We start from the raw sequence: 70,737 nt of genomic DNA on the forward strand, positions 1-70,737 counted from the left end.
AAAAGATGGGAGGCCCAGAGCCAGGCAACTTGGGGCCAGATCAGGGGAGGAAGAGGAAAGTGGCCCCATGTCCCTCCCACAATCACCCACTATTGCCTTCAGGCCAAGATCAGCCTTCTCAGGCAAAGGAGATTCACCTGGAGCTGAGAATCTGACTCTTGGCTCTGGCGAACAGCTCAACTCAACTCCCCATCTTTGCACAGACACTGGCTCTTGTAGGGTGGTTTGAATCCAGTCCAAAGACGTATCCCCCTAAAAATGTCTCCCTCTATCTTGCCTTCTGCCATGAAAATACTTGGTGGATCCCTGTCTTACTACCCCCAATTCAAGGACTCATAGGTTAACTTGAGATACCACCAACAGCAGCTTGGCTCAGCTGGGTTGGTTGTGTGACCACACCTGGTGATTGATTGACAGCCTTTCAGGGCCAGGATACCTGACTGAGGTTCTGACCCAGGGGTGGATGATCCATTAGGCCCGCGTTTAAAAGCAGCAGCACCGCGGGATAGGGGCAGCACCTGGGTGTGGAAGGGAGGGTCTGGGGCTGGGAGAGGGGTGGGAATTCTTATGCCTGGCTGGGTCTCAGCTTGGCTGACTTCCCATGTCTAAGGTTTGACCTTCTTCCTTCAGAGGTGAGTTTCCTGCCATGGGGGTTTGGGTGAGCCCCCAGCACCAGCATTTTGGGGGCTTTGAAAAGAGAGTTGTCTGGTAAGGGGGTAGGGATCTCTGTGTTCCTAGCTCTGGGAGAGAGAAGAGAAGGGAATCGGTGATAGTGACTCTTCTTCCTGCTCTTTCTAGAAAGCCTTGTTTTATTCTTAGGGTGAAATTCTGGCGAATTTGGAGTCTGAAGCCCTGGTTAAATAGCTTCACTGCTTTTAAGCTTTATGTAGCCTGCAAAAGGGGGTCTGAGCAGTGGTGGTCTCTGCTGGGAGTTTCTCTGCTCTATACTCAGTCCTGATGTCTCCAATTAGAGGAGCCTGATGCCAGTCAGGCAGACTGTGTTAAATTGTTTAAACAACTAAGAATCAGGAGGATCAACATTTGGGGCAAGATGAGAAAGGCTCCAGATCCAGCCATTTTTAACATAGGTTTGAATATCCAGAAATGCAGAAAAGGTACTGAGTTACGCAGTGACAAATCTCCCTCCCATGCTTCTTTCCTATTTGCCAATTTCCATCTCTGAAAGGCAACCACTGTTTCTAATTTCTTATGTACAAAGATGAATTTAATTTCCATTTTTCTTTTACATAAAAGTTGCACCTTTGGCACATTTTTCTGAACCTTGCAGTTTTCACCCACTTATTAATACACCTTGGAATATTCCATATCAATGTATGTGTCCTTGTTATTTTATTTTATTTTATTTATTTTGAGACAGAGTCTCACCCTGCCACCCAGGCTGGAGTGCAGTGGCGCAATCTCAGCTCACTGCAACCTCCGCCTCCCGGGTTCAAGCAATTCTTCTGCCTCAGCCTCCTGGGTAGCTGGGATTACAGGTGTATGGCACCACAACCAGCATATTTTTGTAGTTTTAATAGAGATGGAGTTTCACCTTATTGGTCAGGCTGGTCTCCAACTCCTGACCTCATGATCTGCCTGCCTCAGCCTCCCAAAGTGCTGGGATTACAGGCGTGAGCTACTGTGCCTAGCCGTGTCCTTGTTATTTTTAATAGCTGCATACTATTCTACCACATGACTGTACTCTAACTTACTGCACCAGTCCCCTCCCATGGCCATTTGGGCTTTGGCCAGTCAGCTGCCAAATCCCTGGCTGGAATGCAGTGGTGCAATCTTGGCTCTGCAAAGGTTATAACAAACAAACAATGTTCAAACATTGTCACAATCAATGCTGCTGTTCTTCAGCTGGTACATCTATTATTTTGCATATATCCAAGTGCACCTCTAGGGTACATTTTTCGAAGTGGAAGTACTAGGTTAAAGGTCACTGCATTGGTAATAATGGTGGATATTGCCTTCCTTCTAATAGAGAGGTAGGAAAGGAGGTGGTTTAGAGCTATGCAGGACAGGGTTCGAACCTCCTCTCTCTGTTTTCTCGCAGTTTGATCATGGACCCAATGCTCTCTGAGCTCCAGTTTTAAAATCTATAAAATGGGGCCCATATAGTTGTGAGCATAAAATGAGATCAGCTATGTAAAGCATTTAATTCAGGGCCAAACACACAGAGAAGTAAAACTCTCCCCTGCATCTTCCCAAGGGCAGGCAGCCTGCGCCCCCCACTCCCGCCCCGCCCCGTACTTGCCATAGAGTTCGTGGGTGTTTGAGAGGCAGCTATTGAGCCTCGCGGTCAAACTGGTGGTTCTCAGTGGAAGATCCTTTCCCCGCCCATTGTCTTGTCCCATCCCTAAGGCTCCTGATATGCTCTGTTCCTAGAACCCTGGGTGTCTTCAGGGCCTTCCTAGGGCTGGCTGTTGGTCAGGAGCCTTCCTGAAGGGAGGGTGTTTGGTCTGCTTAAATCTTCAAAGCTCTGGTCCCTGACACAGGCCTCAAATAAGTGTACTACCTTCCACTGATTGTTTACCACTAGCCTTGTACAATGCCGAGTGTTCTACTGGAGTGATTGTAGCCAGTTCTCAGAATTATCCCATAGTGTAGGAAATAGTAATCACCTCCAAGCCAACTTCATCATTAGATAGCCTTGCCCCGTCCAAGTAGGACACCTTATATTCTCATGGTCTCTTGGGGTTTCCTCCAACCCCTCTAGGAGGTGAGAGACACATGGTGTGTGTGGAGTTTCCTGTTGCCTTATATTTTATTTAGCTTAGGCATGAGCCCTCACTGGAAATGTGTACAGCCCGATGAAAAGGTGAGTTTGATTTTTTTGAGACAGAGTCTTGCTTTGTTGCCCAGGCTGGAGTGCAGTGGTGCGATCTCACCTCAGTGCAACCTCTGCCTCCTGGGTTCAAATGATTGTCCTGCTTCAGCCTCCCAAGTAGCTGGGATTATAGGCATGTGCCACTGGGCCGGCTAATTTTTGTATTTTTAGTAGAGATGGGGTTTCACAATGTTGGTGCAGCTGGTCTCAAACTCTTGACCTTGTGATCTGCCTGCCTCGGCCTCCCAAAAAGCTGGGATTACAGGCGTGAGCCACCGTGCCCAGCCAGTGAGTTTGGTTTTTAAATGACCAGAAATGCAGTCCATGTGCATGAAAGGAAAAACACAATGCCTGGCACTAACATCTCAAAGTGCCTGTGTGACAGTTTCACCCTTAACGTCATTGCCGCCAACACCTAATAGAAAAAGTTAGTTGGCAACCAGTCTTGTGAATCTTTTCATCAAAGGAGCCATTCTCTGCCCCTTCTAAAGAGACCCTACAGAGTACATGTGCATAGTTGCCTCTCCTTTTTTTTCACCTTACAGGGGATCAGGACACATTGGGAACCCGGGATCTGTTTGGCGGGTCTCTTTCTCAAGACCTAGAACCAGGTGGTCCAGGCACCTCACTGATCTAAGAACGTGAGTGGCGAGAAGGAAGAGGCATCGTTCAGAATGCTCGGGGCTGATGGTGAGCCAGAGGAGAGGAGGGATGTACCAGAAAGCTCTGGCGTTTCCTCTCAGCCTGAGCCACAAGTGCAGCACCAACTGGGCAGTCTGTATGGAGTGCCCTGGCAGCCCCCGGGCCCCCCAATACAGCACAGCCCTGCTGATCAAGAGACAAGCGCGGTGACCCAGCAGCAGTGGCACCTCCAGGGCCTGGGTAGATCTGAGCTCCAGGCCGCTGGGCTCCCTGAGGCACAACTAGGAGAAGCAGCAGAGTCCAGCCCAAGCAGGTCTTGCTTGAACACGGCTGGGTGGGGATGGCCAACTGGCCTGGGAAAAGGGGATCCCAGCAGGAAGCTCTGTGGCTCACGCTCTGTCTCCCTCCCTCTCTCTGTGTGTCGTAGCTTCCTGCTGGGTTCTGAGGTTGGTGAGTACCAGTCATGGTGGTGCGTGTGGTCGCCCAAGCTGGGCCCCAGATGGGGGACTGGGAACGGGGGCCTGGTGTCAACAGTGCAGCCTTCTCCCTGAAGCGTGGGACTCTGTGAGCAGGTGGGCATTGCTCTTTCCCTGCAGGCCAGCCTTACTCTTCTTCCCCTCCCAGTGAAGAAGTCCTGTCATTGCTCAGAGCAATTGTAAGTGTCTCATTTTGTTTTGTACTCAGGATCTTTCCTTTCCCACCTACCCCCAGTCAAGAAACCATGTGTCCGCACTTCCACTCTCTCTCCCATAGGTAGGGGGGTGTCCTGGGCTCCTGCTGCTTTTGAGCTATGTTCCCTGTTCCCCCATCCTGAGAAGTAGGTGTTCAGCTCACAGTGTCATTTCTTTAAGAGCTGTGACCCTGGGAACCAGGGGTTGGGTGGGTGAATGGGTGGATGGGTGGGTGGTTAAGAATCTAGCTGGAAGACAGGGGTAGGCTGTCCTATTAATGATAGCAGGTCAGGGCCACTGCTACCCACCCTCTCCTTGCCCAGCCCCCCATTCCAGATGAAGTTGTGGTCAGGCAGAAGAGGGCCCCACACGGCTCCTGGAAGGTTGGCACACTCCTCCATGGAAAGAGGGTCTACGCTGTGGCCATCAGCGGCTCAACCCACCACGTGTACACGTGTGGCTCTGGCTACATCAGGGTGTGGGATGAGAGTGCGCTGCAGGCGGGAGACAAGGCCCCTCAGGCCCAGCTGGATTTGCAGGTGAGGGGGGTCCAAAGCAGGACTCAGGGAACTCTGACAGGGCCTCTGATTTGAGACCCAGGGTCAGTGCCCTGAGGGGATACCAGTGTGTGAACCCTTCCTACAGGATCCCCAGGACTGTGTTGTCACCTGCAAGCTGTTCCCTGATGAGCAGAGCCTGATCACAGGGGGTGCATCCCAGGCCGTGACTCTCTGGGACCTGGCACCCACCCCCCAGGTCAGGGCACGGCTGACCTCAACGGGCCCCACGTGCTATTCTCTGGCTGTCTCCTCTGATGCCCATATCTGTTTGGCTTGTTTCCATGGATTTGTTGAGATTTGGGATTTGCAGAACCAAATCTTGATCAGGTATGAGCTCCCTCCAGAGCCACTCGGGTGTACCTGGGGGAGGGCTTGCCAGTGAGGCTCACTCTTCCTCTCTTTGCATTAGGGCTCTTGGCATTAGGGCTGGGCGAGTCAGTGTAGAGGATATATCTGGGGTAGTCCTAGGGGCTTCCTGACCCTGAAACTTCCCGGGGGCCCAAACCACTCAGTGACCGTCTGCGTTGTTTTTCCACCCACCAGGAAGCACGAAGTTCCTGTATACGGGTCCCGATGTGTGGACATCACTGGCAATATATTCTGGACAGGAGGTGAAGACACCACCCTGTATTCCTGGGACCTGAGGAACTACCAGAGGCTGCACCAACACGACTTACAGAATGAGGTGCCTGGCTGGCCACCACTGGCAGAATGCCACCTGCAGTGGAGTCATGCATGGAGGCAGGGGTGGGAGTGTGAGCTTGAGAGGTGGGCACAAAGCATGGTGTTGGCAACTTTGAGTGCTGACCTCAAACCTGCTGCCACAAACAGATCCTCAGCATTACCCATGACCCTGGAGAAGAATGGGTATTGGCGGGCTTGAGAACAAGTGATATCGCATTCCTTCACACTCGTCGGAATGAGCAGTTTAAGGCTGTCATGAAAAAATACACCCGCCACCACAGCCTCAAGTTTGCCTCCTGTGGTGAGTAAGAAGCCAGATGACACCTCTGGGTGTCCGATTGTGAACTTGCTGTCGTCTCTTCTTTCTCTATTCACCCCCCTTTCCTTTTCTGGCTCCCTCCGTAATGGGAGATCCTGCACAGAATGATAGCCCGAAGACGCAGGCAGACTGAAGAGGCATGAACCCAATCCGATTGTTCTGTTGTTCTGTGATAGCCATGATCCTGCGTGTGGTAGGAGGGTGGGGGCAGATAAGGGAATGGCTTGGGTTGTGTGTCTGATTTTCATAGATAGGGAAACTGAGGCAGAGAAAGACTTGCCCTTAGTCTGGTTGGGGACAGTGCTGGAACTAGAATGCAGGATTGGTCTCTGGCCTCTCATCTGTTCGTTCCTTCACCAGGGAGCTATTTTGTGACCGCGATAGATACGCGCCTCAGTGGCTTGGAGGCACCTTCTCTACAAAAGTTGTTTCAGGTACTGAACACAGACAGATGCCTGAACCCAGGCACTCAGAGCTTATAGCTCCAGGTCCCAGTTGGTTGGATTCCAGTGGGTGTTGGAAAACACCTCTGAGATGGCACCCAGGGCCATTTTACAGAGTAGAGGAAAGAGGACTTCAGATCCTATGAACTCCCAAGTCACCTTGAGCCCTGAGACCTGGCCCTGTCCTCCACCTGAGCCTTAGGTCTACACTGAGCCTTGAAACAGCCCTAAATGAAGCCTCCATGTCTGGCCCAATCTTTGCCCCAAATGTGATCCCGTTTTTGGCCCTTCCATCCATCTAGATAGAGGAGTCTTCAGGTATCCTGTGCTGTGATGTATCCTCTGACAACCAGTATCTGGTCATGGGCTCCAAGAGCAGTGCCATCGTCTACCAGCTCTTGTATTAAAGGTGGCATGGCATGGTCCTGCCAGTGAAGACCCAGTCTTTGGGCTGGTGTGGCTGTGAGGATGGCTTCAGGGTGCTGGACACCTCTAACACCTGCCATCCCGTCTGCTTTAGCTTGGGTGGCAGGTCATTCCTCCCCTCCAATACCCCGCTTTCAGCCCACACTCCCAGACTTTAATCAGATGGCTTGGAGCTTTTTCCTTTGTTATCTTTCACTGATTTCTGGGTTTTGGTGGGAAACTTGAGATCCCTTTGCAATGAATAAAATAGCAAAGTAGAAAGCAAAATGGCCTGGATATGTGTCCCTTTCTTTCAAGTCACAAACTCATTGTGATGGATTGCTTATGCCTTCAGCAAATTCGAGGGTGGGGAAGGAATTTTAGACCAGACTTAATTTTGTTTGTAAAAATTTTTTTTTTTTTTTTTTTTTAAAGTGGGGAATTTTTGGAATCTTAAAGCTCAAGAAATGTAAGACTACATACCAACTTTCAGACTGTGATAGATAGACCAACAATGCTCAACTCTTGACTCAGGTAAAACTCCTAGAGCTGGTCTAGCCATGTTCTGAGGACAGGTTCCCTTTTTGTGCCTAACTTCAATGATGGAGAAGCTCCTTGCTTCATGCTACTTCACTTTATTTGACTTTTTAAAAGTCTTGATGCTAATTCTGGTGTTTGGTGCTAATCAAAGCTACCTAGCTCACTGTTTCAGGACAGTTTCCTCATGTTTGAAAATGTGACAGTGTAGTAGTATATCTGGGCTTCACTGGGCTGGAAAGGCCCCAGCTCCTGGAAAAAAAGCCATAAGGCCTGCTTTCTAGTCTTCTTCCATCAGCGTCCTCTTTTTGGCTTGGTGTTTGTATAGCTGAGACTGCCAGCTGCCCACGGAAGTTCATGGCTTAGAGTTTTCCCTGGGAGGAAGCTGCAATGCCAAGGGCCAAGTTTGCCATCCTTTGCAACATGTAGGTGTTGTCAGGAACTGAGTTTTTGCCAGTGGATCATGAGTGAATAATATGTGTCAGCTTTGGGCTAGGCCTAAAGAAGTAGGACTGTTCCCTCCAGGGTCTTGGTCCACTTCTACCAGCTCAAGGCAAATGATGTGGAGGCCCCAGGGCATTGCAGAAACACAGGATGCTTCTATCCTAGAAGCATCCTCTGTGCATGAGTCAGACATCGAGATAAGCTGTTCACTTTGGACTATTGCATGGAAGAAAACAAACCCAAAGGAGGTATCACTTACCATCTGTTAGGATGGCTAGAGTAAAAAAGACAGTAACAAGTGTTGACAAGGATGTGGAGAGATTGGAATCCTCCTATATTGCTGGTGGGACTGGAAAATGTTGCAGTCACTTTGAAAATGTTTGGAAGTTCTTCAAAATGCTTAACATAGAGTTACCATATGATTCAGTAATTCCACTCCTATGTCCAAGAGAATTAAAAATAAAGACATACCAGTTGGGAGGGTAATAATTGGGAGTGGGAATACAAGAATTTTAAAATGCTTTCTGGAAATAAGATAAGAGTCCTAATAGCAGTGTTGATAAATCAAGGAGTAGCATTGTAATCTCTAGGTTAATTGCTAAAAGAATCTTAAACAAGTGTACAGCTTCCAAGCAAAGAGGGAAAATATTGGAATAATATATAATAATAATCCAAAAAAAGAGGAAAAAGGAAAAAAGGAACAAAGAAGAACCTGAAAAGGAAAAGCTTACTGAAATAATAGATTGAAATCCAAATAGAGCAGTAATTACATTAAATGTAAGTGGTTTAGATGTTCCTATTAATCTGTAGAGATCACATAACAATTTTAAAAAATCACAACTGTGTTTGAAAGACACATTAAAACATAAGGGCACATAAAGTACAGCATAATGAAGATACTTTGCACAAATCGAAGAAAGTTGATGTTAATATTAGACAATATAAAACAAAAAATATTTGAGATAAAGGTGAACATTTCATAAGTGTTCAGTTCAGGTTCAATTCATCAGGAAGCACAATAATTTTATTTTTATGTAGTTGTTATTGTAGCCTCAAAATACAAAAAGAAAAATCAACAAATTAAGACAAATTTGTATCTCACAGTGACCAGCAGTTCAAATAGACAAAAAATTTATAAGGGTACAGAAGCTTTGAATAACATGATTAGAAAACTTAGAACAAGGCCTACAACCACTACAGAATACACCCCCACCCCTCCCACACACACAGCATTTACAAACGACCATATACCTGAGCCATAAATTTCAAAGGATTTAAGTTTTACAGAATATATTATTTGACCACAATGCAATTAAGATATAAATAATAAAAACATAACTAGAATTTTTCTATTTTGGAAATTAATTAATATACTTCTAAATAACTAATAGAGAATAAACTACAAAATAATTAGAAGGTATTGTAATGAAACATACAGAAGGATTCAGCTAGAGATAGAATCAGAGCTTGTCATTTAACCCACGCCCCATCCCCCTCTCCTGGATCTCTTGAGGCTGGGCGCTGACGGCCTGGGTCTTCCTGGCTCTTGGAAGCTGGGTCTGCAGCGAGGGTGGAGACAAGGCCTTTCTCCTAGCCGAGGAAGGTCAGGGGAAAAAGAGATTGGAAGTGGTCTAGGAGACTGTGATTTTCACAGATGTTGCCAGAGGAATTGACTCAATTTAGCTTTCAGCAACGCTTGGTGTCCATTTGCCTACATTCACGCCAACAGTGTGTGTTTTCTCATTTGTGGAGGGTTTTGTTTTGTTTTGTCTTTAAACCCCGGCTGGAGTGCAGTGGTGTGATGATAGCTCACTGCTGCTTTGACCTAAGGGATCCTCCCACCTCAGAGGTGCTGGGACTAGAGGTACTTGCCACCACGTCTGGCTATTTTTAAAATTTTTTTCATTTTTATTTTTTGTAGAAACAGGGTCCCATTATGTTGCCCAGGCTGGTCTCTAAATTCCTGGGCTTAAGCTGTTCTCCCATCTTGGCTTTCCAAAGTGTTGGGATTACAGATGTGAGCCAATGCACCTGGCCCCATTTGTGAATTTTAATTCCTGGGAGAGGGGACAATAGCCGTTCCTGTGGTTGTGATCTGAGTTTCTTTTGTTATGAGCGAGGTTGACTCATTTGCGAGTTTACATAACAATGTATTTACGCCGCCCTGTAGCTCAGTACCCTGCTTCTGTACACCTGGCTCTCGGCTGGTGACACATCCTTACCCTCTGGTACCTGACTGGCACACCTACTCTTTTCCCGTGGTCCAAGCTTCTAGCTGCTTCTAAGCATCTTTGCTGCCATTGTACACAAAACAGCTGCCCTCTCTGAGGCTCGAACTCAGGACCTTCAGATTATGAGACTGACGCGCCGCCCACTGCGCTAAGAGGGCGGCCTTTGGCTACTTAAGGTTTCTACCTTCCATAATAAAACGCCTGCAGTCCCTTGCGCTCAGAGTCGCCTCTGCAAGGTCGGCCTCTGCAGGGAGCAGCCCCTGGTCTCACCCTGGGCTTGTGCGCACACCTGGGGACACGTGGGTGGGAAGGTAGCTCTTGCAGCCATGGAGCGGCCTGGGCTCAGGGAACGAGCCCCGCGCATGGAAGAAAGCTGACTGCCGGTCGCAGCTTCGTGGGGACCAGGACCCGAGCCACCACAGCTCACCGAGAGGCAGTGAGGCCCAGCGGTGTGTGTGGGATACCCGGCGGGCAGACTCTGGGCATGGCCAGGTAGGGACAAGCTCCGAGGTGTGACCAGGCCGGGGTGCAGGGGAAGCGGAGGACGAGCGCCTGGGTCTGGTGCAAGCGGCGGGGGTGGCGAGGACTGGCGAGCATGGGAGAGGAAGCTGCAAGGTGTGACCCCAGCAGGGGTCCTCAGTCTCCAGGGCGACGGCCGCTTAATTGGGCTGGAGAGGGGCTCGCGTGGCTGCCAAATGCAGGGTCCCAGGGTGGACTGAGGCTGGAGCGTGCGACGTCAGCCGCGGTTGGGCGTCAGGGGCGACCCCGGAGCGAGGGGTGGATAGGGCCCTGGGGAGCAGGAGGGCGTGGCAGACGGGCAGGAGGGCGGAGAAGGGGTGTGGGGTGTGAAATCTCCAAGCCCAGGCCCTGGAGTCGGGGTAGGGCGAGGTGGAAGCAGGGAGGGAAGGTTCCAGAAGATTCTTGGACGTGAATTCAGTCGGCAAATGGAGGGAAGAAGTTATGGTTGCCTTGGACTTGCCGATTCTTTTTTTTTTTTTTTTTTTGCATCCCGCGCTTTTCTTTTTCTCTCTTATTTTTCAAATACTCTTGCTTCCTGGTTACACATAGGGGCCTCTCATTTTGAAGGGCAGCAGAGTCGCACTGCTCCCTCAGAGCAGGGCTCTCCAGTTTATTGTCACATGAAAAGATGACAGGAATAAAGGGTGCGGGGAGGGATGGGCGAGTGGATAGGTGGGTGGAGGGAACTCTCCCCATCTCAAGATTCCCTCCTCACTCTTTCAGGGAAATTACTGGCTCAGGGAGTCTTCACCCCATGCCATTGCCCCAAAACCATCCTGGGTAAGATGACGACGTTGAACTTGCCGGCTTACTGATTCTCTAAGCCCTTGTGACATTTTTGCTTGTTTTCACCAGATAACCAATCATATATTTCAATATCTGATAGGACTAGTCTCTTCTACCCCCTACCCCCAACGCACACACCTGCTCTTCTGTTCGGGTTTCGGTACTCCTTTGGGAACTGGTTTCGGGTGATTTCTTGCACAGTGGTCACTCTGATTCTTCCTTCTCTGATCTCCTAGGGCACGTGGTGACTAGCACATCCCAGGGTTTGCGGGGGTTCTCAATTGTTCTCTGTGTGTCAGTCCTGTCTTCTCCATTAGGGTGGGACCTCTGCGATCCAGAGACAGGATCTGAGCCACCCCTGGGCGGGCCACATTCCACGTGCCCAGAGTTATGGGGAAAGGGGGGCTCTGGATCCCACCCTCAAGTTGCCCTCTGCTGGTGTCTCCATTCCAGGTTCAGTGCAGGAGGGAGAGTGTGAAGGGAGGAAAGCACTGCCCGGAGTCTGTGTCCTGGGTGTGGTTCTCTCTGCCACCAGCCAGCCTTGAATTTGGGGCTCCCCTCCTGTTCATCTTGGGGTCATACACACACTGCCCTGGGGAGCTGATGGACAGGCAGCATCCCCAGTAGGGGTGGTTCCCAGGTGCTCTGAAAAGCTGCTCAGCCAGAGAAGCTATAGAGGGAAGGAATGTAGTTAGTTCTAGCAATCCCTTTAAACACATTTTTCAAGATGTCCGTGCTCCTAACCTTGAGTGGCTTCCCCCAGCCTTTGGGGAAATATTCCACAGGGCCCTGCAAGGACAAGGCCAACCCACACTCTCCCACCCGGATGAAACAGGCCATGCACTTCCACGGACCCGTGCAGAGCCTTCCTGCCATCCTCCCACTTACCCAGTTCTACTCCAGCATTCGTCGTCCACAAAACCCTTCCTTCTGGGTTCCCCTTGCCATAGTGGCCTAGAACTAGCAGGGAATGTTCTTTCTCTGCTACTTCTTTGTGCCTTTCCTCTTTCCCTGAGCTGACTTCTCTTTCTTAGGGGCAGAGGCTGGTATGGAGTTTTCTGAATCCCTTGCAGCATGCATGCAGGAAGAAGGTTTTGCATATTGATTTGTGAAATGTCGAGATTGTAGACAGTTCTATGTAGGAAGCAGAGATCTGAGCGTTCAGTGTTAGGGGTGGGTGTGTGAGGCTGGGTGTGTGGTGAGAACAGGAGACATGGACAATGCCGGGGGCAGGGGTGGCTGTGAGATGAGGCTGGCATGATCAACGGGGAGGGGGGAAGCAGTGGAAGATTGGAAGGAGTCGGCCATTGGAGCAGCCCCAGGACTTTGGTGCGCAGGGAGGGAGGAGTGGAGGGGAGGCAGCAGCACCAAAGACCAGTGAGAAAGGCACCGGCCATGCCTTCTCTGTCTCCCCAGGCATTTCTTACTGTCTTCTTTATGCCTGAAACTGTTCACCTTTCACACTCAGCTCAGAGATGATCCCAACTGTGAGGAGACCCCTCACTTCTTTGGCTGACATTTGTGTGTGTGTTTTTAGACAGAGTCTTACTCTGTTGTCCAGGCTGGAGTGCAGTGGCATGATCTCAGCTCACTGCAACCTCCGCCTCCCGGGTTCAAGTGGTTCTTGTGCCTTAGCCTCCTGAGGAGCTGGGATTACAGGCATGTGCCACCACCCCCAGCTAATTTTTGTATTTTTAGTAGAGATGGGGTTTCACCACGTTGGCCACGCAGGTCTCAAAGTCCTGACCTCAAGTGATCTTCCCACCTTGGCCTCCCAAAGTGCTGGGACTAGAGGTGGCCCCTGCGCCCGTCTTTGGCTGGCATTTGGTCCTTTCCCTGGCCTATCCCAGCACTCTGCTCACCAGATTGTGCATCTGAGACATCCAAGAAGTCATAACTTTTGTGAGGACAGACAGTGCCATCCACTCAGGTTTTGTCTCTACTGTATCCATCCCAGTGTCTCTGACATGGAAAGCCATCTCTCTCTAGGTGTTTTTTTTTTTTTTTTTTGGTTTGAGAGACAGGCTCTCAAGCTCTGTCATCCAGGCTGGAGTGCAGCAGGGTAATCACTGTTCACGGCAGGCTTCAATTCCTGGCCTTAAGCAATCCTCAGCCTTGAACTCCTGGCCTCAAGCAATCCTCCTGCCTCAGTCTCTAGAGTAGTTGGAACTACAGGTACACACCACCACACCTGGCTAATTAAAAACTTTTTTTTTTTTTTTTTGTAGAGACAGGGGATCTCAAAGTGCTGAGATTACAGGCATGAGCCATGGCACTCGATCCTTTCTTTCTTCTTTTTTGTTAGGGACTTCCTGGAACTTGAATCTGTAGGTCTTGAGAGAGTCAATGATTTCAGTCAGGCAGTGAGAGGAAAAATTCCCTTGTGTATATGGGGCCCCTGATATGACTTCACCAACAGGGTCCTGAAGATTCCACAGTGGGGCACTAGTAAGAGAGGAGCGCAATGCAGTGGCTCACGCCTGTAGTCCCAGCACTTTGGGAGACCAAGGCAGGAGGATTGCTTGAGCCCAGGAGTTTGAGACCAGCCTGGGCAACAAAGTGAAACCCCCATCTCTACAAAAAAAAAAAAAAAAAAAAAAAAAAAAGGTTAGCTGGGTGTGGTGTCATGCACGTGTAGTCCCAGCTACTTGGGAGGCTGAGGCAGGAGGATCACTTGTGCCCAGGAGTTTGAGGCAGCAGTGAGCTAAGATCATGCCACTGCACTCCTGCTTGAGTGACAGAGACCCTGTTTCAAAAAATAAAGGCTGGGCACGGTGGCTCACACCTGTAATCCCAGCACTTTGGGAGGCCGAGGCGGGCAGATCACCTGAGGTCAGGAGTTTGAGACCAGTCTGGCCCACATGGTAAAACCCGTCTCTACTGAAAATACAAAGGAATTAGCTGGATGTGGTGGCGCATGCCTGTAATCCCAGCTACTCAGGAGGCCGAGGCGGGAGAATCACTTGAACCCAGGAGGCGGAGGTTGCAGTGAGCCGAGATGGTGCCACTGCACTCTAGCCTGGGCAATAACATAAAATAATAAAATAAAGTAAATAAAAAAGAAGAGGAAAGGAGAACCTCCTGGGGCAGGTCACTAAATCCACCATCATGCAGAGTGAAGCTGCCCAGGGCCTCTGGTAGGGCTGTCTGCAATTTCTGGCCCTTCCTCCAGGGGTAAGCCTTGCATTGCATCTTACACCCCAATACATGGCCGTGGATGCAAAGGGCCCTGCGTAGGAGACCTGGACTGGCTGTGTGACCTTGAGAATGTCTCTTCCCTCTCTGGGCTTGTTTCTTCTCTATGAAATGATGGGGTCAGTCCTGGAAACAACTGTGCGCAGTTGCTGGAGTGATCTATTCATCCCCACGTCTGCCATGCTTGGCTGTGAGACCTTCGACAAGTATCTTAACCTCTCTGTTCCCATAAAATGGTGATCATACCTGAATCTACTTCATGGGCTGCTGAAGGGAGGTTATATTATAGAGTGGACAGAAGGTGCCTAGCACGGGAAGGCAGTGGCTGATTACCGATTGTCACTGATCACTGACTTGCGGCCACTTAGAGCTGGAGGATCCCTCCTGGCCTGGCTGAGCCCTCTCTCCTCACCACCTGGTATGGAGTGGGTCCAGTTATTCTCAAGACCCTCTGCTATGAAGTAGGAGTGGCTTCCAGAGCTGCCAGATTTCAGGCCCGTTATATTCCCCTGGTTCCCACTGGGATAACTGAGGAATGCCTGCTACTCACCCACAAAAAAGGATTTATTTACAGTGTAAAATTCATCATACATTTCTTTTCTTTGAAGTGAACATAACCTCAAGATTTTATTGTCTTCATAATAAAACAAAAGATAAATTTAGAACTGAATCACTTGGCCTTTTCTCTTCTTATCTCCTCCCAGTTCAAGATGCTGGCATTTCCTCATAGCCAGCATTGTCTTAGATCTGCAGCTGGGCTCAGCGCTCAAGCCTCGGCACCATCTCCTTTATAGTTTTAGCCTTTTTCTGGAAAATCAGCTTACAGAAATCAATGCGTTGATATACACAAACAATACTTAGGTTAGAGGACTTAAGAAAAGCCCATGTATAATAGCAACAAAGAAGATTAAATAGAGATAAACTTAAATGTGCAAAATCTATAAAAGGAAAATTTTACAACACTTCTGGAAGACACAAAAGCATGTGGAGTGGGAAGACATCCCTTGTTTTTGGCTATCACAACTCATTATCAAGATGCCCATTCCCTCCAAGTTGATTTATAAATTGAATGCCATTCTTATAAAAATACTAACAAGCTTTGTTTCATGGAGTTGGTAAGTTGATACTAAAGTTTCTATGGAAAATAAACATGCTGGAATAGCCAGGGAAAAACTGACACAAAGTGGGGGCCTGGCCCTATGGGCTATTAAAACAAACTATAAAGCCTCTGTAATTAGAACAGTGTGGCATTGGCCACATGAACAGGCAGACAGACCAGTGGAATAGGAAAGAAAGTACAGAATAGACCTAAGTACAAATGGGAATTTAGTATATGATAAAGGTGGCATGTCAAATCTCAGAGGCAGTGATGGACTTTTTATATTTATTTATTTATTTATATATTTTATTTATTGAGGTGGAGTCTCACTCTGTCACCCAGGCTGGAGTGCAGTGGCGCGATCTCGGCTCACTGTAACCTCCACCTGCTGGGCTTAAGCAATTCTCATGCCTCAGCCTCCTGAGTACTCAGCCCAAGATTGCCACTCTGCTTCCTGTCATGATGCCACGTTCCCCGCGCATACACAGCATCCTTGCCCTTCTTGTCCTGTGCCACTTTGTGGGGTTGGTGCTTGCCACACTTCTTACAGCTCTATCCTGGGGAACTGCAGCTGCAGCAGGGCAGAGGATCAGGGGGCTGTTGTTCTGTGGGAGGGAGGGCGGAAGCCTCTGGTGCAGAGGGTGAGTTAAGCACACTCCACAGTGCATGGTAGGCCATGATCAGGGGGTCTCTGTGAGGTCCCCCTCTTGTTTTATTGCCTTTGAATGAGATTTCTCACTCCTAGGCCTCCCTCTCCCACTGCAGGCGTCATTCTGCTTTGTCTTGGGTGCCTTTAGAAAAATGCTCTAACGAAGCACTGTGGCTGTTTTGTGTGTAGGCACTTTTAATTCACATAGATGGTATCATTCTGCCATTTCTTCTCCTCCTTCCTTTCTCAATCAATGCTACGTTTTAAGGTATGACCTTCCTTTCTACGGTCTTAAGACTTACTGAGATTTCCCAAAGAGCTTCTGTTTATGTGGGCTAATGCTATTGACGTTTACTGCATTAGAAATGGAAAGGAGACACTTAAAAGAATTTGTTTGAAAATAGCAGTGATGGACTCATTGCATGTTAACATAAGTAACATTTTGGCATTATTATGAAAATTGTTTTGACCTTGCAGAATTCCTGTCCTAGTTAAGTGTCAGTTTGTTTTAGAATGTGAAAGGGCACCATGAAGGACAAAATTTGGAAAGTGAATTTTATTCATGTTGTTTTATAATACCTGATTCTGAAAAGAAACTATGAAATGTATTACATTTTAGTAAAATCTGCTCTGGTTTCATGAGTTTGCCTCCTTGGTTACTGATGGATACCACTGCCTAGGACAGGAAAGGTTATTCTGGATAGCAAAGATTCTGTGTCATACCAGAATACTTGATAGTGTTTTATGTTTAATTTGTAATGCCCTAGAATAGGGCACAACAAAAAGTCCTCACTCATGAACAAGCTGTATGTATGCTTCTTTCTTTATTTTACTTATTTATTTTGCAATTCATGTGTGCATAGGCTTTTTAAGAAATTGAGATCTTGTTTGCCTTTTTAAAGAGTACAGGTCAATGGTTTTTAGTATATTGCTAGGCTTTGCAAACACCAACACCATTTACTTCTAGAACATTAAAGAAGGAAAGCCCATGCTCATTAGCACACGCTTCCTGTTACTCTCTCACTACCCCTAACCCCTTGACAGTCCCTGATCTACTTTCTGTTTCTATGGATTTTCCCATTCTGGCCATTTCGTAGAAATGGAATTGTACAATGCGTGGCCTTTTATGTCTGGCTTCTTTCACTTAGCGTAATGCTTTCAAGGTCCATCCATGTTGGAGCATGTATCAGGGCTTTGTTCCACTTAGGGCTGATTGACACTCCATTGTATGGGTATACCACATGTGTTTCTCCAGTCATCAGGTGATAAGCATTTGGATTGCTCCCACTTTTAGCTATCATGAGTGATGCTAGGAACATTTGTGTGCGAGTTTTTATGGGGATGTATGTCTCTTCAATACTCTTGGGTCTGTTTATTTTTAAATGCTTTCTTATCACTTAATTGAGTCGCCAAAGATTGTTTCTCAGCCACCCATGAGCATGTGTTAATCAAGCATCTAAATCTCTGACAACTCTTTAGATGTTACCTTGCGAAATTAGACAGGAAAAAAAATGAAAAGGAATTTTCGGGAGATCTTTTACACCTACAATAATTTCCCAGAGGAGCCTTGGAAAATTGCAGAGATTTGTTCTTCCACCTTATAAAAAGAAAGATGCTAGGTTTGTTTGATTGTGTTCCTATTATAAGATTTACATGAGAAGAATTGTCAGATTGGAAGAGATGCTCAGCCTTCCCCAGGTTAAAGTTATATAGACAAAATGTTATTAATGAATTATTAAATATTTTAGAATATGTGTGTTTTATGGGAAGTCCCTGGCGATTTGTCAATGGCCTCCTGCCCAGAACTTCACCCTTAGGAAAAACACAGATCCAGACTGTTGTGAAGCAGTTTAAAAGAATTCGTTTGAAAATAGCAGTGATGGGCCCATTGCATGGTAACATAAGTAACATTTTGGCATTATTATGAAAATTGTTTCAACCTCACAGAATTCCTGTCCTAATTGTCAGTTTGTTTTAGAATATGAAAGGGCATGGTGAAGGACAAAATTTGGAAAGTGAATTTTATTGATGTTGTTTTATTATACCTGATTTTGGAAAGAAACTATGAAATGTATTACATTTTAGTAAAATCTGCTCTGGTTTCATGAGCTTGCCTCCTTGGTTACTGATGGATACGACCTAAGAGAGAAGTTTACTCTCCTCCATTCTGACATTATTGGTTATGGTAATAAACTAACCACAGCTATGAAGTCTCTGTCATCTACAGATTGTGTTTGTTTTTCTCTGATGCTTGCTTGAAGGTTCTGCTCTAAACTACAGGCTGCAGTTGGTGCCATCAATGAAAAAGAACAGTTTTAGAGCCGGTGGTAAATGATTGGACCAGATACTTCCAATTGTCTGCATTTTATAGACTCGTGAGCACAGGCATCTGAACTGACATCACTTAAGCAGCTCTCAGATTATAACAGTGGACTGAGTCAGGATTTCTAGGACTCTTTTTTAATCCACAAGCAGATGACTTCATGAAAGCAGAGAATGCGGATCCAAGATCCAGTGGAACAAGAATTTATTTCATGGGACTGCATGAGGTGCTGTGGGAATTTCATCATAGTTATTTCTTTAAACTCTTGTTAATGTTATTTCAATGTTCTATCTTCAGGCTCTAAGAGGAAACCTTTTCTCTTCTTTGGCTCCCTGTAACCCATCACAATTTAGTGGACTCTGCTTTTATATACTGCAATACGACATTTTAAAATGAGACTTGGCTCTGGCTGGTGTGCAGGGGTATCTCATTGTGGTTTTAATTTGCATTTCCCTAGTGTCTAATGATGTTCATCATATTTTATGTGTTTGTTTGCCACTTGTTTATCTTCTTCATCAAAGGGTTAGGAAGTAAGATTCTTTTTTTTCTTTTTTTTCTTTCTTTTCTTTTCTTTCTTTTTTTTTCTGAGACAGAGTCTCGCTCTATTGCCCAGGCTGGAGTGTAGTGGCGTGATCTCAGCTCACTGCAGCCTCCGCCTCCCAGGCTCAAGTGATCCTCCTGTTTCAGCCTCCTGAGTAGCTGGGACTACAGGGACGAGACACCACACCTGGCTAATTTTTTGTATTTTTAGTAGAGACAGGAGTTCACCATGTTGGCCAGGCTGGTCTCGAACTCCTGACCTCGGGTGATCCACTGCCTTGGACTCCCAAAGTGCTGGGATTACAGGTGTGAGCCACGGTGCATGGCCTAGGAAGTAAGATTCTGAAGGACACTTTGACGCTATCTGTACCAAGCTCCCCATTCTACGGATGGGGGATTTGAGATCCGAAAAGAGATGTCTGGCCATTTTCCCACAGCCCACTGTGGTCTCTGAGTGGAAACTAAGGACAGATGTGGGGAGGACGGAGCACACTGAGCCAGGCCTCTGGGCAGTCTCTGGAGCCCCCGTCTGCCCCACTGTGGGATTGGTATGTGCAGGTCAGCTCAGCACAGCTGCTCCTTGGCATACAGTTCAGAGGATTCACGCTCGCTAAGCAGGAAAGAGCGTACCTGGTAGGCACCTTGTCTAAGGACTTCCAAATGTGGAAGTACCTGAGTTCCTGTGAGCCCTGGGGCAGCCACAGAACATACACCCAAAAGTCGAGGCAGCATCTTCTGATCGGGAGGTCAGAAGTCCAAACTGGATCTCACTTGGCTGAAATCAAGGTCTTGGCAGGGCTGTGTTCCTTCCCGAGGCTCCAGGGGAGAGTCTCCTTCCCTGCCTTTTCCAGCTTCTAGACACCACCTCTTCCATCTTCAAAGCCTATTATGGCCGGTGGAGGGTTTCTTCCATCGTGTCACTCTGACCCTGACAATTCTGCCTCCCTCCCTCACACAGAAGGGCCCCTGTGATTACATTGGCCCACCCAAACAAGCCAGGACAACCCCCTATTTTACAGTCATCTTATTAGCAACCTTAATTCCCTTTTGCCATGTGAGATCACGTATTCACCACGCCCCGGGATTAGGACACAGCTTTGGTGGGGATTATTCAGCCCTCCACAGCTTGTTTGGCCCCTGAGACTTGACTGTTCTGAGGAGGAGAGGGGTACTCGGTGAGGAGGAGCCCTGAAAGGGGCAGGTACTCCTAGGTGTGTAGGTTCAGTGGATGTAGGCAGGAAGAGCAATACATGAGCCAGCAATCCCTTGTGGGCTTCTACTGGCAGAGCCACCAAAACCTATCTCACATGGTCAACGTCCTATGGAGAAAAATATGACAGGGGAGGTTGTAGAGCGTAGGGGGTGGTGGAAGGCTGCAGCCTAATCAGGTTTCAACGAGAGAGGTGACATTTGAGCCAAGCCTGGAAGGGGAAAAGGAGCCACGCTGTAGGCTGGGGAAAGAGTAAAGTCCAAAGACCCAGCAGGCCTGCGGGGCCCTTCATGAGCTGGTCCTGGCTACCCTTTGAGTTTTATTTCTTGCTTCTCCCTCTGAGCTTCCTCTGGGTTGAGCGGCTTGCAGTTGCCTGACATGAGCCAGGCCACCTCTGGCCTTGGTGCCACTGTTGATGCTATTTTTTTTTTCCTGCTCGTGTTAGTCTGTTCTCACGCTGCTAGTAAAGACATACCTGAGAGACTGGGTAATTTATAATGGAAAGAGGTTTAATTGACTCACAGTTTATCGTGGCTGGGGAGGCCTCAGGAAACTTACGATCATGGCGGAAGGGGAAGCAAACCTGTCCTTCTTCACATGGCAGAATCAAGGAGAAGTGCTGAGCAAAAGGGGTAAAAGCCCCTTATAAAACATCAGATCTTGTGAGAACTCCCTATCATGAGAACAGCATGAGGGTGACCGCTCCCATGATTCAGTTCCCTCCTGCTGGGTCCCTCCCACGACACATGGGGATTACAGGAACTACAATTCAAGATGAGATTTGGGTGGCAACATAGCCAAACCGTATCACTGCCTGAGATGGTTTTCTTTGCTTTTACCCCTTCTCCCGACCAAATACTACATTACTTCCAGGTCTCTGTTTATTCATCACCTTGTCCAGACTTCACCCTACTCCAAATCTAGGTAAGGGGTCTCTTCCCGGGCTTTCTTTGGACCCACTAGTATCATCACACTGCGTTTCTGGTTTCCTCTTCTCAGTCTTTAAGCTTCCAGCAGCCAGAGATTGTCGCCTTCACTACTGTGTCCCTAGCATCTAGCCTGGGGCCTAGATCATAGCAGATGTTCAATAAATATCTGAGGTGAATGAACACTCTCTACTATTTATTCAGCCCCTGTACTGAAAAGTACAGCCACTGTGAACACAAGACATGGGATCGAACTACCTCTGGTTGCATTCTGACTCTACCACTGACTTGCTGTGTTACTTTAGGTAAGTTGCTTTGCTGATCTGTACCACTGTTTCTATAAAGAGAAGACAATAGTAGTACCTTTCCCACAGGGCTGGTATGAGGATCAAGCTAGCCAACCCCAGGAATATGCTTAGGAGAGAACCCGACACAGGGTATGTGACCCCAAAACCTGTTCTAAAGGTATCACTGTGTATTAGTCTCTTAATATTTTGTGTGTATGCTTTTACCTGCTCAACTTTTAGCCATCAATTACCCTGAAACAAAACAAAACAGGGCATGAAGTCAAGGTCCAAAATACTTTGATCATCAGAAGAGCAGCCCTGTTGAGGGAGTCCATGGTTCTCTGTGCTGGGCCATTTTCTATTTCCTGAGCAGTTTTCCTGATAGGACACTTGGAGACACCTTCACCCCACATGTTCTTCCTGGCTTTAGCTAGGAACTACATCTCGCCACTATACCTTCAAAACAAGAGTCCCTGCCTATATGTGTGTGTGGCTCCTGACCCAAAGCCCACCCGAAAATGTAATGGCCACTCCCTCTCCGGTCTGTCTTCTCCATCAGATCTAGTCAGTGCCGTGCTCAGCACCCAGGCCACTTTAAGGAACACACAAAAACGTCCTAATTTCTTTTTAAAAGCTGAGGAAAGATGACATCTTAGGTTGAATAAAATGTTTTAGCACAGAATATCAACATATTCATCCTTATACCAATTCAGTCATGCAGTATATTTTACAATACTTTTTATGGAGAAAGGTGTTCACCAAAGCAAAATTGCCCAGGGCCCACAAGAGTCAAAACACAGCCCCGTTCCCTCTGTTTCTCTCTTCACCCTTACCCAGAACTAGAATAAGGAGGGCTGAGAAGTTTCTAATTTGTTATGACTCCAACAGGACGCAAATATGCCTTGGGAAGAAGGGTTTCTTCTGGATGAAGTTTCAGTCTCACTGTATGTATCACGCCCAATCCCGTGCCCCGTCCACATCCACCATCAGTCCCGAGTGGTCTGCCAGACCCCTTGTTGGCTACTTGTGTACCTGTGCACACATTGACATATGCATCCCGGGCCCTCTTGCAGGTTCATTTACATACATGCGCATGTATTGACATATGCATCTGGTCCTTTCTTGCAGGTTCACTTACATACATGCCAACATGTTGACATGGGCATCCTGTTCCCTCCTGCAGGTTCACTTACATACATGTCCACGTGTTGACATATGCACCCATCTTCCATATGCATCCAACATCCCTTCCCCCGAGTTTTCAAGTTCTAACATGTGAATTCCTATTGTCTTGCCCTTTCCTCCTTCAATCCTTTCCTACTGTTAGCGGGCCAAGAGTGAAGAAGACCTGGACTCCGGTGCTTGAGCTAAACGTGTGGCATTCTCTGCACAGCTCTTTCCTTCTGGGTGGTCTTGTGATCTGGGGAAAGATACTTAAACTTTATGGCCTCGATTCTTTTCATTTGTAAAATGGGGATTTGTTGGGTGACCACTGTTCCCTGCTGGGGACTGGATCACTCATCTACTCTTTGAAATTCCCATCCCCTGTACCACATGTCTGATTCTAAGAGGATCACCCCGCCTGCTGGCCATGGGTGATTGGTCGGAGGTGAACATGTGACCAAAGGTGGGTCAATTAGAGCTCCTTCTCCGTGGCATTTTGAACTAGAACTAAGGGAAGAGAAACAGTCCTTTGCCAGATGTGTAGCTTGGAGCCAATGAATTCATGTGACAAATGTTTATTGAGCACCTACTGTGTGCTTGGCATCGTTCTAGATGGTGGGGATATAGCCAGCTAAGGTCATGTTTCCTGCCATATGGAAGACATCAGCTTGAGAAAATAAAGCCATCAGTTACAGCAAAGCAGAAACAAGAGAGGGAAGAGTCGTGGCAGTATGTGAGTTCCCAGCTCAGGTTGTCCAGGAGGCCCTTCCAGACATATGAGATAGTCCAGCTTCTATCCACTAATTCTCTGTTTTGCCTGAGCCAGTTGCACCTGGATTTCTGTCACTTTCCAAAGGCCTGACTACTGCAAAGGTAACATTCTGACTAGCTCATGTCCCGAGGTTCTTGGAGTTGTTATTATTTTATCATTCCCTAAAGGGTTTCTAAAGTTCACCCACCCTCTTTCCCTGATGGTGGAGTCACTCATTCATTCATTTGTGCACTCTTGTGGCCATGCACTGCTCAAAAAATACAGCCCCCACCTCTAGGAGTTCCCATTATCTTTTTGGAGGACTTGGATAAGGAGACAACTAGGCTTTGAAATCTCAGCCCTCATACATCTCAGCAGTATCTGATACCTTTGATCACTTACCTCATTTTTCAGACACCACTTTTCACTTGTCTTTCAGGAAACCATATCCTCCTGGTTTCTCTCTGCCTGCCTGGCCATGCCCTTTTCCCTTCCAGAGCTCTCACTATGGGAGGACCCAGAGATCCTATCTCAGACATCCTTTCTAGTATCTCCTGGGGGAATCTCATGCCATTCCCACCACCTTAAAACCCATCTTTGCACCGATGTTTTACAAATTCATAGTTCTAGCCCTGACATCTTCCAGAACTTCAGGTTCACATATTCAGTGCCAACTGGTGTCTCTAGTTTCTGAGTATGTTGGGTGTGTCCTCACTGACCCTCTTCATCACTCCCCACCCTTCCCTGCTTGTTTTCTGTCCTTGAGGCTGGCCTGTGTGGACTCCATTAGTAGGCTCCTTGCCCTCTGGCTTCAGGCAATGTGGAACCCTAAAAGGAGATGGGAAGGAAGCAGGGAGGAGGGGGCATGTGTTTACTCCATAAGGGCTAACCTGGGCTTGGCTGTGTGCTTGAACAGAACATGTGATATTCCCTGGACGACTCTTCCTTTCTGGGTTCCTCTCATTCCTTTGGGCCTAAGTGTAGTGACAGCAACTTCCCTGTCACTAGTCCCTGGTTCACCACTATCCCTTATGAGTCCCTTATATTTCACCCACATGTATATAAAAGCTGTTTGTGAACAAATCCTCCTTGAATATGATTGGAAGGTGAAGTCTGTTTCCTACGGGGATCTACACTGAATTAGTAACTGGTACTGGAGATGGCCCTAGGAAACAGGATCTGGATATTCTGGGGTTGGGTTGATAAATCACTCAAGAAAGACAGGGATGACCTCTTTGTCAGAGGGAAACAACATGGATTCTTCATCACAGGTGGTGTCATCACAAATCCTCAAATGACTACTGGTAGGGACAGGGAAAATAGGTGGGTAGAGGGTAAAGCACTGAGGTTTCAAATGGTGCTTCAAATGGTTGTGGTACTTAGTTCCTATGGCAACCAAAAGGAATTTAAAGATTGTGGGGTCATCTGGATCATTCTTGTGGCTCTAGAGAGTACACATAAGGAAAAATATTATTTTTTGAAACAGGGTCTCACTCTGTCACCCAGGCTGAGTACAATGGCGTGATCTTGGCTCACTGCAGCGCCTCGACCTCCCAGGTCAAGCAATCCTCCCACTCAGCCTCCCGAGTAGCTGGGAGCACATTTGCCATCATGCCCAGCTGATTTTTTGTATATTTTGTAGAGATGGGGTTTCACTGTGTTGCCCAGGCTGTTCTCGAACTCCTGAGCTCAAGCTCTCCACCTGCCTTGGTCTCCCAAAGTGCTGGGATTACAGATGTGAGCCACCTTGACCAACTGAGAATTTTTAAAACTACAAATATACAATTAAGAGCATACATGAAGATTAAGAAGACCTCTAGGATGACCTGGAAGGAGTTCCTCGTCTCCTGTGGTCCAAGGGCAGATATGGCTGAACTGACAAGGGCTGCAAGTTTGCAGAGGCAAAGCTCCTACCCCAAGGTAAAGATGCCAGTGGGGGAAGCGTGGGGCCCTGAGACATGAGGGAGGCAAATAAATTTGAGTCCCTAATTTCCCCTGACCCCATCCCCTAATGTCTTTGAGCCTTAGTTTCTTTATCTGAAAATAGTATCCATCTTGTAGGACTGTTGTGGGATTAAATGACGTAGTGTTGTTAAAATATGTCTTGTAGACAATCAATATGTGACAGCATGAAAAAAAATCAGTCATCTCTCTATTCTAGGATCTAAGAGCTCTGTGGACCCAAGCTGGCCCTACACCAAGAGGCATGGGATCGGGTGTTGGGTAACTTGCACTTCGAGGAGGAGATGTTAAGTTCTGGTGGTCTAGAGCTTCTGGCTGGAGGTCCTTCCTGCTTGGTGGAAATCACCTAGTCCCAGTGGTAGTTACCCCACTGGTATAAAGTGGATCCAATCTGCTGGAGTCATACCCTGGCTCTGCCCCAACTGGCCAGGGTTCTTTACTAAACCTTTTTATTTATATATTGACTTACTTATCTATTTTTTTAAATTACTTTTTGAGACAGAGTCTCAGTCTGTTGCCCAGGCTGCAGGGCAGTGGTGCAATCTTGGCTCACTGCAACCTCTGCCTCCCAGGTTCAAGTGATTCTCATGCCTCAGCCTCCCAAGTAGCTGGGATTACAGGCGTGCACCACCACATCTGGCTAATTTTTTTTTTTTTTTCTTTTGAGACAGAGTCTCACTCTGTTGCTCAGGCTGGAGCGCAGTGGCATGATCTCGGCTCGCTGCAAGCTCCGCCTCCCGGGTTCACGCTATTCTCCTGCCTCAGCCTCCTGAGTAGCTGGGACTACAGGCACCTGCCACCACACCCGGCTAATTTTTTGTATTTTTAGTAGAGACGGGGTTTCACTGTGTTAGCCAGGATGGTCTCCATCGCCTGACCTTGTGATCCGCCCGCCTCAGCCTCCCAAAGTGCTGGGATTACAGGTGTGAGCCACCACACCCGGCCTAATTTTTGTATTTTTAGTAGAGATGGAGATTCACCATGTTGGCCAAACTGGTCTTGAACTCTTGACCTCAGGTGATTCGCCCACCTTGGCCGCCCAAAGTGTTGGGATTACAGGCATGAACCACCACGCCAGGCCCAAAACCTTTTTAATCTTCAGTTTTCTTGCCTGGACAGTGGAGACAATCACAGCACCTCTCTCAAAGGATTAATAAAGATACTCCAGGTCAACTGTTGAGCACAATACTAATACCACCCATAGTAAGACTTCCATGAACTTGTAAGCTATGTTATAATCTCAGAGATACAGAAACAAACATGAAAAAAAGAAGTGACTCAGGTTGGTGAAGAGACAGGCAATGAATGGTGAGTGAAAGCCCTAGAGTCTTGAGGGTCCTATGCCCCACTTAGGTGGGTCCCATTACCCTCCTCCACCCATGTGAGAATAGGCCCTCCCTTTGTCAAGCAGAGCTGCTAGCTGCAGAGAGAAGCTGACCACGAGACAGGACTGGGTAAGCTTCCACAGCAGAACCTTTCCATTTTATTGTCTGTAAACTCTTCTTTGGTAAACAAGAAACCCAAAGAGAAAAGGAGCACGCCAAGTAAAAAGGCAAGGAAAGGGCGGGTGCCCTCCACACACAGGCGTTCTGAGAGGACAGCTACACCATTAGCAAGGTGGCGGATGGAACCTGGAAGTTTGGGGTGGGTGGTGGCATGGGGGACTGGCAGAGGGGAGCGAGAGGGAAGAGTTCACTCTGTTGGACATAGAAGCCTATATCATACAGCGAGGGAGCTCATGCATCACAGCGAAGAGAATTAGGGATCCTCCACCCATGCCCCCATCACCTTCCGTGTGTGTGATCCACTGAGGCAGAGTAGTCTGCCTGGGCAGGGGTGGGTGCAGGGGGCTCAGGACGGCCCCCCAGCGGCCCATCCTCCATTTCTCCTTTCCTGCCCTGCAGGCAGGTGTGTGCAGGCTGCAGGGGTGGGGGTGGGGCGCTCATGGTCTCTGGGTCTGGGTAGAGGCATCAGGGCAGCAGGAGCAGGGTTTGGGGGAGGTGGAGAAGCAGCCCCCATCCCCACTTTACATGGGGGGCTCGCTGCAGAGCACAATCTCCAGGTCCTTGCGGTAGAGCTTCCCTGCCTCTGCCAAGGACATGATGCTCTTTCTGTAGTTGGTGAGCTGTTGAATATTCATTTCCTAGGAGATACAGGGAGAGGGTAAGAGCAGGTTCAGGGGATGGCCCCAACCCAAGGAGCCCACATCCACATTCACAAACGCCCGCAACTTTCCCTCATCTCATCCCAGGATAAGTGGCTTAGATGAATGCAAAGCACAGATTTTGGAGTCAGACAGACGGAGGTTAAAGCCTCTCGTTCACTAACTGGCTGCACTGCTTTGGGGAAGGTAGTCAACCTTCCTGAGACTCAGCTGCCTCACCTGTAAAATGGGTACACTAAAAGTTCATGCCTCATTGAGGTGTTGCGATGATTATATGAGGGAATGAATATAAGCCACGTCAGCAAGCACTTGAAAAATAAAAGGTAGTTATTGTGATAGTCATGATCTACGTATAACTTGTATATATTCCTCGACCTCATTGGGCCTTTGTTAACTCAAGGCCAATCTGGCTCCCTGCTGGTGATGAAGAGAATGCCAGGAAAGCTCCCTGGTCTTGCCTTCCAGCCTCCTGGAGTACTCTTTCCTAAGTCTCATCTATTTAAGCAAGGAATTCTTTTTTTTTTTTTTTTTTTTTTTTTTTTTTTTTGCGACAGAGTCTTCCTCTGTAGCCCAGACTGGAGCGAAGTGACGCGATCTTGGCTCACTGCAACCTCTGCCTCCCAGGTTCAAGAGATTTTCCTGCCTCAGCCTCCCGAGTAGCTGGGATTACAGGCACCTGCCACCATACCCAATGCCCAGCTAATGTTTCCATTTTCTTTTCTTTTTTTTTTTTTTTTTTTAGTAGAGATGAGGTTTCGCCATGTTGGCCAGGCTAGTTTCGAACTCCTGACCTCGGGAGATCCTCCCGCCTCCACCTCCCAAAGTGCTGTGATTACAGGTGTGAACCACTGCACCCAGCCACTATTTAAGCAACAAATTCTAAATCCCAGCTTCTCCAACAATAAAGCTTGCTAGCCTCCTTCTTGTTCACTGGCTTCTTGTGGTGTTTAGTGGCCAATGAGACAGGTGAGCCATGAACATATGCCCATTGTCTCATATAAATGGAGACCCATATTAAATACCAACACCTGATATACCTGATGTTAAATCCATGCTTTACAATCATTGCTTCGGATACAAATAACCAATGGGTCTGAAATATAGCAAGGTCATCATCAACACTGGAAAATCACATAAACAACCTTTTCTTTCTTTCCTTCTTTACTTCTTCTCCTCCCCCACTCCGTCCCTTTTTATTTACTTATTTTTTTTTTTAATTTTTTTTTCAGACAAGGTCTTCCTGTTGTCACCCAGGCTGGAATGCAATGCTGTGATCACAGCTCACCACATCCTTGACTTCCTGGGCTCAAGCGATCCTTTTGCCTCAGCCTCCCAAGCAGCTAGGACTATAGGTGGGTGCCACTACACCCAGTTCTTCTTACTTTTATTCTTTTGTACTGAAAATGTTGGCAGATACTTAATTTTTTTTCCCTTCTAGGCTGATGGGTCATTATCTCCATCCTGCTAATAAGAAAAGTGAGGTACAGTCATGCTCATGAATATCTGTAATCTAATCATGAGCCCTGAAGTCTAATGATTCACTGTGCACTATTCTGTCACCTCTTTCTCAGGGCTTGAAGGCCAGTCTTTTTTTCCCATTGTGCCAGGACTTCTCTTTTTAGGCCATTAATTTCTGGTTTGGTGCCATGAAAACCCGAGGGCACTTTGCAAGCATGTCTAGCTTTGAGAGGCATTTTCCCTAAGTTGTGATGTCCTTGGAAATGTCACATAACACTGGTATGCACCTGAGATATCTGCCACTTAATCAGGAGCCAAGGAAGGGACCTCATCTATCAACCCCAAGCTTGGGACAACTTCCACAGTGAACTGTGGCAGCGAGAGACTTAGCAGCATGGCGGGAGGGGTTGCTTTACTTTCTATAAGTTTCACTTAAACCTGGGGAAGGCTCTAGCAAGTTGCCACGGCCTCAGGAGTGCTAAGAACTACTGAAGTTCAATCCCATCAGCTTGTCCCCTCCAGGTGCCTCAAACATTAATCTGCTCAGAAACGCTTATCACACTCCATGCAGGCACCATCCAAATGGAATGCGTGCATCTATGTGGGTTTACAAAAAATGGCCCTTCCATTCCAGCACAGGTGCTGTGATTTAGAGTCATGCAGCTCTCTGTTTTTACTCATTCACTCTCTCAATCCTCAGGCGCCAAATCTGAAACTTGGTACAGGTGGAAGGCTCTCAGGTAAATAGCTTTGTTAATATTCTTGCTCTCTGACCCTCAGAGTGGCTTCTGAATCCCAACAGCAGAATCTTTTGTTTCCACACCTGGAGTCAAGCTGTGCAGCACCACAAGCTGCCCTTTGTGTGAACCAAGGAAGAGCTTAGTGAGTTGATGACCAGGAAATTCAGGTCACTCTGAGATTTAATGCATGTCTTCAGGGTTTATCCACCTCACGTATAAGGCAGAGTCTCATGAAGACAAACTACGCCTCATTCATACAATTACACGTAAAGATATTTTCCACTGTGGTGCCCAACATTCCTTGGATACATCAGGGCACACACATAATTTTCTCCTAGAATTTAGTGCCAAGAAAAAGGTTTGCCGAGTTCAAACACCTGGTGAGTACTTCCTTCTTCCCGGGAAGTATTTGCTTCCTTATCATTTATTTTCTGCCTTTTTCAAGAGTAATTGTAGGTAACATTTAAATAAAAAAGATGAAACAAATGAAGGATGATATTTAAGACAAAGAGATCAGAAAGCACTTGGAAAGAGAAATAAACAGACTCAGAGGCTGCAGATAATTTTTTCCTGAAATTGAGCATTAAATTTAGCTCTTGCTTGTCAGCCAAGGTGGTAGAACTCAAGTAATTGTGGAGCTTTCATTATCTAATTAAAGAAAGCAGCAAAACCATTTGCTCAGAGAAAGACATTTTCCGGGTGGTGAAGGAAGACAGGTGCAAAGTTTTGGCTCCTGGCTGCTGTTCCACCTGACTCCTCCACCCAGGGACCAAACTGAGCCCATTGGGAGGGTCTCCCAGGGTATTCCCAGGAGGCAACATCAGGCAAAATAATGGAGTTCACTTCTTTGCCTTTTCTTTGAGAGGAACAAACTCTTCAGTGGCTCCTTTTAACCCCTCCCCCAGCTCCTGATTCTGCAGTTCATCAATCCAGACTAGCCCTTCCCCTCTCACTGGCCCCTGTCTTCCAAAATCTCTCTCTCGGTGGAAAGTGTTTTTTTGGTTGGCAATCAGGCTAACATTTTCACACATCAACACTGTCATGGCCTCACAGCAGCATCCCCCACAACAGTCAGCAGATGGGTGCAACCCAAGCGTCCACAGAGGAGAATGGGTAAACAAAATGTGGTATATTTATACGATGCAGCATTATTCAGCTTTAAAAAGGAAGGGAATTCTGACACATGCCACAACATGGATCAGCCTGCAAGGACATTATGCAAAGTGAAATAGGCACAGAAAGATTATACGATTTTCTTTACATGAGGTACCTAGAACAGTGAAATTTACAGAGGCAGAAAGTAGAGTGGTTGGCAGGAGATGGGGGACAGGGGAATGAAGAGTTATTTTTTAATGGGTACAGGTTTTGGCGTTACAGGATGAGAAGGTGGCCATGCTTGTGCAATATTATGAATGTGTTCAATGCCACTGGACTGTACACTAAAAATGTGAAGATGGTAAGCTTTCTGTCCTGTGTTTTTTGCTGCAATTAAATTTTAAAGAGAAACATCAATTAATCAACCAACCAGAAATTTAAAAACCTAAAGCAAACCCACAGAATGGCTATTGCCTTGCTGTGGCAGATCAGAGGGGAGCAGAGAGCAGAACCAGGCACCTCTCCCCTCTTCTCCCGCAGAAGCCTCTCCCGTGCCCTGGGGACGGTGGCCAGGCCTCAGGCCCAGCTGCTCACCTTTTTGTTTTTCTCATACAGATCCTTCAAAAGGGCATCCAGCTCATGCTCGTCAATGTAGCCGCTTCCGTCCTGGGGATGGGAGCAGAGTCAACCCAGAGTTCTAAAGCCTGAGCCCCTACAGTCCCGACCCATTGCAGGGATGTCTAAGAGTCTAGCCTCTCCATTACTCTGTGCACAACGGGGTGTTCAATCGTGTAACGACAAAATAATGCGTCCCTTCTGCCTTGACCAGTCATGGCAGGAAGGTGGCAGTGGGCGCAAGCTTTGGGTAGCCTTTCATTGTGGTGCTTTTCATCTGCATTGAAAATATAAGTGAGGTTCAAGAAGCATGTGGTTAACTCCCTGAGTCCGGGGGCTATTTAAAGTTTACCTCCAATACTTTGGTTATGAAGAAGACCACTGGAGTCATGTGGGCAGGGGACAGCCAAGGAAGGGGTGGGTATGGAGGTCATCCAACTTCCAACTTCCCAGAGAAAGACCTGGCCCTGGGCAGAATTGTGATCTGGCACCAGGGCAGTTTTGAGTGTCTCTTCCCTTTGGCTCCTGACAGCGTGGTAACACCCTAGTTCTAAGCACAGTCCTCTTCTCCCAACGATCCTTGGCTGCATTCTGCAGAAACCAACCCCTTGGGCTCCATAGGCCACCGGTGGAGAATGACATTTGCCTTCTAATACAGCAGAAGATGCAGCAGGAAGAAACCACACGGCCCAGGCCGCCCCTGGAAAGCTATGTCTTCCCATGGATGCAGCTGAGCCCTCTGGCCAGGCTGATGGGCTTATGAATTTCCCTCCCATGCCGACTCCCCCCTTACCTTGTCGTAAAACGTGAAGATCGCATTAAACTCCTCTGAGGTCAGCTTCATGCCCTGCAAGAACCAGGGTATTAAAGACAGAAGCAGAAGTGCAGTGGTGTGTGTGTTTATGTGTGTGGTGTGTGTGTCATGTGTGTGGTATGGTGTGTGTGTAGTGTTTGTGGTGTGCATGTGGTCTGTGTATATGTGTGATGTGTGGTGTGTGATGTGTGGTGTGGTGTCTATGATTGTGTGGTGTGTGTCTGTGGTGTGATGTGTGTGTGTTGTGTGTGTTGTGTGGTGTGTGTGTTTGTAATGTGTGTGGTGTGTATGTGGTGTGTGGTCTCTGTGTGGTGTGTGCATGAGGTGTTTGTGTATGTGTGTGGTGTGTAATGTGTGTATGTGTGTGTGGTGTGTGGTCTGTGTGTTGTGTGTATGTGGTACATGGTCTGTGTGTGTGGTGTGTGGTCTGTGTGTATTGTGTGTGTGATGTGTATGTGGTATGTGTGGTAAGTGGTCTGTGTGTGTTGTGTGTGTAGTATGTGGTGTGTGTGGTATGTGGTCTCCGTGTGATGTGTGCGTGAGGTGTCTGTATATGTGTGTGCTGTGTGGTCTGTGTGTGTTGTGTATGTGTTGTGTGGTCTGGGTGTTGTGTGTGTGTCATATATGGTCTGTGTGTGGTGTGTGTGTGGTGTGTGGTCTCTGTGTGCTGTGTGATGTGTCTGTGTGTGTGGTGTGTGTGGTGTGTGCTGTGATGTGTGTTGTATCGGTGTGGTGTGTGGTGTGTGGTCTCTGTGTGGTGTGTGTGTGATGTCTCTGTGTGTGGTGTGTGTGTGTGATGTGTATGTTGTGTGTGTGGTCTGCGTGTGTGTGGTCTGATGTGTGTTGTGTGTGGTGTGTTTTGTGTGTGTGTGGTGTGTAGTCTGTGTGTGTGATCTGTGTGTGTTGTATGTGTGGTGTGTTTTGTGTGTGTGTGGTGTGTGTGTAGTATGTAGTGTGTGGTGCATTGGGGGAAGGAGGGTGCAGGGCCAGGCTCAGAGGGATGAGGGAAGGGGGAAGGAAGGAAAGCAAAGTTTTACCTGAAATTTAAGCAGGAAGTTTTCCTGGACAGGCAAGAGTCTGGGGAGAAAATGTTAGAGCGGAGGTGAGGAGACTGCACAGGCAAGGGCAAGCGGGAGAGGGGAAGGCAGAGGCAGTGCCTGCAGTTACACAAATGATTTCTGAGCACTTCATACATAATAAGGAATCAGGGGGAAGGTCAAAAATGAGGGAGACAGACAAGGTGAGGTGTCGACGGTCACAATTCTATCTCGCTTTGTCTTGAGCTTCTTGACACCCGCACCTGTCACTTTCCCACCAATGGATCTCAGCGATGGATCGTAGCACAGGAATGATCTGCGGGAGTCAGTATCACCCCGGGGGTGAGGTGCTTACCGGGACATCTCTGAGAGGCCCAATTTGCCATCCCCGTTCAAGTCAAACATCCGTAGCTGTTGGGGACAGAAAGAGGTGCCTGGGTTATTTGCTGTGAATTTCTCTGACCTGACATCCCCTTCTACTGGAGAGGACAGCAAGGAGGACAGGTAGCACCTGCTCATGCTTCCTCTGAGGTCCCTGGGGGCCAAGGACCAACATGGCCTAAATCAGTCACGGGGGTCCCATGGGGGGATCACAGGGACCCGTTCACTGCTCATCTTTCCCCTCCTCAGGGACAGGGGCCGCTGGGGCACAGCAGGCCGGCACTAAAGGCCCACTCTCTCCAAGATCACCCTCTCCTGGAGCTGCAGAGGTTGCCATGGAGACAGACGCTCACATTGGCCCATGAGTCAGCTCACACCCAGGACCTCAAAGGGTATGTGAAGCCACGAACTAGCATCCCTTTCTGCCAGCTGCCACTGTGAATCACTTCCCCTGGGCCTGAAGAATCTTTAAACAGAGACCCTGCACACCAGAGCCCCAGTGGCTTGGGGCCCAAGTCCTGCACCCTGGGGGAGAGGGACACTTCTGTCCACTCACTATGGTTTGGGTGTATTCCTGGAGCTTGGGCTCGTCGTACGGCCGGTTTGCCTTCTTCAGCAGGTCTGACAGGAATCCCTGCAACACAAAAGGTCTCTTTAGTACTCCTGACTCATGCATTCAGTCCCTCATTCATTTCCTTACTTGCTCATTCAGACAGTCTCTCAATGTGTATCTGTGTGTGTGTGTGTGTGTGTGTGTGTGTGGGTGTGTGTGTTTTCAGGTCTACCAGTTCTATGACTCAGGGCCCTCATAATTCTTAACTCTTGGGGAGTGACTTCAAAGGCTTTACTAGCTGGTGGTGCAACCCTGCCCCACAGAATAGGTGCTAGAGATTGGCTCTGCCTCCTCGGAGCCCAGTATATGGAGCTAAGCAGTGCCTGGGGAATCACTGGGTGATAGTCAGAGGAATTTGGCAGTGGACGTAGGAGCCAGAGGCCAATCTTCTGGAATTGCCTGGAGGACACCTGTTCTGAGCACGGAGGTGCAGAAGAGCTGGGTTTGGTTGAACTCTACAGCCTGGCGGCTCTATGTTACCGATTTCCCGACTTCTCTGAACAAGTTCAACAATTCAGTGCCAGGTCTGAGTATTCCTAAGCAGCCCGCAAACCCATGCCCCTCATCCAACATCTCCTCCCTCCCCAGGTACCTTAAGCCCACCGCCACTCTGGCCTCCCACCCTCCCCAAGGCCCATCCTACCTTGAGCTCATTGGCTTCGATGTAGCCACTCCTGTCTGTGTCGTACTTCCGCCAAGCCTGCAACAATGGGAATGTCAAACTCCTTGCAAAGACGTATCAAAATCTACCTGCCTGCCTTCCATTCCCCTTTAATGGGCCAGCCAGGGTCTTGATCTTCAAGAATATCGGAAGGGGACGGAGACATGGAGATGATGTAGCCCAGACCCTTCAAGGTCACAGAGAAGGAAATGAGGGGAAGTATCTTGACGGTGATCTCATGAGCGCCTGAGACAGAACCACGCGGCTAAGCTGTTTCCAAATTCCTGACCATAGAAAGTGGGATGTAATCAATGCTTGTTGCTTCAGGCTGCTAAGTTTTAGGGGTAGTTTATTACACAGCAATAAGTAACTCATTCAGTGGTCCTGTATACAACTGCTGTGACATCCCTGCCTTTTACCAAGTCATCTGGTGGAGACGAGGGAGAGCCACAGGAGGGGCAGTGGTGCAGGGGAGGGGACTGCCCACATCTGTGGCAAAGATGCCTGGAGAACCATGTTCCCCTAAATCTTTGGTCTGTTTGGCGCCACATATTACTAAGATTTTTTCCCCTCCCTCCCTCCCTCCCTTCCTTCCTTCCTTCCTTTTTCTTTCTTTCTTCCTTCCCTCTTTCCCACCTTCCCTTCTTTCTTTCTTTCTTTCTTTCTTTCTTTCTTTCTTTCTTTCTTTCTTTCTTTCTTTCTTTCTTTCTTTCTTTCTTTCTTTCTTTCTTTTTCTTTCTTTCTTTCTTTCTCTCTTTTTCTTTCTTTCTCTTTTTCTTTCTCTCTCTTTCTTTCTCTTTCTTTCTTTTCTTTTCTTTTTCTTTCTTTCTTTCTTTTTTCTTTCTCCCCCTCTCCTCCTCCCCCTCTCCTCCTCCTCCTCCTCCTCCTACTCCTTCTTCTTCTTGTTCTTCTTCTTCTTGTTCTTCCTCTTCCTTTTTGAGACAGGGTCTCACTCTGTTACCCAGGCTATGGTGCAGTGGCATCCAGAGCTTACTGGAGCCTCTACCTCCCAAACTCAAGTGATCCTCCCAGCTTAACCTCCCAAGTGCCTGGGACTACAGGCGTGCACCACCACACCCAGCTAATTTTTTATGTTTTTGTAGAGATGGGGTCTCACTATGTTGCCCAGACTGATCTCCAGACTCCTGAGTTCAAGTGATCCTCCTACCTCAGCTTCCCATAGTGTTGAGATTACAGGCATGAGCCACCATGCCTGGCTCCTAGATTGTCTTTCAAGTTTTGTTCCCCTGACTTTTCTTCCCTTCTCCCCCAGCTCCAAACTGCACACCTGAAGACCTGCAACACTTGATTTTCTGAGAGTCAGTAACCACTAATCCTTCTCCTACAGCTTATCCCCCGCCTCCCCCACTTCTCCACCACATGTGCCCCTTTTATTGTCAGGAGTGTTAGAGTTTATGGACATTTAGAGTTTAGTTATATTTTACAGAAAAGGTATCTTTTTAAACATCAGCAAACAAGGTTATGTAATTTTTATGGTGACAGGGCTCAGAAATTTTGGTCCTGAATTTTTTTTTTTTTTTTGTTACAAGACAGGAGCATATCCCAAGAAAAGGGTAGATTTGTACTACATGCAACTCAGGTCGATGGTATTTGATTACAAGAGTGTCTTTTCCCTGCAGAAAAATGCCTCAGACTCTTTGAAATACTCCTTCCCATGGCCAGAAAGTCTGCCCTTGAAAAGGTACTAAAAGATATGTGAGGATTTCCAAATATGACTTCACCAACAACCCTCAGGCACTTGGTGCATCAGAGTTTAGTTGGTCTAAGTTGAGTCTTTACTGAGAAGAGGAAGACGCCCCCTCCAAGTTGCCTAAAAGGGCAATAACCTGAAGGAACCCCAGTCCCTGCACAGAGCAAAGCACCAGTGGCTGCTTTTCCAAGCCATCTTGCCAGCGGGTCCACTCCCGACCATGCACCCCCACAGGATGCCAGCTCTGGGCTCCCCCGCCTGCCTTCTCTCCCCATCCAGCACTTTGCTCATCATCATCAGTATGTCCTTTCTCTTCTCTTTTTTTTTTTTTTTTTTTTTTTTTTTGAGACGGAGTCTCGCGCTGTGTCACCCAGGCTGGAGTGCGGTGGCGCGATCTCGGCTCACTGCAAGCTCCGCCTCCCAGGTTCAGGCCATTCTCCTGCCTCAGCCTCCGAGTAGCTGGGACTACAGGCGCCCGCCACCACGCCCGGCTAGTTTTTTGTATTTTTAGTAGAGACGGGGTTTCACCATGTTAGCCAGGATGGTCTCGATCTCCTGACCTCGTGATCCGCCCGCCTCGGCCTCCCAAAGTGCTGGGATTACAGGCTTGAGCCACCGCGCCCGGCCTCGTCCTTTCTCTTCTCATTCAAGGAAAAGAGTTCAAGAGACTTGGGCTTTGTGAAATCTCAAAGAAATCCTGAGGCATCCCTAAAATTAGAAGTTGTGCTGAGTGCTGGGATGGGAGCTACCTGAGAGCACAAGCCTTTCAGGGCTACCGAGGGACCATTTCAGGCTTCTGGCTGGTAAAAATGGAACAAATGGAACAGACCCCAGGAGGGGACAGTGGGACGGTACTGTGGGAGGGTGGGGTCCCAGAAACCTTGGCAGGCATGTCTCCTCTGCAGTTATGCTGGGACTTAGAAGGACAAATGCATGTAAGAATATGAAATCCTGAGGCTGGGCGCGGTGGCTCACGCCTGTAATCCCAGCACTTTGGGAGACCGAGATTGGCAGATCACCTGAGGTCGGGAGTTTGAGACCAGCCTGACCAGCATGGAGAAACCCCGTCTCTACTAAAAATACAAAATTAGCCGGGTATGGTGGTGCATGCCTGTAATCCCAGCTACTCTGGAGGCTGAGGCAGGAGAATCACGTGAACCCAGGAGGTGGAAGTTGCGGTGAGCCGAGATTACACCATTGCACTCCAGCGTGTGCAACAAGAGCGAAACTCCATCTCAAAAAAAGAAAAGAAAGAAAGAAAGAAAGAAAGAGAGAGAGAGAGAGAGAGAGAGAGAGAGAAAGAAAGAAAGAAAGAAAGAAAGAAAGAAAGAAAGAAAGAAAGAAAGAAGAAAGAAAGAAAGAAAGAAATCCTGTCAGCTGCACAGAGAGAAGCCACTAATGATTTTGAGAAAGAGAAAGAGAAAAGCGTCCGGGGAGATGCTTTTAGCTCCTCTGTGAGCGTCCCTGCCCCCCTACAAGCTGCCCCATCCCTGTTTCCAGACCAGAGGTGGAATAGAGGCCAGTTTTTGGCTGTCTCTCTATCAGGAAAGGAGTCAGGCATGATGCTCCCTTTTCTATAGTTGGAAAACTTGATACAAAAGCAACACCCTGACAAGTTATAAGGATGCACAGAACTTTTTTTCTCCCAGGCAGGCTAGCGAAGGACTAAGAACAGAAGCCAGAATGTCAATTATCAGCTTGTGGAATCTTGCCATCTTGAAAAAACTGGAGAAAAATCTTTTAAAGCACCATAAAATTAAATCCATCTCTGATGCTCAGGCAAGCTGTCACTTAAAAAATGACTCTTCCACCCTGAGAACTGGTTCTTTCTCACTGACTGTCTGCCCAGGAGGGGAGCTTGCTGCAAGCAAGTTTCTGGGCCAGCTTTCCAGTTGTTACAGGCAGTGGATCACGGAGAGGGGATTACCGGTGGCTGGAAATGGATTTAACCCCGATGAATAGCAAAGAGAGTCACGTTGAAGGCCAGTCATTATTTATCAGAGCAGGCAGTTCGTGAGGTGGGTATGGGTTGAATCTCACTCTGAGGGATGCACATATTGAAGGGTTAGAGTGCAGAGTACCAGAAAGAGAGCAAGAAATAATTGGCAGTTTGCTGGACATCAGGATTAGTAATATATTTGGTTGAACCACATAGAATGTCCACATTTTGTAAGTAAAAAAATCGTTAAATATCAGCAATTTCATATGGTTCCATTTATCAGGTGAATATTACTCAAGAGACATGAGTTTGAACATCATATTTTACATGAAGATCTTAAGGAAATTATATTGCCAAGAGGGGAATGCTAATTTTATTTATTTATTTATTTATTTATTTATTTATTTATTTATGAGACAGAGTCTTTGTCACCCAGGCTGGAGTGCAGTGGCGCAATCTCGGCTCACTGCAACCTCTGCCTGCCTGGTTCAAGTGATTCTCCTGTCTCAGCCTCCTGAGTAGCTGGGATTACAGGCGTGCACCACCATGCCCAGCTAATTTTTGTATTTGTTGTAAAGATGGGGTTTTTCCAAGTTGCCCAGGCTGGACACAAACTCCTGACCTCAAGTTATTCACCTGCCTTGGCCTCCTGAAGTACTGGGATGACAGGCATGGGGCACAGTGCCCAGCCGGGAATGCTAATTTTAAAAAGAAAAACCGAAACCTTATCATAGTCAAAGATGAAACATAAACGATACCAGAAACTGGAATCCTCACTGGATTTTTCTAGCTATAGAATCGTACATAAGTCCATCTTTCCCAAGCCTGCTTCTTGGAACTCTGACTTGGAGAGACACATTATTATTGAGTGGCATGAGATCCTGGAGCCAAACTGAGTGGCACAGTTTTCTTTATTGCTTGATTTCTCAGAGCCTGTAATATGCAAATGACCACAACAAATCCCCAAATGAGAGATGCATGTACACAGTATTTCTCAAGTGTACTTGACCCAAGCTTACTTCTCATCTTACTCCCTACATTTTAATGTGCATACGCATCATCTGGGAATCTTGTTAAAATGGAGCTTCTGATTCACTGAGTCAGGGAGTCTGTCTGCCTTTTATTTTTTTGTTTTTTTCTTTGAGATAGGGTCTTGCTCTGTGGCCCAGCCTGGAGGGCAGTGGTGTGATCTTCAGCCTCGAACTCCTGCTCTTCCTGCCTTAGCCTTCCTGAGAAGCTGGGACTACAGGTGTGCACCACCATATCCCACTAAGTTTTTTATCTTTTTTTTTTTTAATCCGGTTCACTATGGTAGCTTTTTACTTTTGTAGAGACAAGGTCTCACTATGTTGCCCAGGCTGGTCTTGAACCCCTGGCCTCAAAAGATCCTCCTGCCTTAGCCTCCTTGAGTAGGGATTACAGGCCTTTCTCCCTTTCTTTCTTTCTTTTTTTGAGATGGAGTCTCTCTCTGTCACCCAGGCTGAGAGTGCAGTTGTGCAATCTCAGCTCACTGCAACCTCTGCCTCCCGAGTTCAAGTGATTCTGCCTCAGCCTCCTGAATAGCTAGGATTACAGGTGCCTGCCACCATGCCAGGCTAACTTTTTTGTATTTTGGTAGAGATGGCATTTTGCTATGTTGGCCAGGCTGGTCTCAAACTCCTGACCTCAGGTGATCCGCCTGCCTCAGCCTCCCAAAGTGCTGGGATTACAGGCGTGAGCCACCATTCCTGGCCCCTTTCTCCTTTTCTAACAGGCACCCAGGTGATACTGATGCTGCTGGTCCACAGACCATATTTTGAGTAGCAGAGTTCTAAGGGGTTTAGCATCTCCCAGGGACCATTACCAGGCAGGAGGGTGGGCCTGGCTCTGAACACAGGAGGAAGGCAGGTCCCAATGCTTAGAAAGAAGATGGTGCCTTGGCCTCACCTCCATAAACTCGGCGCTGGAGCCCACGTGCTGCCTGAAGCACAGAAGGAAGTTCTCTTCAGTTGGCAGGATCTGCGCCAGCTGTGAAGATACAGAGAGTGACACTAACATTACGGAGGGACTTGCCAGCGAGCAGAGCAGACTTTCCCCTAAGAAGGATGGAAAGGGCCAGTGGCGAGGCAGTGTGGGAATTGCATTTTGCTTCCTTCTCTGAGAACGGGTGCTGGCAGTCCTTCAAAGGGAAAGAAGGATGTTCAGAGAGGTGCTTTGAGTCACCCCCAACCTTAGGGGATGAGCAATTGGAGGGGGAAAAAGTGGTGCTACTTTAAAATGCAAGCACCCAGACTCAAATGAATACTTAATAGATGATTCCATGTATGTACAATTCTGAAAAATGAGAACTAATCTAAGTAGATGGGTGGTTGCCTGGGGTAAGAGGGCCTGCACCAGGCTAGAGGAACATTTTGGGGGTGGTAATAGAAAGGCTATATCTTCATTGGGGTGGCGATTTCATGGCCTAAAATCTAAACTCAAGGAATTTTACACTTCAAATTGATGCAGTTATTGTATGTAAATTGATACTGCAACAATTTGATTTTTGAAAAATGCAGGTACCCTCTTGCAGTAAGCACTGCTGGCTGCCCACCCAACCGGCCTTGCCTGCTTCTTTGCTCCTGGAATGCTTGTGTCATAGGCCAATCCTGATGAGTCTACGTTGGTGAAGTGTGAGCCCCCATTCTTGCCAGTGATTGGCTTACAAGTAGGCACGTGACCCAGTTTTGACCAATGAAATGTCAGGGAAGGGCTGCTGTGGGTACTTCTGGGAACATTTCCTTGCACTTAAGAAGGGCCCTTTCTGCAGCTGGACAGTGGTTGCATATGGATGTATGTGGATGTAAGTAGTTGGATGTGGTTGTACGTGGGTGCATGTGGTTGTATGTGGGTACATGTGGGTGCATGTGGATATATGTGGTTGTGGGTACATGTGGATGTATGTGGGTGTGTGTGATTGTATGTGGATGCATGTGGTTGAATGTGGATGCATGTGGGTGTATGTGGTTGCATGTGGATGTATGCAGGTATATATGATTGTATGTGGATGTATGTGGATGTATGTGGGTGTATATGGATGTGGTTGTATGTGGTTGTATGTGGATGCATGTGGTTGAATGTGGATGTATGTGGGTGTATGTGGATGTATGTGGGTGTATGTGGATGTGATGCCTATGGCTGTGCTACGGTGGCCATCTTGTTAACAATCTGAGGATGAAGGTATTTTGAGGGCAGAGAACAGAACCAAGAGAACTGCAGGAAGCAGAGCAGGAGCCCTGGCTTCCACCTGGAACCAACCCCACCCCTGGCCTTTCTTTTAGAAGCCTCTCATGGTAAGCTATGGCCCTCAGGCCAAGTATGGCCCAGAAGTTGTTTGTAAAGTTTTATAAGACGTGGCCACACCCACTCATTGACATAACACCCGTGGCTGCTTTTGTGCTATAGTGGCAGAGCTGAAGAGCTGTGGCAGAGACTGGATGGCCCACAAACCCTAACACACTTACCTTAATCTGTATTTTTAGAGAAAAAGTCTGCCAACCCTTGGTTTAAGCCCTCTTATATCAGCATGGGCATCTACAGTGGCCACTCTTGGTGCCTCTCCCTGCTCCTCTGTAACTAGGCTGGTGGCCACCCCTCAGCTGCTATGAAGTCAGACTGCTAACAGCTCACCCCTGCCCCTACGCGAGAACTGCCCTCAGTCAGACCAGAGCTGCCCTGCTGGGGAAGTTCCACAGGTCTCCTCCTTGCCCAAAGAGGGGCAGCCTGCATCCAAATGACTGATTGACACAGGGGTACAACAGATCAGCCCCCTTGCCTCAAGGTGGGACCCACTCTGTGCCACAGTCCACACTCTGGAGTCACTGTAAGCCTAGCCAAGGCAAGGCTCCAGTTGAAATCACATTCTTGCACAGCACCATTCCCTGCCCTTTGCTGCTGCCCTTCTCTAGAGAGTTCTGCCTCAGTAAGCCACTTCCACTCAAATCTCTGTCTCAGGCACCCAACCTAAGGTAGCATCCCAACAATATACCCTGGGTGGAGCTCTGCCCTAATGCCTGTACCACCATCATCATTATTTATTTATGTATTTATTTATTTATTTATATGGTTTGTAAAGACGGGGTCTTGTTATACTGCCCAGGCTGGTCTCAAACTCCTGGCCTCAAGGGTCCTCCGCCTCGGTCTCCCAAAGTGCTGGGATTATAGACATGGCCCACAGAGTCCAGCCAGCACTCTTGAGCCCTTGACCGTGGTCACTGATTATCAGAGGTGTTTAACATGCACCTGTATATGAGTATGTGTGAATGTATGTGTGTATGTGTATATATGTGTGCATATATGGATGTATATATGTATATATGGATACGTGTAAATTGTTATATGCAAATAATATGTTTATATATGTAAATTACTGATGTGAATTATAAATGTATAGATTATATGTGTATGAATTATGTATGTAACTTTTAAAAATTATCCTTTGGATATCTTTAGGTGGGGCATGGAGTCTCTTGTTCACCTGTCTTCAGCCTCCCTAGTGTCTTCAGCTAGGCTTGCCACTTGGTTACAATACCTGTTGGCCCCTGTGGGCATTTAAGGTCTTCACCCCTGTCTTTGGTCATTGTTTGTCACTTCCTCCTTCCTGGGGTGACACACAAGAAAAGCCCCTGCTATTCTCTTTGGTCAGCCCAAGTGCTGGGGGTGCCGGAGCTTTGAGGCCCCCACCTCACTCCAGTTCTCAGCAGGATGCTCATGCCTGGGAGAGGCACAGGGGCCCAGGCCCCCGCCCACACAGCTCTTAACCAGCGAGGCAGGGCTCACCTCTGCCATCTCGATTTTCCCATCCGAGTTTTTATCATACTTCTGCATGAACTCCTTCATCTTTTCTCCAAAGTTGTCACTTTTTGACATCTGTGGAAAGACAAAGGGGGCTGATTTTTGCTGCTGTAGCTCATGTGAACCATGATCTCAGAGCAGCAGGCTTGGAAATCATTTCCATCCTGGATAAGTGGGTGCAGCACCAGGTTCTGCTGATGCTCTGATTGATCCCAGCTGTGTTGTTTTCCTTTCCAGGTCCCCTCCAAATCAAGTCATCTCTTCTTCAAGGCTCAGTCATACAAATTTCAAAGGACACGTGGCCATGCTCCCTACCACGTAATCAAACATGCCCTGCTGCCTTTGAGATGAATTAAGCTACAACTCTATAGGAAGGGTTTGGACTTGTTCCCATCACTCAGATGTGAGAACTAAGGCCTCAACACTTTACTGAAGCAGCTTGTAATCAAACTGAACTTCATCCAGTGCCCCATAATAGGTTAGCACTTCATTATAGCAAGGTGGATTGCTCATTTTCTTCTTTAAAGACTAACTGGCAATTCCACACTATTTTCACTCCTGATTTTCATGTCAGGAGGAACATGAGGAGGTCATCCTGTAGCCGAAGGGTAATTTAAATAGTCCACCCAATTATTCTGACTACTAGAAAGCAAAGAACTTAAAACATTCCTTCAGGCCCACAGCTGCCTATCTTAAATATAGACTTGAAGCTCTTGAACATTCCCCTGATTTGAGATAGTGCTGATTAATTATTTGCATTAAGGAGCTCTTCCTTCTCCCTAATTGATGATGAGCCCACCTGGCATGGCTGATGCTCCTGCGTCACTCAGCTGATGACGTCCACATGAATTGTGTGCTCCCCAGGATTGGGCCAAGGGAAATCCTATCACTTATGAGAGTCTCCTGAATCCCTCTGATTGCTTTTTACTTTTGGAATTAGTATCAATTTGTCAATATTTATTTGTTTATCAATATTTATTTATATTTACAAAAGTACATAGTCTGATCCCAGGCACTTGTCACAAATGTGGCCATCTTTTTTAAGTTTACAGTAGCTCCTGTGAAGTTAGTAGCCCTTCCATTTGACACACTAATGGAGGTCGAGATGACTTCTCTAGAGGGCACCCAGGGAGTATAGCCAGAATTTGAACTCATGGCTTTTGCTTCCAAGGCCCATATTCTTTCTACCATATAACAGCTGCTCTGAGAACCAGTCCTGGATGACATCAGTTGGGATTGTTGACAGACTTGAAAATTACCCCGATGACATCTGAGGAAGGGAATGACTAAGAGAAGGATTTTAGATGCAAAGCACTTCATAAAAACACATTTCTCCAACTAGCCCATGATCCCAGAGTCAGTTCTGAAGCCCATGCTTTCCGTGATCCAGGCTTCATTATCCTAGGAGTTGACGGGAGAACTGTTGATAAACAAACCCATGAATTGCCTCCAACGCTTTAAGCCCGTCACTTTGACCTCCTTCTCATTGGGGCATTCTGCCGAGCTTTGAACCAGGAGCTCACTGGCAGATTTGTGACTCATCTCCCAAACTGCTCCCTGAAGAGCTGCAAATAAACAGTGGATTGGCCAACAGACACGCAGCAGGGGACAGTAGAGATACCTCCAGAGGACCCGAGGGAGTTGATGGGAGGGTGTGGGGCTGACTCCATGTACTCCAGAACCAGACACGGGAATCACAGCAGACTAGTTCCAATCACCTGAGCTTTGCAATATTTCACATACCTCCCCCAAAAGCCTTTAGCAAACTCAGTCGTGCCATGTTGGCACCAGGGAAAGGAACATTCCTGTCACTAAGGGGCTGAGATGTGATCTGGAGTCACTTTGGGCAGGCTTAGAAGGTTGTGACACCACCACAAATGAGGCCAGCCAGTGCCGTGTGGTTCAGATACTGGCTGAGAGCAATCCTTAATTTTCCTCTAGTTCCTTGCTGGGGATTCTAGCCTGTGTTGCTGTGGAACAGTGGTTCTCTTCTGAGGACGATTCTGTCCCCAGTCTCCCACCAAGGGGACATGTGGCAATGTTTGGAGACATTTTCGATTGTCACAGCTTGAAGGAGGATGATAGTGGCATCTCACGGGTAGATCCAGGGATGCTACTAAACTCCTACAATGCACAGGGCAGCTGCCACAACAAATTATTCAGCCTCAAATGCCAACAGTGCCAAGGTTGAGAAACTCCGGTCTAGAATCAGGGCACTTGAAACCTCCTAGGCATCCAATCTGGAATCGTGACCCCTAAGCACCTTAGAGCAGCTATGGACTCTGTCCCTAGGGAAAAAAATACTGCATATATATTAATATATGCATACACAGACATAAAGCTTTGCAGCTTTGCAGGAGGGTTCATCAACCCCTGGTGTCCATTCATGAATAGCCCCCAATTCCAGACACCCAAGGATATTGAGATAGGGTACTCTTAGGTGATAGCCTATTTTTTTATCCTTACAAATAAAATGCTGTGTCAAGACCAGTGATATGAGGCCTGTTTATGGCATACATAACTGGGACAGAGCATGCTCAAAGGCATAGGTCAGGAAAATCCCAAACAATGGGAGACAGGGCTGGGCTTACCATGCCAGAGCCTTTTCTTGCCTTCTCCAGCTCTTGGAAAAAGTTTTCTAGCTCTTTACCTTCAATATACCCATTTCCTGGAAAGAGAGAGAGAAAAAATCAATCTCAGCGCTAAATAGTAAGGGGAGCATGGGGTGGGCATGCCAGGGGCTTCGTGGAGAATGTCTTCTCCCAGCTGGCCCATAGGCAGGTGTCTAGGCCAGTGGAGCTAGGGGTGTGGGTCCAGCCCCCAGGACATTTGCACCTAGAGATCCAAGATGAACAACATACATTTAGCAGCTAGAAAATACTGGGAGGAACTAGCACAGGGTCCGAGAGGACAGAGGAGAGCAGAAGCTGGCAGCTTCTGTATCTGTCCCTAAAGTCTGAGCAAGCACTAGGTGGCGGAGGTGTGACAGGTCGTCAGCAAGTGGTGGGCTCTGGTCAGAACCAGAGCGGGGTCCCTGGGATTCAGAAGGTGTAGTGGGTTGGAGTGCTCCCCCAGAATGGGACCTTATTTGGAAATAGGGTCATTGCAGATGTCATTAGTTAAGATGAGTCATACTAGATTGGGATGGGCCCTAAATCCAGTGGTTGGTGTCCTTATAGGAAGGCCTTGTGGAGACACAGAGACCCTGGAAGACCACGTGAAGATGGAGGCAGAGGCCAGTGTGATGTGGGTTCAAGCCAAGGAACGCTGTGGGCTGCCAGCAACTACTAGAAGCCAGGAGGGAGGCAGGGAGCAGATTTGCCCTCAGAGTTCTAGCAGAGCCTGTCGACGCCTTGATTTCACACTTCTAGCCTCTGGAAATGCGAGAGAATACATTTCTGTTGTGTTAAGTCACCCAGTTTGTGGTGCCTTGCTATGACAGTCCTAACAAACAAAAACAGAAGGGCCCAGAAAAAAGAGAACCACAGGGCATCTGTCCTATGGGATATCACCTCCCACCCCCCACCCCACCTGACACTTGGTCACAGGGATCAAGGATAGGAGAGGCATCCCACATGGTAATGAAGAGAGGAGGCTCTGAGGTCTGTGGATGCAGATTTAAAGCCTAGTTCTGCTGTACTTAACAACAGTGTGACTTTGAGACTGTTATTGAACTCATCTCATCTGCAAAGTGGGTTATTATAATTAAACAGGATTTTGTATGGAAAGCCCGTCCTCTAGTCATTATGAGTGCAGCATAAATGTTGTTACTGAGTTCCATTACTGGAACCCGTGTCTAACGTGGGAATGAATCTGTGGGAAGAGTGCAGTGATGAGAACCAGGTCTCGAGGTCACAGCCTGACTTGCGAGATCACTAAGTAGTGGGAGGTCCTTTAGATTCTCACGCCTTCAGCCTGGGTGGTCTAGAGACCAGGACTGAGCTGAATGCATAGTCAAGGTCACTGGTCAGTGCTGTGATTGGGAAGGAGGCATTTGTGGGTGGGAAATCAGGCAGGGCTCAGGCAATGCCTCCTAGACGTTGCTGCGGCAAATAATCTCCTGGGGATTTTTTCCTTTTTTTTTTGAGACAGGGTCTTGCTGTGTTGCCAGGCTACAGTTCAGTGCTATTCATAAGTGTGATCATAGCACACCACAGCCCCAAACTCCTAGGCTCCAGTGATCCTGCCTCAGCCTCCCAAGTAGCTGGGACTACAGGTACCTGGCACCCAGGGATCTTTAAAAAATATGGATATCTGGCCCCCACCTCTAGACTTTCTGATGCAGTTTGTTTGGGGTGTGAACTAAGCACCATGATTTCTTTTTTTTTTTTACACTCCCAGGTGATTTCCTGTGTAGCAAAGTTTGAAAACCACTGACCTAAAGTCAAGTTCCAAATTTGGTCTAAAGCCATTGAGGAAGATTCCCGTAGAGCAGATTCAACTCGAATGGGAAGGGAGGTGGTAGCTTTCACCAAGGGCAAATGGAATTACAAACGCAACAGAGAAAATAAAGGAGCATTTACCCTGGCCACTGTGAGGGGTTGCGAGGGGAGGCTTTTCCCAGCCTCTCCTCCTAGGGTCCCCTGAGAATTTAAATTCTGAATAAACTTAGAGGCACTCTCGACTGAAGAATATGCCACAATAAATATTGTATGGCAAGAATCACATGAGGTAAATTATGTATTTTTGTCTGCAGGGAAAAGACGTGATTGTAATGGGCTTGCAGAGTGAGACTTGAGTTCCCTTTTTTCCTAGAATGGGGTGGTTATCTTCCTTCTAGGATGTTTGTAAAGCTTCTTAGGAGAACTGGAATTTCAGAAGAGCGTGGTTCCTGTGAGGCCGGCTAAAGTAGGGGAGTGAGGGAGAGGGAGATGGGCTTTCTAGGCAAAAAGACATTCATCTAGTTGATGATACTCTGAGTTGGAAGAATGAGGAATTTTTCTCTTCCTGGTTACTCCCTGCAGCGATCTGGCTATTCTCCTATCGCTGAGGTGCAATTTCTTCTCGACTGAGAAGGCAAAGTCACATTCTTCTCCTCGGAGGCTTTGTAGAGTCAGACGGGGAGGTGGAAAGCTGAGCTCAGCCCTGGGTGCATCTGCAGCTTCCGGAAGCCCGAGGCTAGGGCAGGAGGTGGGGGCTCAGAGCTGGCACCATGAATGCGTGGCACGGTTCAGCGAAGCAGAGACCACAGGAGCCACGGCTGGGCAGACACAGGAGCGAGTATGTGTCTGTTTCATAAGTGTGTCAGGAGGTGGCTGAAAGGAACTGGGTTGGGGAAGCCCACAGAGCAGCATGGTATGTTTCCAAGAGCTGCCTCCACTTAGCTCTGAACAGGGTCCCTCATTCCTCTGTGGAGCCCTGTTTTGCACCAGGTCCTCGATGTTCTGCCGTTTCTTCTCTGGCCCCCTCACCTACCATTTAGGGGGTCGGCAGAGTGACTGGCCTTTCTTGCTGAGGCACCGACACCTGGTTCTTCTCCTCCCTCTGTCGTACCCAGATCAGAGGACACCACCTCTGTGAACCTCAATTTCTTCTCCTATGAAACGGGGACAACGATAGCACCCTCCTCATGCGGCTGCCGTGAAGATGAAAGAGGATAATAATACACTTGCCGCGCTGGCCTGCAGCAAGCCTCAAACGTGCGGGCAGACATTGCCATTATGGCCGCTGTTTGTGCCTCCCGCCCATGCTGCAAACACCTTGACCCTGGGCTGCTTTCTTTAGGTTGGAAAGATTTAGGGGCGCAGAGGGAGGCTAGAGCAGGCAAGGCTAGCACCGAGCCCCGCTCCACTGAATGCTCTGAACCCAAAGAAAAAAAGTACAGATCTCTAGGGGCCACCTTTTCCTTGGAGTTTTTCTGGGACCTAGAAAGAGTAAGTATTTATTTTTACTCCATCTTTTTTTCTAGAAAGGTTTGAAGGAGGTTTAACAACCTCAAGAAACTCAGACAATCAGCCAGTGCCTCACCCAGCAGGAAAGTTCTGAAGGTCAGTGGAATGTCTGTAACTTTTCAAAGCGATTTTGCTCTCTTGCTTTGCTCCAGCAGATAATCTGAGCCCTCACTATGGGTAAGGTGTGCGTGGGTTGCTGTGGGGGAAATGAACCCACACACGGTGTTTCCAGACACGCGGGCATGGCAGAGTAGAATCCTTTTCTGCAGACAGAAGACACTGAGGCACACGACAGAGAAGGCAAGCAACTTGCTCAGGACCACACAGCCAGGGAGGACCAGAACGGAAGTGTCCTCATTCCTGATCCTGGCTTAATTCACTGATTCATTCATTTGAGGAATTTTTTTGTTTTGTTTTTTTAGACAGGGTCTGCTCTGTCACTCAGGTTGGAGTGAAGTGGCTGGATCATGGCTCACTGCAGCCTGAATGTCCTGCGTTCAAGCCATGCTCCCACCTCAGCCTCCCAGGTAGCTGGGACAACAGGCACATGCCTGACTAATTTTGTTTGTTTGTTTGTTTTTGGTAGAGACAGGGTTTTGCCATGTTGCCCAGGCTGGTCTTTAACTACTGAGCTCAAGCGAACCACCTGTCTTGGCATCCCAAAGTGCTGGGATTACAGGCGTGAGCCACCGTGCCTGGCCCATTGGAGGAAGCTTTGTTGAGCATCTGCACTGTGTAGGCACTGGAGGTGCAAAGGCTAGCTAGGTCCTGCCATGGTGGTGCTTATGCTCTAATGGGGTGTGGGTGGGGCAGGGGACAGACAATAAGCAAGGATATGAATTTAAACATGGTGTTTCCAGTGTCGAGAGCAATGAAGGAATGATGGTGTCACACAGTAGATATCGACTTCCAGGGCTTCTTGGAAAGGACGAGCAGGGAAGACCTCCCAAGAAACCTCAGCCTCCGGGAAGGGGGTAGAGAAAGGAAGGAGGAAAACTGGAGGCAGGGAAAGAGGTCCAGTAGCTAGTAGCTAGAAGGGCAGCCCTGTGGAGAGAAGCCACTTCCCTGAATTCAGCTTGAGCAGCACAGGCAGCAGGAGGTTTCTGGGGCAGGAGGAACCCCCCTCCCCATACTAGGAATTCCATCACCTCCCTCTGGGCACCTCAACGAAAGGACAGAAATGTGGTTCAATGCTATGAGCCTTGATGTTTTTGAACTGAGCCACAGTTCCACCTTGTGCCTGGTGCTCAGGGAGCTATCACCAAGGTTTAGATGTGGGCCCATTCCCCATGAGCACCAGGGGTCAGCCTGGGAGAGGGAGGCAGACAGGCAGCTGACGGCAGACAGTGAGGAGCAGAGGAGAGACTGGCAGGTGGCACTGCAGGGCCCAGAAGGGACACTCCACACCCAGCCCTCCATTGTGGATGGAAAATGGCCTTCGCTGCTCTGGCTTCCCTCAAAGCAACTCCCCATCCATCGCCAGGAGGCCCTTATCACTGGAGGCTCGGGTAGAGGAGAGGCTGGTGGACACCCTTCTAGGAGGACGTCAGCACTGGATGAATGGTCTGCTGTTTCTATGACCCTCTTGCAGCGGGTGGGGTGACTGGTCACCAAGCAAGGCTCATGCGGATGGGCAGCGATAAAGATGTGGTTACCGTGGCAACCGTCACTTCTAACCTGTTGTCAAACCACGTCCTGTGAACACAAGGGAGCAGAACTGAGGTGAGACCAAGGGACCCTGCTTCCTTCCTTACTCTACTCTTGCTACCATTCTTCATCACCACCGTGCCTTGGTTTCCCCCAATTTAAAGTGAGACAATACTTCTTTACCTTTCATCTGGCCACAGACACTTGGGAAGCCATGCCTGGAGGAGGCTTCACCCCTCAGTGAAAAGAGACCTCAGGGAGGCCTTGTTCTCCATGAGCCTTGTACGTTCAGATTTTCTGGGAGTTGAACAGGTAAGAGGTACCTGAGTAACTGGTATAATATTAATAATTCTACCACCTGCTCTATGACTGTCCATGTGATGTTGGGCAAGTCAATCTCTCCGAACCTGTTTCTTTATCTCTAAAATGGACGTAACTATTTATGCCCTCTCTACTTTACAGAGTTATGGTGAGAGCTGTACAAGGTAATGTTGTGGAAGCACTCTGGAAAATGTAAAATCTCACATAAATGGAAGGAGCAAATATTGCCTTCCATTTATACTCTCTCCTCTTAAGTTCCTCTAAATCAGTTTATAGATGAAAACCCGTTAACCTGAAGAGTTCCAGCACCACTGCTTTTCTTAGAATACTGGTTCTCAAGCCAGGTATGGTGGCCTACGTCTGTAATCCCACCACTTTGGGAGACTGAGGTGGGTGGATTGCTTGAGGCCAGGAGTTCAAGACCAGCCTGGCCAACATGGCGAAACCCCATCTCTACTGAAAATACAAAAATCAGCTGGATGTGGTGGTGTGTGTGCCTGTAATCCCAGCTACTTGTGAGGTTGTGGCACGAGAATTGCTTGAACCCAGGAGGCGGAGGTTGCAGTGAGCTGAGATTGTGCCACTGCACTCCAGCCTGGGTGACAAAGCAAGACTCTCTCAGAAAAAAAAAAAAAAAAAAAAAAGCCAGGTGCGGTGGCTCATGCCTGTAATTCCAGCACTTTGGGAGGCCGAGGCGGGTGGATCACGAGGTCAGGAGATTGAGACCATCCTGGCTAACACGGTGAAACCCTGATTCTACTAAAAATACAAGAAAATTAGCCAGGCATAGTGGTGGGCGCCTGTAGTCCCAGCTACTCGGGAAGCTGAGGCAGGAGAATGGCATGAACCTGGGAGGTGGAGCTTGCAGTGAGCTGAGATTGCACCACTGCATTCCAGCCTGGGCGACAGAGCCAGACTCTGTCTCAAAAAAAAAAAAAAAAAAAAAAAAAAACAAAAACGAAAGAGAGAAAGAAAGAAAGAAAAAATACTGGTTCTCAATTGAGGCTGTGTATTAGGATCACCTGGGAAGATCTGACAACAACACTGTTGCCTTGGCCCCATCCCCAGAATTTCTCATTTAATGGATGAGGGGGAAGGGGGTGTTTTCAAAGCTCTGCAGGTGATTCTAAAGCTCAGAACAGTCAAGGTTCGGAACTGCTTCAGAGCAGCATGTCTCAAACTTTAGGGTATATAAAAAGTACCCAGGTATCTTATTAAAGTGGAGATTCTAATTTAGTAGGATTGGAGCATAAGGGCGTGCTGTTCAAAATGCAGTCTGTGGACCAGTAGCGTTGGAACTACCTGGGCGCTTGTTAGGAATGCAGAATCCCAGGCCCACCTTGGACCTACTGAATCTCTTTCTCTGGGGGGTGGTGCCCAGCAGTCTATTGATCACACTGTCTTGGTGATTCATCAATATGCTAAAATCTGAGAAGCAATGGCTCAGTGGTTTTCAAATTTTGGTCTAGGCCAGACACATCAGTGTCACCTGGGGGCTTCTTAGAAATGCAAATTCTAAGGACTGACCCAGGACCTACAGAATCTGAGTCCCTGGGGATGGGGCCCAGAAGCCTGTGTTCTAACCAGCCCTCCAGCACACTCAAGATGTTGCATCCAGTTGCTTCTAGTGCACCAGCCTGTGTAGCACTCCGTGGTCCATAGATTAGTGAGGTCAAAGGAGGGAAGGTTCGCACCTTCCGAATTTCGTCGTTAAGTTGCACCAGAAGGCATCCAGGAGGCCTGGCCACTTGTTGGTCTATCTGGAGTTCAAATTTACCGAAGGGGAACAGTCCTTTAACCTCCATCTGGACCACCCTCTGGGACAGTCAAATCCTACCCTTTGGGGTAAGAAATTGGCTTCCCTAGGCTCTGCCCCAGTATTAATCTGGCTTCGCATGCTGCGCATCCTTCACAAAGAGCTTTCCGCTTCCCACCTCATCTGTTCTTTAACAACCTGCCTGGTAAGCAGTTATCAACCCCATCTTAGAAATGAGGAATCAGAGGGGGAAGGAGATTCAGCCACAGCTGACAGAGGTCCTGGCCTCCTTCTGTTTGTCCCAGGGACAATGTCTGTCCATATCTGCATTTGTCCTGGCTTCTCACTCTCGCTCTCTCTGTCTCTCTTTCTTTCTCTCTCGCACACACAGACACGCACACACACACACACACACACCCCTCTTCCAGTGGCTTCTGGAAAAAAGAATAAGCCCCAGAGTGAAGAGCTACCAGCTACCAGCTGAATGCTTGGGCACTTGAATTTCAATCTGTTTCTGGGCTGTGCTGCTTTGGACCAGTGGCTCCGGAGCTGGGCTGGGTCCCCTGAACCTGTGGACATCTGGCAGCCTAATGCTGGGCTGAGTCCCAGGCATGAGGGAGGCCAGAAGGATAGGGCAGATTGGGTGAGAGGGGAGATAGTGGAGAGCCAACAAGGACAGGGGAAGGGCTGAAGCCAGAGGCCCCAGATGGGCCAGCTTGGCAAAGGAGGGCCTGTGATGCAATCCGCCGGCGGGCTGGGGCTGGAGAGGGACTGTTCTTGAAGAGCCTCAGGCCTGTTCTATTAATTCTGGCTCCCTTGGTGTTGGAATTGATTTCCCTGAGGGGTCTCCTTAGCCCTGGAAACCTCCCCCAGGGGCTTGGCTGGTAAAGCTGCTGAAGTCTGGAGGGGAAGATACAAGCTGAGCAGGGCAGGGACAGCTGGCCGGGCTGGGCTGGTAGCTACCCTGGCAATGCAGGGTTGGCGTCTTGTTTGTGAAATGGGTCCCTTAGGCGGCCTCCCCCGGGAGCCCCAGCTCTTCACAGACCAGCTGCTCCCTGCTGCCGGCTGGTGCAATCAGAGTCAGAAGCAGAGCCATAGTGGGCAAGAGCCCACTTGGAGGTTCCCAGCGTAGAGCTGGTGCGCGTGGACACTGTTAGTGAACTGGGGGGTTGGGGGTGGGAGCAAAGGGAGGGGTGGGGGACATTTTCCAGGGCCTACCCCAGATGGCTCAAGCAGCTGTTCCCTGAAAACCTCATATCCTGACATCACGCCACGCCCAACTGAGAGGTATACAGACCCCTAGAGGTTCACTAACAGGGTTCAGAGAAAGCTCTCCTCTGACAACTTTCATATCGGTTCTCAGTGTCAGACCCTGTTGATTTTAATGGGCCAAGACCCAATCGTTTTGATAAATCCTACGATTACCTTATAAACATCATAGGTATGCTGCATGGTAACTGTTGTGTCATTTATATAAACACTGAATATACGTCACGTATTTTGTGACCCTATTTCAACGTGTCTTTCGTTTTGGTACTGCAGGACCCCTCATGCAGCCGCCCGAGGCCAGTTGCCCAGGTTTCCATCCATCTCTGAGAGGTGCTGCTGTTGTGAATTTCCTCCCCATTCCCGAAACCAGGGACAAACAAACGAGCAGTGGCCCGTGCTCTGGAAGAGCCTGCCTGGGCCCTGCAGTCTGGCCCTGAGTGGTCCTCAGTGTTGTGTGGGCTTAGAGACGACTTCCACCAGGTCACTGGGTTTCAGAGGGCGAGGATGGGAGCCTGGGCAGAGCCATCCTCAGCCCTTTGTGGCTTCTGTTGTTATTTTCAAAACCCTCAGGGTCCACATAGATAAGGAGCAGGACTCAGTCCCTGTGAGAGGCTTTGAGCACCCGCTGCGTCACCTGGGCCACTTGGAGGTGAATAGGAGCCCAGAAGAGTCTAGACAGATCCCCCCACCTGGAGACATATATATATATTTCTTACAAGGGAGAAAAGGTGTCTATCACATTGTTTTCTTCTTATATCTTTATTTAGTTAGTTAGTTATTTTTTTAAAGATAGGGTCTGGCTCTGTTGCCTAGGCTGGAGTGCAGTGGTGCGATCATAGCTCACTCCAGCCTTGGACTTCCTGGGCCCAAGCCATCTTCCTGCCTTAGCCTCCCAAGTAGCTGAGACTACAGGCGTGCACCACCACACCTGGCTAATTTTTAAATTTTTGTAGAGTGGAGGGTGGAGGGGTCTCACTGTGTTATGCAAGCTGGTCTAGAACTCCCAGCTTCAAGTGATCCTCCTGCCTTGGCCTCCCAAGGTGCTGGATTATAGGCCTGAGCCACTGTGCCCGGCCTCCATTCTTATATCTTTATTGTTTTGCTGACTACACAGGAAACAGATACTCTTGTAAAATTTTCAAGTGCTACAGAAATTAACTTAGAAAGTAAAAGAAAATCCCTTTTCATGTGGCTCATCCACTCTTCAGAGAGAACCGCTATTATTCAGTCGTATTTTTCTAAATATCCTGCAACATACATATGTCATTCATAATAAAAATGGGGTTATATCATAATAGTGTTCTGCTACAGTTTTAAACAATATCTTAGTAATACATCTTGGACATTTTTCCATGTCACTACAAAAGCTTCACTTTACCCTATCATACACCATCATAGAGATGACCATATTTATTTTTCTGTCCCCCATTGAAGCACATACCCCCATGCCCATTGAAATTGTTAGTAATTCCAAAGAACACTGTAATAGACATGCTTGTTCGTATAACTTTTTGCGCACATACGAGTATATCTATGTAGGTTAGATTCTTGGAAGGGAGTAGGATGTTCAACTTGGCCCCATGAATGTCCGCTTGCCCCTGGAAGAGAACTCATCTTATCTCTACACTCTTAGTTTCTTTCAAAGGGGTAGCAAAAGCTAAGGCACTTCTCTTTGGAGCTACAACTTTGCTGCTTGCAGATGGTCAGTAAAATAGGAGCCTGCTGGCCTGTCTAATCAGAACCACAAATAAAGGACAGTGTGAACTCTGAACTGGGCATCCCTCAGCCACCTGGGTCCTTTAGAGGGGGAAAGTTTCTGATACAGAAGCGATCAGGAAGCAACAGGGCAATGGGCTCAGATACATAAGGCCCTGTCGGGGCCACTCAGAGCACGGAGGTGATGTGTGAAGAGCCCTAGACCCCACCAGGGTCATTGGGTGGGCTTGGCTGTGATCTTCCCTACCTCAGCCTTTCAGAGACAATGTTGGAACCCTCCCAAATGCATGCCCTTGGCTGACTGCTGAGGCAGAGTTGGTGGAACGGTATTGTGGACTAGGAGACCAGATTCCTGGTTTCCCCTTCACCTCTTCCTGCTTTGCTGTGTGATCTTGTGAAACGAATTTTGCCTCTTTGAGTCCTAGTTTCTCACTCTCCAAACACACACGTCTTCCTTTCTCTACCACAAGGCTAATAAGAATTTTGAAAATAATCCAGCTCTTAAGGGTGATGGTGGCTTTTTCCGTTTTGAAATGGGCTAAGGGTCCTCCTGCCCCCATCCTCCCTCTCGTTGGGATTCAGCTGCCTCCTAAGATCTCTTCGTCTTTGTTTACTACCAGCCAGCATCCAGAAGGGGTGCGGAGGTGGTTCCCACTCTCGGGGCTGTGGTTAATTGGGCTCCAGCGAGCTCACTCCAGGGACCTGGAGAGCTGCAAGGGAGAGTTCTCTCAGGCGTTTTTAAGATTGTGAGTGGTGGGGGGCACTCTTAGAATTGGGGAGAAACCCCATGTTGAAAACAGAAACCAGAATTGGTAGGAGAGAGGCCTAAATAGGGCTGGGAGCACCTCAAGCAGTGCGGTGTTGGGCTCATCTGCAGACTTTGGGTGTTCAGGAGGGGAGGAAGGTCACCCAAAGCCTAATTCTGGATCCTTTTGTGGAATTCCAACTTGGCTGTATACATATTTTCCTAAGTCACCTCTCTCTCATCTCTGGTATTTTAATCCTCATTGCCTTCCTTCTCTGTCGGGTCCATGGCCCTTCCTTGGGACTCCCTTGAGGCTATGATGCAGAGATGGCAGCGGGAGCCTGATAGACAAGGAAGATGCAAGCATCGAGCTCCCCCTTCAACCCGGAGCAGGAGGGAGCCAGAGGCACAATGACTGTGGGAAGCTTTGAAGATCTTGGGTTTGGTGGTAGCTTAACTACACTCTAGCCAAGCCAGGGACCCCATTTTGGGATCCGTGAAACTGCCCATCACCGCCAAGGGTGGGTTGGGGGCTTTTCTTTGGGGGAATGGGAGAGAGACGTGTACCTATCATCAGGGAAAAAAACCCTCTTCCAAACCAAGCAGGTGTCCAGGAACCAGAGTGGGGGAATAAACGCTGGCCAGGAACCAGTCCCACCAGTAACTTGCTCCATGACCTCAGAAAAGTCAACCCCTGTGTCTATTTCCCCATCTGTATAAGGGGAGTCATGGTCTGCCCGGCAGCCTCACAGCTTGAGAAGGTGCAATTGTGCTTAAGTACAATGTCTCAGATAAACGTAAAGATCTGCATGGTTATAGACAGTGCTCTTGGTTGTCCCTCTGAGAATGGGGGAAAGTAGAACTGTAGAGTCCTCTGTTTATAGCTGACTCATCTACCAGGAAGCCAGTGGTGTAACCTTGGCTGCTTGGTAACTTTCCTTGAATCATGCAAGTCTCTGGTGCAGATAAACTGGCAGGAGCCTCCTTAGGGAACGTGCATGTCATCTGGAATACTAAAAGGCTGCACTTCTCTTAGGAGAGTCCTTTGTACCACGGGAATTTTATGGCAGGAGCTGGGGATTAGAGATACAACCCCTCCTTAGCCCCATTTTACAGATTTAACAATCTACCCACCTCCGTCAGTAATTCATAGGCAGATCACAGTCCTAACGCAGGTATTCAAATGCCTAGTCCCCTACCCCTTCAGCTTTCTCAGTTGGCTCCAAGGAAACAAAATTTCACCCATTAGCATCCCCAGACATTAACCCCTGCCTCCCTATAGCACTCTGGACAGAGGATCTCTGTTCTGCCACCTCCACACCCTGCCAAGGCAAGGAAGGGAGGAGGGAAGAATGGAGTGAGGCACACCTGACGCCCCTCTGTTTTCCATCCTCCTTGCTCTCAGACCCCAGGATAAACTCCCTGAGCCACCACTCTGTCACCCCACACAGATCTGGGACAGGGGCCTGAATGACAGGTGTCAGAGCCCACAGGACTGAGCCTGGCCTCCTAGGGGGCTGTGCAGTGCAGTGGTTAAGAACTTGTGTTCTGGAGACAGCATCTGTCTTAGCCTTTTCCGTTGGCCTCCCTTTGGGGTCAGCCCCTCCAGGAGCCATTAGCTACCCCAGGGGAGGGTAGCTGCAGACACCACAAAATGTCTGAGATGCCAGGACATTTTGAATGCTCATCTTAGCCAGGTCTGTGCGTAGAGAGGGACATCAGATCACTTATTTTTTCAGAGTGACAGAAACAGAGTCTCTAGTGATATCAAAAGCCTCTAAAGGGGGACCACCCTTTATGCCTGAGTCAGACCACCACAGACTCTCGGAATCCCAGTGCTGGGGGCTACCTCCAAAGGTCATTCTGTCCGGCCCTTGCTTTTTGGGGGAGTCAGTGTCAAGACCACACAGAACAGAGGGTTGGTCACTGAGGCACTTAGGGTGGTGCCTCCCCCTACCCAGAGATGAAGTCACCAAGAGCACCAAGGATTATTACTATGAGGGAACAGGTCTGGGACTGGCACCCCAACGCTGTCCCCACCACACCCACTGCTGCTGTGTTAGGAAACCCACATGCCCATGGCGGCTGGAAAATGGACAAAGGAAGCCTGGGGGGTGCTCAGGGTCCCCAATGCCATTTTATACTCCTGCTCCCAGCCAATCAAGCTGGGGAGGCCAAGTTTCCCTTCAGGATCCCCTAATTTATCCCAGCCTCCAGCAGTGTAAGGGGGCTAACCTGACATTCAACAAAACGGGAAGAGGAGGAAAGAAATGAGTGGGCTTCTGAGACCTGTGGCTGGAGCAGCTGAAGGCAGGGGAGGTGGGGGAGATGGCAGGGGTAACCTAGAGGCCTTCCCAGCCCAGCCACCTCTCTGAGAAAGCTCCCACTTGCTCAGAATAAAGCTGCAAATGCGGGTGGGCTCTGGGTCATCTATGTTAGGGAAGAAAGTTACTGACAGTTGTGCCCAGAGCAGCCGGATGTCTCCCAAACTCGGGAACCCTACCGCAACAGGCTCTGCGACCAGGCCACCTCCTAAGGGCAAACGTACACCTGCCCGCATTCAGCGCCGCCCCCTGCCCCCTTCACCGCAGGTCCCCTGGGTGCCAATGGGCACAGAAGTTGGGAGCTTTACTAACCGTCTGCGTCAAAGTGCTTCCAGATTTCCAGGAACTGGGACGCCGTCAGCTCGGCCAGGTGCAGGTAAGGGGGCTGCTGCTGCGGGCCAGCCATGGCGAGCCGCTCGAAGACCTTAGCCTGCACCGCTCCCGCTCCGCGCCGGCTGGGCTCTGGCACTCGCGCTGGGGCTGTGCGCCACGCTGCCCTTATATACGCTCTGGAGCCTGCGCCCGCGCCCGGCTGCCAGCAGGGGGCGCGCTCGCTCAGGGAATCCGGCCGGGGCGCGGCGCGGCGAGGGCGGCGGCACGAGAGGCAGGGCCCGGACTCGTAGGGGGGCCCTTACCTCTGCGCTGAGACCCCTCGGCGCCGGGCCAGGGACACCCGGAGGATTTTCGGTGAAAAAGAGGGAGAGGCTGCCCTTGCCTTCCCTCCCGATGGTCTTGAATACATCCACCACTTCTTATTGCTGGTAGTAGCAATAGTAACAGTAGTAACAACACTAATAGTGATACACAAATTTGACAAATATTTAGCACTCGGGCTTCGGAGTTCACTAGGTCTCTGTCGTGCCACCTCTCTCCTGATCATTCCACAGCAGGAAGAGCAGGGACCACTTTTCTGATGAGGTATTTGTGACTTGAGATGATTAAGTGACTGGCCCAGCAAATTAGTGGCAGGGCTAGAATTTGAACTCAGCACTCTGTCCACGTCGCACCTGGCTCCTTCATGGGGCCCGGTCTTGCAGAGCAGCCAAGAGTTCTCAAGGCTTTAGTGGGGAGCAGCTAGAATCAGCAGTGCCCTGGGAGGATTCCGATGGAAGTGGCGTGGGGATGGGGGTGGGGGGCTTCCGATGTCTGTTTGGGTCCTGGTATATCCGTCCCCTTGGAGCCTCCCTCCACCCCTGGTACCTGCCTCACCCTGGCCGTGCTCTGGGGGGCTTTTAGACATTTGGCCAGGGGATGGCAGAACTAGATCAACCCGTACCAGGTCTTAACCACGCCCACCTAGGGACATCGTGGGAATGTGCCTGCTCCAGTGGGCAGAGAACAATGTCCAGCTCTATCTTGGGGATGTTCTGAGCTGGTCTCAGAGAAAATAGACGCAGCTACTGAGCGCACACCCTGAGGGCAGCAGACAGGACTCCCCAGCAGGGAGCTGGTTCCCCTCCCCATTCTCTCCTGCGGTCTGAGCCCTTGGGGGTCTGTCCTGGCCTTGTGGTAAGGTAAGACACCTTACCCACAGAGTGACAGAGTGACAGCATCATCCCTCGTTTCTCCCCTCTCCTGCCACGGAGTGACTGAGACATGAATTGACGCTCATTAATATGTGCTAATAAGTGTTAGCTGAACCACCTTCCAAGAGGAGAGTGAAAGGGAAGGAGGTAAGTGAGAATGAAAAGGAGGTCGCTGCGGGACAGGGGAACCCAGGAGGAGACAGAGAGGGGGTTGTCCCTTGGAGAGAGGGCCAAGCCCAGAGAGAGTCTCAAAAGGGCAACAGAGAATGCAGGTTCCAAAACCACTTGTTCTTTGGCTAGGTTGAATGTGTTTAGAGTTTCTTGCAGCAACAGACTAGGAGGGAGAAGTCATCAAAAACTAGCTTTAGAGGTTCCCACGCACCTTGCTGAGAGATTCACAAAAGCCCCTAGGGAGGCAGGATGGCTCAGTGGTTAAGAGTAGACCCTCAAGAATCAGGCTGCTTGGGTGCGAATCCCAGAATCAGCTGTGCGACCTTGAGCAAATTACATAACCTGTCTCTGCCTCAGTTTTTCTCTTCTGCAAAATGGGCATGTGGGCATATGCCTCTCAGAATTGTTGGCGAGGTGCGGTGGCTCATGCCTGTAATCCCAGCACTTTGGGAGGCTGAGGCGGGCAGATCACGAGGTTAAGAGATTGAGACCATCCTGGCCAAAATGGTGAAACCCTGTCTCTACTAAAAAAAAAACCAAACAACAAAAAACAAAAAACAAAAAAATAAAGTTAGCCAGGCGTGGTGGTGCATGCCTGTAATCCCAGCTGCTTGGGAGGCTGAGGCAGGAGAATTGCTTGAACCTGGGAGGCAGAGAGATTGCAGTGAGCCGAGATCGTGCCACTGCACTCCAGCCTGGGCAACAAAGCGAGACTCTGTCTCAAATAATAATAACAATAATAATAATAAAATTGTTCTGAGGATTAAATGAGTTAGGGCTCCTGCTGCCCTTCATGGAGCCAGTGATCAGTGGTTGGCTTGGCAAGAAATTTCTCAGTCAGCACCCCTTCCCCTGCGGTAGCTAATGGCTCCTGGAGGGGCTGACTCCAAAGGGAGGCCAACGGGAAAGGCTAAGACAGATATTGTCTCTAGAACACAAGTTCTTAACCACTGCGCTGCGCAGCCCCCCGGGGGCCAGGCTCAGCCCTGTGGGCTCTGACACCTGTCATTCAGGCCTCTGTCCTAGATCTGTGTTGGGTGAGAGCTCATCCCTGCTTCTCCAAGAAGCAAAGCCAGTGTCTCCATGCTACTTTGGTTTTCCTGGTGAGGAGTCAAGAGTGAAGCTCCTACTTCCTGCTTTCCAGAGCTGTTGAGATCAGGGGGACATGGTACTGGGTATGACGGTAGGGTGGCCACAGTGACCTTTAAACTCTCTACTGGGACAGTCTTGCAGCATTCATTTCAGATGCACAGTTGATCTGTTTCTGGGAGGCCCATTCCTGGAGGACTGAGGAGCCCAGGCTGGTGCCTTTGTGCTTTATCTCCAAGTTGAGTCCTGCAGAAACAGCCACATGTAGCAGTTATAAGATCCTGCCCTGGAGTCAGATGGATATGGGCTCAAAGTACTCTTGCTGGTTGTGAGGCCTTAGGCAAAGCTATTTCACCTCTTTGAACCTTAGTAAAAATCAAGGTAATTAGTCTCACAAAGTCAGTGTAAGGACCAAAAGGAATGTAATCAAGGGGTTAGCGAGCAAGAAGCCCAGCAGCTGGAAGTGCTTAATTAACAGGTAGGTATTCTTACCAATGCGAGGGTGTGAGGAGGGATTTTTCTTGTTGTTCTGAAATAGTGGCACTTAGGTCACATCTGGAATCGTAGGAATCAGACACCTCGTGTCTTCCTGGCTTGCTCAGCCTGCCCGCCACCAGCCACCAAGACCAGGGATTATCAGGGGAGATGTCTGGGTGCCAGAGAGAGGAGCATTGGCCTTCGGGGAGTGCAGCCTTTGTGGCTGTCCTGAAGTCAAGTCCTGTTGGAGGAACCCCCAGAAATCCTCTCCAGGTTGTGGGGGATTTCCGCAGTAAGGAGAAACTGGAGATGCCCCCTGGCTCCAGAGTGGGCTGGGGTGAGCAGTATTCTGGAGTTTGGCCCACATAGGAAGATGGACTGGCGCTTGCTTCTGACTCAGAGCTGTCCGAAGGCCTGTGAAAGCAGCCTAGACTGTCCTGTCCTGCGTCTAGAAGGAAGATGGGAGTTACCATGGTTCTCGGCAGCCCTTGGGGGTTGCTGCGGCTCCTGGGAAAGGTGCATATAGTTTAAAGTGGGGGGTGGGGGGCGAAGCCAGATACCTGCTGGTGTTTATGATGTCCTCAGTGTTTAGGAAGCTAGAGCGGAGCTGAAGACTGCTCCAAAAAACCTTCACTCCACTATGCACAGGCCCTCAAACTCCTCAGAGACCAGCAGCGGGAGCCAGAGCCTGGGATGCTCCTACAACCCACAAGGGACCAGAGAGGTAGGAAGATCTCCCGCCCCTCATTTCTCCTTGCAGCTCCCTCTGCCCTACCAGAAGGGGATTGTCTTGGAGCCAGCCACCCCTTCTCTCCAGGCTCAGCTCCAGACCCAAGCCCCTTGTCCAGTTTGCAATGGGAAAGGAGAAGAACTTTGCATTGAAGAAGAGACTGGAGTCTTCGTTGGACTGGTCCAAGTTTCAATAACCGAATGTGTGAGGAGAAACATGGACTCAGGTAAGAAATCATTCAGGGATAGGAAAGAGAGGTTCGATGAGCATATTTTAAAGCAGTGACGGTAAAGACAGAACACTTTTATGAGCACATCTCCATGAATTGAGGCTCTTGTAAGTAATTTCAGATGTCTGGGGTTCTGCTTCCCTTCCAGGACTTCCTCTCAAGTTTTATTATGATAATGATAATGATGATGATGACGACAATGATGGCGATAACCATGAGGATACCTTTAAATGCCTTGACAGAGGGTTTTGATGTGTCTTGCTGTGTTTGGTCATCACAACTACCCTATCAGATGTGCAATGCAATAGTTTGACCCATTCTAAAGATAGGGAAATCAAGGCTCAGACAGATTAATACCCAACCAAGACCTGGGAGGGATGGGGTGTCAATAACACTTTGTCCTTTCAGTTTCCATGGTATATGAAGTCTTTGTGGACCAGGTGCCAAGCTCCTGGGCACTATGTATAAAGTTCTTCCCAGACCCTGGTCACTGGAGCCACAGGGCCCCTCTGAGTGTTAAGGAGTAATGCCAGGCCCACTGTTTCCAGGATGCCCCCCAGTTCTCTGATGGCTGGTTTTTTCCTCCCTTCATCAGAAGGGCAAATTGGGGACCACCTTCACTTTTGCATCCCCAGCCCACCAGCTCATCCTGAGTGCTGTGATCTGACACCAAGGCCTGGCAGGGAGACTTGGCCAACTGTCCCTCTGCCCCAGGACCCTAGAATCACTCCCTCAAGAAGGGAGGGAGACCTGGTGACTGAAGTGGTGAGATATCAGAGGAAAAATGACAAACAACTTACTTTCCAGCCAGGATCCACTGGGCTTCGGTAATTGGCTGAGCTCCTCAGAGCACCTGGTGTTGCTTTGGAGCACTTCAAAGGGAAAAAGAAGAAGCCTGACCTGGTACCTCACTATGCCTAGAACTGTTTCTTCCAGATACTGCTTCCTTGGTTTTTATAATGGTCAGGTCTGGCTACCGGAGTGCTGGAGAGCTGGCCTTGCTTCCCAGAAAGGAGGATGAAAGGGATGCAGGAGCCCAGCAGTTTCCATGGAAACGGACTGAGGTGGTGGAGAAAATAGAGAAACCAGAGGAACCCAGAGGTGGAAGCAGAACTTTTGAATAACCCGGTCTGAAGCTTGAGATCTACGGACAGCTCCCTCTGTGCAAAGGATTTGGGTCACCAGGATAGCAACAGGAGGTGAAATAGCAGTAGCTGGGGGCTGTTGGGTGATCCTCCCTCCGCAAGCAGGGACACAGGGGCTGAGGGCTCAGGCTCCAGAATTCCACAGGCCCCTTTCAGCTCCTGGATCTGCTGTGTATCGGCAGCTCTGCTATGTGTTGGTTTTGTAACCCTGGGTAAAATGTCGACCCTCTCTGAGCTTGTATTTCCTCATTGGTAAAATGGGGATAACCCTAGTAACTGCCTCAAAGCCTTTGTGAGCATTAAGGCAGGTAATGCATGTTAAGAGTGATGCAAGGCCTGGAGCAAAATAAGCATTCAAATGTTATTACAGGGGAGAAAACCGAAGGCAAGTGATGGCGAGTTTAATCCAAATGAGTGCAATCCATCTCCACCCTGGCCAAAGCAACTGGTTCAGGGATAGGCAATGAGACATCATATCCCAGAATGCAAAGGACCTACTGGGACCCCGTCTCTATTTGCAGACAGTCTGATGTGAAGCTGTGAGGTCTGGAATCATTGCAGCTATCTTGATACCATGAGTGCAGAGCCTGGGGTGAGGGAAATGGGAGAGGGCACGGAGTAGACACTGAGGATGAAGCCAATGTTTCAAAAGACAGAGCAGAGAGACTGCAAGAAATCAGGTCACAAGTGACATCATTTGAACTGCTGGATCAAGCTGAGCCTGAAGTACCTTTGGACTTCTCAGTTGCACAAGTCAATATATACCTTTTAGTGTTCAAGCCCATTTATGGTAGGTTTTCTTTCATTTGCAACCAAAAAGGCCTGACTGATAATCCATGAAGAGGACAGTTGTCCTTGTGGGAGCCGGAAACAGGAAACCTTTTGGAACCCAACTTCTCTCTCCCTCTTTCTCTCAGAGCACAGGGCCACTCTTTCATAGATTGTCTGTGTGTGATCTGTGCCTCTATTTTCTTCTCTCCCTCCCAGCAGGCATCCTTACAACCTTGCCTTTTACAGTCCAGCTACAACTTGTCCCCAAGACTCCTCTACCTTCCATTTCCCCTGACAATCTTGCCCCTGTTTCCATATTCCAGACTCCTGAGAAAAGAATCTGGTTGGTCTAGCTTATCTTTTCATGTGAAGCCATTCAAATCATTGGCTGCTGTCCTGCCTTGCAAGGCCACCTAGGGTTGGGCACCCATCTCTTAGTCCAATCAGCTGTGGCTGGGGACAAGTCTCAGGAGGGCGGTGGGCAGCACCGAGAGGGGCCTATTTCCCTTAGGGACACCTATGGGCATGGTGGAATTAACTGACACCTCTAGTGTTGGGTGCTCAACACAGAAAACTCAAACAAGCTATGGAACATGTTTGCTTTAACATTGGGTAAAAAAACATTCGGACGAACGAATTCAAATATAAAAGGGAGAATCTGGGGGAAGGGTGTCATCTAAAACAGGGGTTGGCAAACTTTTTTTGTAATGGGCCAGATAGGAATTTTTTTGGGGGGGGTGTTTCGTGGGCCTTAGGTTCTCAGTCTCAACTACTCAACCCTGGTATTATAGTGCAAAAGCAGCTGTAGGTAATATGTAAACAGAGGAATATGACTCTGTTCCAATAATACTTTTAGTAATAATAATAATTTAAAAAATGTGGTGGGCCTAATTTGGCCTGTGGGACATAGTTTAGTGACCCTCATCTAGTAAATGACTTCTAGGTTCTCTCTAACCCTAATGAAACCTATGTAGAAGGATTGTCGTAATGATTCCATAAAATAATCTGTGCAAATTACTTAGCACAGTGATTGGCACAGGGTCGATGGTGTTGGCTGTTTTTGTTCTCTTTTTTGTCCAGTGGGCTCTCAGAATAACTGGGTTCCAGATCCACCAACATGCTTGATTAATCTAGAAGAGTCCCTTCATCTTCCCTGAGCTGAGCTGGAAGCTGATCACGTCCCTCTGTACGGTGAGCTGGGATTTCTAAGGAAAGGAGTTGCAGGAGGAAGAGAAAGGTGCAGGCAAGGAGGACAAAAGGAAATGTAGCGTGCATGAGTCCAGATCCACAGGGCATCCGTGTGAGGCAGGCTTGGCTCTGCCTGGGAGCCTGGCAGGGAGCCCTGGGCTTGATTTGCAAACAAATCTGCTCTATTTCCTGCCAGAACAGGACTTCCAGGTGGCCAGGAATTCGGACTCTTTTACCAAGAATGGGAAAAGTGTCCCTAGGGGGTCCGTGTCCCACTTCCAGGATTCCCCAGAATGCAGCAGGGATGTGAGAATGAGGTGCTCAAAGAAAAGGGCTGCATTTCATTCACTCATGAATTCGTTACAAATGTTATTCATTCATGCTGTGGAAAAAATATTGATTAGCCAGCTACTTTGTGCCAGGCACTGTACTAGGGCCTAGGGATTCAGTGGTTCGCAAAACAGAAATGGTTCCTCCCTTCAGGAGTTTAAAGTCCAGTGGTGGAGACAGACGTTGATCAAACCACACAACACACATATAAGTGAAAACAGAGTGAGTATCAGGGAGCGACCTTATCTAGCATGGGTAGGAGGCCATCCTGAGAGGGAACTAACCCGGAGGAGGGAGGAGGTGAGCATTCCTGGATTTAAACCCCATGCACCAAGACTCCATGCTGGCAGAGCTGTAAGAAAGCCAGAGGGATGGGAGAGCAGCAGGACGAAGGGGTGCATGGTGGAGGTGACCCTGGAGAGGCTGGCAGGGCCAGACCCTAGAGCACTGGGAGGTATCAAAGGGCTTTCTGCCAGCAACAAACATAACCAGGATTATGGTCTCCCTCTGGCTCCTGTGTAGCGGGTGACTAGAAAGGAGGCCAAGTGGATACAGGGAAACCTGTCAGGTGACTCCTGCGACTGCCCGGGAAAGACGGCTGTACTTGGGCCTCCAGAGGGGCAGTGGTCATGGAGCAAAGTGGTCAGGAACTATGTAGGCAGAAAATAGGATCTGACCATGAGTTGGATATGGACGGTGAGGAAGGGAGAGATTCACTCTTGGTATTGGCACCTGGGAGAAAAGCAGACACTAACTGAGATGGGGAGTGCTGGCAGAGGACTAGATTTGAGAAGGATACACTCTGCATTTGTTGGAAGTGTTGTTTGAGTTGTCTTTGAATCAATCTACTGTGGACAAATGTTTGTATCCCTTCAAAATTCAGATGTTGAAAGCCTAACCCCTGATACAATGGTATTCAGAGTGGGGTCTTTGGGGCATGATTAGATCACGAGGGTGGAGCCTTCATGAATAGGCTTAAGGCCCTTATAAAAAGAGGAAAAGGCCGGGCGTGGTGACTCATGCCTGTAATCCTAGCACTTTGGGAGGCAGAGGTGGGCGGATCACAAGGTCTGGAGTTCAAGACCAGCCTGGCCAACATGGTGAAACCCCATCTCTACTAAAAATACAAAAATTAGCTGGGCTTGGTGGCGGGCGCCTATAGTCCCAGCTACTCAGGAGGCTGAGGCATGAGAATCACTTAAACCGGGGAGGCGATGGTTACAGTGAGCCACTGCCCTCAAACCTGGCCACAGAGCTAGACTCCGTCTCAAAAAAATAAATAAATAAATAAATAAAAATAGGAAGAGACACAGGATCTCTTTCTGTGCCCTCTGGCATATGAGGATACAAGAAGATGGTCATCTGCAAACTAGGAAGTGGGTATTCACCAGACACTGGATCTGCTGGCACCTTGAACCTGGACTTCCCAGCCTCCAAAATTGAGGGAAATAAGTTTGTGTTGTTTAAGCTACTCAGCGTATAGTATATTTGTTATAGAAGTCTGAGCTGACTACAACATCATCTAAGGGAAGGCATAGACCAGGTAGGGGGATTTAGGGACCCAGAATTTGGAGGAGAGGTCTGGGCTAGAGAGGTAAATTTGGGAACCCCTGGGTGTTGAAACTGCACCGGGCCTGGCCTTACACACTTGGCTGGTGTGTACCTCGGGGGTCCTCCGGCGCTGTCTCCAAGCCTGTTTCCCACTGCTCCCACGCCCAGTAGCCACTCAGGGCAGAGGCAATGGTTCCAAGGTTGAAGGTGTCCGTGGCTTTGCTCTTCAAGTTTCAGATCCACGAGTCTCACTAAAAGAGAAGGTAGCTCCTTCTAAGATGGACATGTTGGCTAGAACCATAAATGGGTAAGTTTAAGATATTTCTTCACCCCATTCCCCCCTTCCCTTGAAGAAGATCAGATCAATTACAGGAAAACAAATGAACGATATTTTCTTTGCACATCTATCGGAGAGAATCTGTGACCCTATTGTGCTCAGTCTTATTTGTCTCCCCAGCTAGAATGGAGGTAGGGCCTTGTCTACCTTGTCTGCTTTGCTCATCACTTTTCTTCTTAGCTTGCAACACCATTCATGGGCCGTATGCACTCAAGGGATCATTGTTTTGTTTGTTTTGTTTTTGTTTGTTTGTTTTTGTTTCGTTTTGTTTTTTGAGATGGAGTCTTGCTTTGTTGCCAGGCTAGAGTGCAGTGATGCGATCTTGGCTCACTGCAACCTCCACCTCCTGGGTTCAAGTGATCCTCTTGCCTCAGCCTCCCAAGTAGCTGGGAAGTTTGTGCCACTATGCCCAGCTAATTTTTTGTATTTTTAGTAGGGATGGGATTTCACCATGTTGGCCAGGATGGTCTTGATCTCTTGACCTCGTGATCCGTCCACCTCAGCCTCCCACAGCGCTGGGATTGCAGGCATGAGCCACTGCGCCCAACCAGGATAATTGTTGAATGAATGAAAGACTGAATGAAGATCAGAGGAATGGAAAAGGATGTTTCTGTGTATAGAGTCAAGACCCCTCTGGAAGCTCTAGAAATGACCCCTTGCATGCACTGGGACAGCTCAGCTCCTGGCAAGCAAGTGCCAGGCAGCAAGTGCACTTGGGCTGCTGTCCTGAAGGCAGCTGCTCGCCCTGCTGGGGGCCGCGGCACCGTCTGGTCAGGAGGAGCTGCCTGCCTCATAGCTGCTCCCTGAGTTGCCTTCCTGAGCACGTCAGTGGGAATCCCCTCACAGGCAGGCCACAGGAGGGGGCAAGTGGTGAGCAGGCCAAGGCCGGAAGAAGCCAAACTAGGGTGCTTCCTGGAGTCTGCAGATCAGCTGTCATTGCCGATGGTCTGATACAAGAGCCAGAAGCCTGGGTGCAGCCCAGCCCACCAGGTAGAAGATCAAGAGGGAAGAGAGGAAGACAGAGGTGGAGGGTAGGAAAGAGAAAGGCATGTGATTTTCGAGGGATTGCAGAGCCAGTTAGTGATACCTGGGCCTCCTGGGTCTCCCACTCATAGTAGATGCCAATGGCACCTGCCAAGATCCCCTCTGACAATCGTGCACCATTCCCCGGCTGCTGTGGGTGTTGGGTGCCAAGGCTCAGACCTGGACCATTCTCTGGAGAATTGTCACCTTGCACAGAGGTGCTCCTCCCACCCCAACCATGGGACAATCCATAGCCAATGACTGATATATAAGAGGTATAGAGGCTGGGTGCCTTGCCTTGAGGTGGGAAAGCCCTGCAGTACCATTCATGTCCCAGAGCTCCCCATGGGATCCAGCTGGGGCCAGACTTCAGCAGAACCTGCACCTCCACTTCTTCCTTGCCCAGCCTTCTCCTCTGGCTCTTTACATGCTTTAGAGCCCTTCTGTGATAACACACCTGCACAAGCCTTCTCCAACAGACACAAGACATGCTCTCGGGCTACAATTTATCTCTCACTACTTGTTGAAGCCCCAACCCTTCGTTTAGGACCCAAGTTTCTGAAGCTTCCAGAAACGTGGATTTTCACATACAGGCAAGTGCCCCTACATCTCTCCATATCAGTGACGTGCCAACAAAGCATTCTCACACCACCATTTATCCACGGTATGAACTTGGACTAACACTTTGACTTCTCAGAGTTTCTATTTCTGCATCCAAAGACCTGGAATCCTAATACAATCTTGCAGAGTGGCTGTGAGACAGGGAGAGGCGAGGGCACCTGGTGACAAAGAACCTGGCTTTAGAGTCACACAGACCCGCCCAGCTCTGTGACCTTGGGTGTTGTGAGCTTCTCTGGCCTCCGTTTTCTCATCCATGAAATGAAGTTAATAATAGCACTGGAGCCGTAGGTGCCTGAGTGCACTAGTTGCATGCAAAGCACTTCACACGGAGCCTGGCCCACTTAGTGAATACGAGCCAGAGAGCTTAGCTCTCACCCAGCACAGACTAAGTACTCCGTAAGAAGTGAGTATTGTTATTTTTATTAATGGGAATGATATGTGTAAAGTCAGGTGGTAATAATGACAATAAATACCCTTTGGATTCGTGAGAGGTGCCTGAAGAGTGTCCCGAAAGTGTGGCAGATGGACCTGATGAGGCCTGATGCATGGGATGTGGGCTGGGGAGTGGCAGGCAGACGGAGCCCACCTGGGCTCACTTCTCAGTCAACTGGCGTGAACCCTGCAGCCACTGTTCTGTGGCAGCCCGCCGCCGGTGGCTCA

The 70,737-nt window shown here is 48.6% G+C and overlaps 1 protein-coding gene and 1 non-coding gene across 4 annotated transcripts; both read right to left on the reverse strand.

Moving 5' to 3' along the window:
• Positions 1 to 9,854: 9,854 nt before the first annotated feature.
• On the reverse strand, positions 9,855 to 9,927 carry TRNAM-CAU. The gene has a single exon. It is a non-coding gene; the product is annotated as a tRNA-Met (tRNA).
• A 16,704-nt stretch (positions 9,928 to 26,631) lies between these two features.
• On the reverse strand, positions 26,632 to 59,369 carry CALB2 (calbindin 2). Of its 3 annotated transcripts, XM_025370422.1 has the most exons (11): positions 59,202 to 59,369; positions 45,812 to 45,888; positions 43,206 to 43,295; positions 40,335 to 40,415; positions 34,741 to 34,797; positions 34,041 to 34,118; positions 33,459 to 33,514; positions 33,104 to 33,143; positions 32,046 to 32,099; positions 31,232 to 31,303; positions 26,632 to 27,323 (listed from the first exon to the last, which is right to left on the reverse strand). In XM_025370422.1, exons 1-11 carry the CDS (start codon positions 59,293 to 59,295, stop codon positions 27,207 to 27,209), a joined length of 816 nt encoding a protein of 271 aa, XP_025226207.1. In that variant the 5' UTR covers positions 59,296 to 59,369; the 3' UTR covers positions 26,632 to 27,206. The 3 variants fall into 3 exon arrangements, with proteins under 3 accessions (XP_025226207.1, XP_025226208.1, XP_025226209.1); XM_025370423.1 differs by lacking the exon at positions 31,232 to 31,303; XM_025370424.1 differs by lacking the exons at positions 32,046 to 32,099; positions 33,104 to 33,143.
• Between the last annotated feature and the right edge of the window lie 11,368 nt (positions 59,370 to 70,737).

This window comes from Theropithecus gelada, chromosome 20 (assembly GCF_003255815.1).
Source record: "Theropithecus gelada isolate Dixy chromosome 20, Tgel_1.0, whole genome shotgun sequence".
In the NCBI taxonomy this organism is placed as follows: domain Eukaryota; kingdom Metazoa; phylum Chordata; class Mammalia; order Primates; family Cercopithecidae; genus Theropithecus; species Theropithecus gelada.

What these genes read in the sequence shown, in the direction of transcription:
- CALB2 (XM_025370422.1), bottom strand. Translation starts at nt 59,295, where the DNA reads ATGGCTGGCCCGCAGCAGCAGCCCCCTTACCTGCACCTGGCCGAGCTG. An exon ending in TCGAAGCCAATGAGCTCAAG is followed by an intron (nt 34,119 to 34,740) that starts GTAGGATGGGCC and finishes TTTGTGTTGCAG; the next exon opens with GGATTCCTGTCAGACCTGCT. An exon ending in TCTTCACGTTTTACGACAAG is followed by an intron (nt 31,304 to 32,045) that starts GTAAGGGGGGAG and finishes TCCCATCCCCAG; the next exon opens with GACGGAAGCGGCTACATTGA.